The following is a 72,089-nucleotide window of genomic DNA, read 5'->3' on the forward strand; positions in this document are numbered from 1 at the left end:
GCCTAAGAAATCTTTTATATTCTAGTAAATGCTAGTTCTTCTTAGCTATTAAGTAATCCAGGTAGAGGAACTGCTTCATCTGGAATACTCGCCTTCTGAAATGGGAGGGGGCTGGGGAAGCTGGGAATGTGTCCCGGCTGTGGATTGTGAAGACGGAAAATAGATAATGGAGTCCTCTTCGTGAGGGGTATTGTTAGTGCATGTCACATTTATAGAACACAATTAGATAATGCCTCATGTACACTCCCTGACTGCAACAATGGAGTTTGAAGACCAAAATCTAGAGGCTGGCATGCAAAGCATCTGAGATTGTTTTTCAGGCTTTACAAACCTTATTCTTGCTGTATTAGAACAGTTCTGGGACAAATGAGGTCAGCACATCTTTATTCCTTCTTACTCTATTTTTTCAGCTTGAAAGTGTCCTGTGAAGGCCAGACACTCATATTCTGTATTTCTAGAAACACTTTGAATCTAGGTGATAAGAACAACATAGACTCTAACAGTTCAGATAGAGAAAGAGACTGTAAGACTTCTGTTTCTTTTGCTGGTTTACTTTCATAGACAGCAGCTTGAAATTGGCTTGAAAATGTTCATCTTGCTGGTTAGTAGCACATCTTTACGCTCAGATAAGGCAATCAGTGAGGTGAAGACAAGGTGGGGGTTCTAATTGACAAGCGGCTGAACATGAGCCAGCAGTGTGCCCCAGTGGCCAAGAAAGCCAATGGCATCCTGACTTGTATTAGAAATAGTGTGACCAGCAGAAGCAGGGAGGTGATTGTCCCCCTGTACTCAGCACTGGTGAGGCCACACCTTGAGTATTGTGTCCAGTTCTGGGCACCTCAATACGAGAGATATCAAGGTGCTGGAGTGAGTGCAGAGGAGGGCAACAAAGCTGGTGAAGGGCCTGGAGAATAAATCTTATGAGGAGCGATTGAAGGAGCTGGGACTGTTTAGTTTGAGGAAGAGGAGGCTGAGGGGAGACCTCATCACTCTCTACAACTACTTGAAAGACATTGTAGAGAGGTTGGTGCTGGTCTCTTCTCACAGGTAATTAGCGATAGAACAAGAGGGAATGGGTTCAAGCTGCAGCAGGGTAGGTTTAGGCTGGACATTAGGAAAAAATTCTTCACAGAAAGAGTGGTCAGACACTGGAATAGGCTGCCCAGGGAGGTGGTGGAGTCACCATCCCTGAATGTGTTTAAGACTCATTTAGATGTGGTGTTAAGGGATATGGTGTAAGGGAGAACTTTGTAGAGTGGAGTTGATGGTTGGAGTCGATGATCCCAAGGGTTTTTTCCAACCTAAATGATTCTATGATTCTATACATGCCAGTGTTGTACAGTTGAATCAATGTCAAACTCAAGATATATGAATTAGAGGAGCTCTTAGAGCACCTACAGCTTTTTTGTAAGTTAAAGACAATCCTTTCTGTATGCTCTATACAGATACAATTTTAAGCCAAAAAAAAAGACAAAACAAAAAAACCACTATGGGCCACTGGGTGCATACAATTATTATGAGAGATGACCAAATAACTGTTTTCTGGTTAGAAAAAGAAATTACCCATTTACTTCTTTGTCTTTAACAGCTGCTTTTGGAAGTAGGTTGTTTTGGGTCCATTTCTAATATGTCAAAACACTGTATGAAATGCCATGATAACCAGGAACACGGTCATAATGAAACTAGGAAGTTGTCTTCACCGGTAACAGCACATAGTCCCTTACCTATCATTTTTTCTTGATCTTCATGCATGGGAAGAAATATTACCTCTATCTGCTCCAGTTAGACAGCTGCTTCTCATATCTGTCTCCAGATAGGAGATAATACTTTTTCCATCTTCGGCATTTAGGGGGTATCAGAGAGCCTTATCATTTATCCAGCAGCTGTGGGATAAGAAAGAGTACAGTTTTCACTGATACATGGAAATATGTCATATTCTGGAGACAAGCATACCCAAAATGCAATGTTTCGTAGCTAAGGAACATGATTTGCTACCATAGCCACCATGCAGCACAGGCAGGGACACCTCAGGTTCAAAATGCATTCCAGGTGTGCAACAGGAATGGGTTTTATCCCATTGCAGGGGAACGGCAGATCAGGCAAGGCATCTTCTCAGGACCTGGAAGAGGTGACGGACATGGGCAGAAGGAAGCAAATGAAAAATAAAAGGAAGACATTAGTATATTTTTCTCGAAGAGGATTGTAACAGTTGTGAGTAAGTCCTGTCCGGGGCATAAGTACTCTGCTGCCTAGTGCAGGAGGCTGCATCCCTGAACTTCATCCTGGCCTCTCAGCTGGCCTTCACAGAAACCTTGGCACTGACAGGCACCAGCGCTTCACCCCACACCTGACCCATCCTTCTCCTTCTTCCTTTTTCATACCATAGGAAATTTCACCCTTCCCACCCAGCCCTCTCATTCTTGGCAAAAACTCCAGATGTTGCCTATATTGCTCAGAAGCCTTGAGACAGGTCTCAGCAGAGGCTCCTGGTACAGCTGCAAAGCAAGCGAGAAAGGTCACACTGTGAGGGAGAGGAGGGAGTTTGTATTTTTAATAAAAGATACATGCTTGAGAGGGTTTTGAGAGGGTTATCACAGTTAACATGAACATCAAGTCCCAGTTTAGGGTCACTTGTACAGGTTCTTTCTTCACGTGGTGGCAAAAGCAGTCAGAAGACTGTGAGAACTAAAAGGACTTTTTCCTTAATAACAGAAGTTTAATTAGTGTAATTTTCATATGTGTTATATATTTTTGCACATCCTTGATTGGATAGGGGCTGTTTTATCTGGCATTTATTTGGATTTTCCAGTGTATTTGCAATGCCTCACATAGTTCCTATTGAGGCTGACTTCATCAGAGTTAAGACCAGCACGGAGGTTTTTGAAACCCTCTTGTCCTTCTGTCCTGCTTTTTTACAGTAATATTTACAGTACCTCACACTGCGTAAAAGCTGGGGATCAGATCCTCACCTGATGTAAGTTATCAGCATCATTTTACTTGGAAATGTTTATTTTGTGATTGTGTTTCATTCTCTTTGATCTTTTTATGCATCTATAACGATAGGGCTGGGATTTATACGATGGGACTCCCTCTGTCGTTCTGTGGGATTTTTTGCTCTGCAGGCACTCTGTAGCTTTGAAGGACTTCAGATCTTGAGTAAAATGGGTTCACTGATGTGTCCCAGGAGAGATTGTTGACTGGTCTGTAGCTGTAATTTTATGACAATGGATTGTATTCTGAGTTAATGTTTATGCACCATATGGCATGTTGTCAAGTTTCATTGTATTTATGAAGATCTCAATAAAATGAAGTAAAAATAAAAATACATGTTCAGACACAGTCTATTTTCAAGAACAGTAACAAATGCTTCTAGATTTTTCCTTTTAATTTAAACTCTCCAAGTAAGCATGACAATAGGTAATAATAACAGTAGGACTGGCTTGGGCCAGAGATAAAACATATGAAGTTCTGGAAGTAGTACGAGAATATTTAGGACTATGATCGGACAGCCTGTTTAGAGGTACCTAACTTAGATACTGCAAGCATTAGGATTTCTAAAACGATCTAAGGATTGCATAAATTGCTTAAGAGATTTTAGATCCTGGCTTAGCGGGGCCTCCGTCCCTGGAGGCTGGTGTCAGGCACCCATTGCGGGTGGTCTGCCTCGTGCAGAGTACAGCCTACACTGCCTTACAGGACTGGTGTTCCTGTGGGGTTGTTGCAAAGGCATTTTATGACAAAGCTGTGAGGAACTAAGCTGTATCAGAAACCTAAGACGTAATCTGTGAAAACATAAAAGAATAATCTATTTAATGGGGGGTAAAAAAACGGCACAATACTCACACCCCCACCTTGGGTTTAAAATGTCACAAGAAATTCAAGGAACAAAGTAAATAGCTCACTTGGAGAATTCTTTTCACTCAAATTTAATTTCTTCCTGCTATGTTCATTACTGAGTTGTTTAGTTTCTTTTGGCAAATTAGTGGGGGAGAACTCTTTAAATGTGTCAATTAACACAGAAATAATTTTCCATTAACATATTCCTAGTACAGTGTGTGTGCTGCTAAGAAACATTTACATATATAGATTAGGAATATCACATGTGTTTTTGTATTTATGTACAGAGAAAGTGGAGGAGGAAGTTTAAAAGTGATTGCCTCTTTCTTCCCCACTTTCTCAGTGTAATATGTCTCCTGCAAATTAATTGCCTCTGCTCAGGTGACGTGCCTGCATGGGGTCCACTAAGGTCTGTAGTATTCTACACGAATGTTGGGTCCACACAGCAAAAATCCATTGGAAGGAGCAGGCATAAAAGATGTAAGCATGTAATTAATTTTATGAATGCAAATAGTCCACTGACTTTCTGGGAGACCACTTTGCTCAACATGACAAATACACTAAGTGTGTGTATAAACCTTTTCAAGTCTGAGCTTTTTGACTGTGAAATCCTTGGCGTTTATGTAAATATGTATGGGGCACAATACAATTCATTCCCAGTGGAACTCTCTGGATGCCTATATGGTCATCCAGACTATTAATATTTTTATCCTCTCTTTGGAAGTGCTGTTCTCTTCAGAATTAAAAAGATAAATGGGTCACTTGTGAGAAATGCTAGAAGTTGGTTCTAGCAGATATTTCTTTTTCCTTTTCATCTTTTCCCAGAATTAGCTATTCAATTAAGAAGAGTTTAATTACAGTATAAATATGTGTTGGGGGGGGTCTTTAAAATTGGAGCATGAAGAGTAGCTCACGCTTGGCATACGACTACTTTATTTCATAATATGGGCTGGAAGAGAAATTTGTATTTGCAATGGTGGAAAGTGCATTACTGTGATTCTTTTGTGGAGAACAATTAGGTAGTTCCTTTGTACTATACATAGACCACCAGTTGCAGAGAGTTTAATCAGATCTTCATGGGTCTTTATGAAGCCAAAAGCCATATTTGTAACTGTTGAGTGACAAGAAAAAGGATTTTCAGCAATTTCTGCAGGGCAAGAACAGAGAAAGTAACATAAACGACTGAGCTGGTAATCGAATATTCATCACAAAAGCAGGGGCAAGAAGGGCATTCACTTTGGGTCAGGGATTTAAAATGCACAGATGCAACTAAGCCTATTACAATGGGCTACTCAACTGTGGGTAACAGACTGGGTTCTGAAACATTGAAATTGTTCTTGAAAAATAAAATACCCTCTGCAGAAATCCCAAAGGTTTTGGTCATGCAGTCTCCCTGGGCTCAATAATTTTTTTGTGTGGGCAAGGAAAACAAGATATCCCTCCCTCTACTGCCTTCAAATGCTATGCACATCCCCATGAAACATGTTTCTACAATGTATTTCATATGACAAGCAGATGTCCATAAGAAACAGTTTTGGAGGGCTCCAAGAAACAACTTGCATTAAGAGAACTTTCAGTTCTGCCTCACTCAGTCATGCCAACAAGTGCCTTCTTGTATGACTGGTCCACCGATCTCCCTGCAAGGAACTACCCAGCCTGAGGCAGAAGGACAGACTCTGTCGCAAAGCCTGTGTCATCCATCTGTGGCAAAAAACACTAAGGTCCACCTGAGGCTAGAGATCCCACCAAGCTAGCACAATCAAAGCACATGGCTACCATCCTAACCAACTGTTGTGTCTACAGTCTAAGTGACCCTATACTAATCTGTCACACTCAGCTGGTGAAGAAGCTCTCTGCATGAATCCTCTGAAAGACTCAGTCATCCACGACCTTAACTGTAGCTCAGCCATCACTTGTGCTACCACACAATTCAAACCCTAAAAGTACACAAGTGCTGAGAAATACCTTCCTTGACCAGTAGGCCTTGCGGATCCAGAGGCCAATAGTACACATCTGGGGTTGGTGAAGCTGCAGGAAGGGAGCCCCAGGGACCCCCCAGAACCACAGGACAGAAGTTAACAAAGGCAGTTTTCGTTCTTTTAATAACAAATAAGGACCTGAGGCAGAAAAAGAAAAAAAAAAATCATTCTCCTTCAGCCCCAGAGATCACCCCTCAAAGGAACATTTTTTATTAAACACTGTTATTAATAGTAGTAATTTGCCTTTAGGCAAAAAGGAAAATGTAAGAAGTTTGAGCCTGCTTGCTCACAGTTTTTGAAAGGCATGAGACACCAGAAACCCTGCTATTAACATAAAAAAAAAAAAAAATTGTGTGACACCTCACCACTAGTGCTTTCTTCTGTTCCTACAAAAATATATGATCATGTCACCATAGACTGGCATTAAATGGAGAAAATACTGGTACTTGGGGAAGGAATATCCTCTTACAAGACTTTACATTACTTAATGGCAAGTTTCCTGGTAGTTGCTATACCCCAAAACAAGATTGCATTGGGAATAGAAAATGCTCTTAGGGATGCTGCTCCTGGGGGCGACTGAGATGCACACTATTTTCAAGAAAGGCTCCTCATGGAACTGAACTGCAATGATGAGTGACATTCAAATGAAAAAGCTGTTATCACACAGAGCCTGAAGCATGTATGTCCCTATTCTTGACCTTTATTTCACTGCTTCTACTTACTTTGCTTTCTGCTGATATATCTCACGTGCAGAAAAAAACATTCTGATGGTCAGATTTCTTTTGGTGTTGACTCATTACAGGTATACTGGTAACTCTGCAAGTTTATTTACCCATGTCTTGATACTACCTTGCCTAAGTGCTGTTGATCCTTGTTGTCTGAACTTAATTGCAGGACGCATCTGGCACCATTAGTTTTGAATTTGTGGTTTGGGAGTTCACCTACAAACACAATTCTCATTGCCACAGGAATTGGTCCATCATGTTGTATCACCTCTTTCGTCACATGGACAAAAATATAACTTAGTTGTACAGTAGATGGCATTTCTTAAATTAAAAACTGCAGGCGGGACCCTAGCAGCTGCCTGCTTCTGCTTTCCCTTCCTGTTGCATGGCAAAAGCAGTGCTGAGTTCCCTGAAGTCATGTTGAGGGGTGGTGGGAGAGCCTTCCCCACATTTACTTGCCAGCAAAACAGGGGTTGTCAATAATGCCCCTCCAACTTTGCTGAGAAAAACTTGCTGTTGACAACATAGAATCACAGAATCATAGAATCATAGCATCATAGAATAGTTTGGGCTGGAAGAGACCTTTAAAGGTCATCTAGTCCAACCCCCCTACAATAAGCAAGGACATCTTCAACTAGATCGGGTTGCTCAGAGCCCTATCCAACCTGACCTTGAACGTTTCCAAGGATGGGGCATCTACCACCGCTCTGGGCAACCTGTTCCAGTGTTTCACCACCCTCATTGTAAAAAATATCTTCCTTTTATCTAGTCTAAATCTACCTTTTTTTAGTTTAAAACCATTACCCTTTGTCCTGTTGCAACAGGCCCTACTAAAAAGTCTGTCCCCATCTTTCTTATAAGCCCCCTTTAAGTACTGAAAGGCTGCATCCAATAAGCCTTCTCTTCTCCAGGCTGAATAACCCCAACTCTCTCAGCCTGTCCTCATAGGAGAGGTTCCATTCCTCTGGTCATTTTTGTGGCCCTCCTCTGGACCGGCTCCAACAGGTCCATGTCTTTCCTGTGCTGAGGGCTCCAGAGCTGGACGCAGTACTCCAGGTGGGGTCTCACCAGAGTGGAATAGAGGGGCAGAATCACCTTCGTTGACCTGCTGGCCACGCTTCTTTTGATGGAGCCCAGGATACAGTTGGCCTTCTGGGCTGTGAGCACACATTGACAGCTCATGTACAGAGCAAGGTGGATGTACCTTGTGTGAAGAGCACTTCAGTCTCCTTTCCCCAGTATAAATGTATGTTGGCTAAGGGGAGCTAAGGACTTATGGGACAGAGAGAGGCAAGCACTGCACAGACAGCTCTTGGATTTCTTTGACTGCGTGTATCCGGCAAGCTGAGCCTCGTCCCTGCCTCTTGCAAACAGTTGCCAGCTTCTTCATGAAGTGACAGACACACAGAGATTACTGTGGTCCTTCCAGGCTTATACTGCTTAGATAAATCCCCATTCTTTGGCTTTGCAGACAACAAGCCCTAGCACATTACGCAGCCAATGTCTAAACAACCAGCAGTTCTGTATGTTGCTCTGCTTAGAAGAGGTTTTTCACGTTCTGTGCTTACAGTTTGTCCTTTCTTTGTTTAATCTATTGAGCTTTAGGTTGTAAACTTTTCAAGGTAAAGGACCTGTTAGTTGTTTGCTATACTTTGCATCTGTATAGACTAACAGCACTGTTTAGTCATATTTCTTCTGGGCTTTGTACTTAGAAACATTATTTTGTGTAAAGATTAGTCTAAGATAGATAGTTATTTTATCTTTACTTCGCCTGTGGACATTTATTCTAGACTCAAGGTGCTTTTTTTGGATTTCAGCCAACTTTTGGATTAAATTCTGAATTTCTCTTTCAGTAGATTTCTCAATGTACCCAGTCTTCCAGTTGTACCAGCTTAGACGCTAGGGAATTTTCAAACGTTCCTCTTCTTTGTTGAAAACACTGTATTGTCTCACTCTTCACTTCAAAATGTTATCATGAAAATCTTTAAAATATTTTTTATTACTTTGAAGTCTTTCAAGAATTTCAATTAGAAATAATTGACAGACATCTCCTGCTACGTTTTATTTCCACAGGATAAAACAATTAATTAAGACTTAAGTATAGAACAGCAGTAAAATTAAGTGTGAACTACTTGCATAAGCCTCGGCCCCATACGCCTTTCCTCATGAGTCTGTTTGTCCTGAAAAGGGAAAGAAGGGTTCTCAAAAAGAACAGCAAAAATACTAGGCCCACAGAGGATGTATGGAGTGTTTTGACAGAGTAACTTGAGTGCAGCACCACATCATTAAACTCAGAAAAATTGTGAAGGAAATGTTTGCTACAATCCATAGCCTGCAGTGAGGTGACCCACTAAACTGACTTCATGACAACAAAAGATCCTAGACTGATGAGAAAGTGTCCTCTGATAGGGGTCAGCATTCCTCTGCCTAAGCGGGTCTTTCAGGCCTGTGGAGGAAAAAAATGTGTTAGCTTGACTTGCTTGGACATATCACACAATAGCATGTGACTGTCAGCACTGTGAAACCTTTTGTGGGCTATAAAATGATTAACTGACCGTTCAAATTCTAGAAATGTTGCATTTGTAGCAGCAATCAGCTCCTCAGAGAGGAGGCAGTAGAGTGTGAAACTCAAATTCAAGAAACGGGGAGGCTGAAGGAATAATTAAAATTAGAAATAACTTGGAGCTGCTAGAAATTACATCCAAGGTTTGCAATATAGCAGTAATATCTGTATTTATGTAGACATGTGTGCGTGCACGTGTGTGTAATGATAACGACATAGTTTCCAAACAGAAAGAGAAAGACAGTTGCCAAAAAGTGTTCACCAGCTATTATAATTTTCCAGAGTGAACTGTTTTTAAATATTCTCTAAGGACTTCTGGTCATAAATATTTCTAAAGAGTATGCACTTAACTCATGCCAATCAATACCATAAAGCAACACTACGGCTAAGCAAGCAAAGTAGAGAACTCTTACTTATTGACTAAATCCTGACGATTCTTGTTTCTAAGGCTCCAGTTCTGCAGCTTATACGCTAATAGTATTCCTAGTTTCAGAAGGTGTGTATCCTGATATTATATTTTTATATAGAAGATTAAATATTTTATAGCATATTTGCTTATTGAGGAAACTCTTTTACCTTGGGGAAAAAAACATCCTCCTATGAATTTCCTTTAACTTTACAGGAGACTGCCATTCTCAGAACCAGGATCTCTCTTGGACATTTCAAAGGACTGCACGCAGGACCTACTTTCTTCACAAGGGACCTAAGATACTGTGTTTTGACTTTTAAGTCAGCCCTAGTATACGGATGTGGACTTCAGGTAGAATGAGCAATGCAAAGAACTTGCTTGGACTTGGCATCTCCTTGTATTTTTGGGGACTGATGGACCTTACTACAACTGTGCTGTCAGGAAGTGCCAGGCCCCTCACTGAAGGGCAAGAAGACAACCTGTCAGACAAGCTGCATCAGCGTATGAAGCGGAGCTGGGTGTGGAACCAGTTCTTTGTTCTGGAGGAGTACACAGGAACTGACCCTCTGTACGTTGGGAAGGTAAGACCCGCACCCGGAGGATATCTGGCAGAGTGCGTACATTTGTGTATCTGCAGTCCATGGTGAAACACAGGAAGTTTCCCTAATTGCCTTTACCTTCTTTCTGGCAGTAAATTTATCCACATTAATTTCACTTCTGCTCCCTAGAGCTTTTGACCAGTATCACCTTCGTTTGGGAAGAATTCCTGTTTCAAGGGCCCGTCAATGTGTTTGCCTATTTCAAAGAGATCTGCTGCACCAATCATCATCTGTAACTGAGGTAGTGTTAGAAAATCTGCAGTGATCTTTCCAGGGACTCCTACAATGTCAAGGCAAAGCAAGGTTGTATTGACATATGAGGATTAGGAAAGAAAGGAAGAGTTTGTGATCATGCTTCTGTCTGTGATCAAGTCAGCTGGAAGCTGAAATTCACAATAAGATTAAACAGCCAATTTCTCTTGAAAACTGACATTTTAATTTCAATGTTTTCTGCAAACCTCTAGGGTCAGAGTAGCTTCGTGCTTACCACAGTTTGACCACAGGTTAATTCTGTGGACTACAGAGAAGTTGCTCCAGATCTAGAAGGCTAGAGGAACAGATCATTAAATCCAACCATGAATAGTCCTATTTTTGGATCCCTTATAACCCAATAACCTACACATGAGTACAGTTAAGTGTAAAATGAATCCCTAAGCACTTTTCAGTAGCTCCTTGAGGAATAAGCTGATGGAAATCAGACCAGTAATGTCTGCCATCACAGTCTGCCTCACTATAACCATCCTCCTTTTTCTGTTTTTAAAGGCTCTGAATTGTTTAAAGTATTGACCCTGTTATTCAAAGGGTTATGGTCAGCACCAAGTTTGCTTCTCATCTACACCAACATGATAAATCTGGAAAAAGTGGGTAGGGGGAGAGTTAGTGTGCTTCAGTGTTTGAACAATACAATTAAGATTTTACAATTTTACATGCTTAGAATATCAGATACCACTATGATAAGTGCAGACTACACATAGGTAGATATGAAAAATTAAGAACTAAGAAAGCTTGTCAGAAGGCAATTCTTTCAGATTTCATTGCTTATTTTTACACAATCAAGGCTCCTTCTTTCCTTCCACTCTATCCATCTGCAGAAAGAAAAAAAAAAGACTGACATGTCCAGATGCCCATTTTGGACTTGTATTTATCATGCTACAACCCTGTAGACCTAAACTGTGCTCACAGTCACACCAGTATAAATCAAAATGAATCCACAGGCTTCAAAAGACTTCCTCCTGATTTATCGCTGTGTGACTGACACCAAGATGTGCTCTGCTTCCTCCCACAGCAATGGCATTTCTAGTGATTGCTGCCAAATGAGACCTCATTAGTCTTCATTCATCTTTGCACCTAGCTTTTCAGCTCTTGATATCTCTATTGAACAAAGAAATTAATATTTGGTTTCATGCAATTCCCAGCTTTGGAACAAGGGCCAGACATACTATTTCACACACTTGGTTGTATCTGAAACTCCAGACTTGCACTGTGAGCTGAATTTCAGCTAAAACAAGTGCTGGAAGAAACTGAATCATCTTTGGTTTAGACTTGATTATGTCATTAGGAGCGCAAGATCTTGGCGTGGTCAGCAGTGCTCTTAAGCTTGCTGCCACTCAGCTCCGCTGAAGGAGGGGGAAGCGGGGACGACTCCTCATGGTCTGTGTCCACCACACAAAGGCCCAGGCTGCCATGAATGAGCTCTCTCCAGGACCGCCTGTTGGCACAGGGGTGCGCAAGGGCTAATTAGCTCCCATGGTTAACAGGGCCAATTAGCCCCACGCACTGCTGAGTTGACGTGGTTGGATCTCTCTGAAGGCCTCCTAGCTCTGCACTGCTCCATGTAGACCAGACGCCAGGGAACTCTGCTGCCAAAACTGATCTCTGGAGGTCAAACATTTCATCTTTTCCCATCCCTGAACAGGGTGCAGAGCAGCCAGCCAAGCAGTGGGATGAAAGTAGTGGGGGCTGCCATAAGGGAAAGGCTTTTCCTCATCTCCTACAGCCAAAGGCACGGGTTCTCAGAAGAAGCTGCAGCCCACCACGATTCCTCACAACTCCTGCGTTCATGCTGCCTGTGTCTTTAGGGATCCTTAGGAAATGGGTCAGCAGGGTATAGACTGTGGGCTGAATTAATTGTTCTGGCAGGCCAGAAATTTTTCAGCCTGAGTCACCCCAGGCTGGCTCAGAAATAGCTCTGGAAGGGCTTGCGCAGAGCCGGGTGGAGGTGCAGAAGAGCTCCCAGCCTACTGCTCACTGCTCGCACCAGCCCTCCAAACAGCCCTGGGTCCCACGCCTGGCCAGACAGAGCTTCTTCTAACTGATACCACCCACGACACCCTGAAACATCCTGCTAACCAGGCCTTGCTTTTATCCACTGGCTCTCTCCAAGCCCACATCAGAAGGAGAAAAAGCGCACAGCATAGATCCAATTGTATTTACTTTAGAGGCTTCCCATAAGAGAGGGGCTTTTCTGATGCTCTTGTACAGCTATTCCTGGCTAGCTATGTAGGACTGCAGCAACCCAAAAAGCACCTTGACTTGAACCATGGGTCCAGGCTTGCCCAATACGATTTTCAAGGCTGCTGTGAAAAATGTACTTTCCTACATAACTGTAACGTAAGGAGCAAAATATCTTCTGGACAGGGAAATGAAAAGAAAGTTCCTGAGGTGAAGTCAGTACAAGTTTTGCTTTTCTCCAGTGTTCATTTAAGAGTTTAAATTTAATTTAAGGTATTTTAGCTTCAGAGGGTTCCTGGTCCTCTCACAGATAAATACAAGGCTTTAACTTTCCTAGAGGTAGCCATTATCGGCTAATAGGATGAACTAGGGAAACCAAAGGCCCCACATTTGCTGCAGCAGGTATTTTCCAAGTTCATCCATCAGCCTAAACTGCATCAGTAATTGAACTGGGGACAGACTTCAACCACTTTGCCATGTCGGAGACTCCCTAACCCCGTTCCAAAGGAAAGAGGCATTTGAACCACAGCAGCTGAATGAGTGAATAAAATGCATCCTTTCTACAGACTATCACTGCAGATCAACCAAACTCACTCACACATCCTCACAGAAATCCCCTGCAGGTGTTACCTCCCTGGAGGCAGAGAAAGGAGAGCACGTCGAGGACAGAGTCACAGCCCAGTTAGCAGAGCTGTGCGACTCCTTCCCTGAGACACCCCCGGCAGTACCACCCTCTTCCTCACACCCTTTGCCTGGAAACGTGTCATTCAGATGCAGACATAACCTCCTTAACCTTTTTTGCTATCCTCATCATAAGAAGCAACCCAGGTTGACACTGTTAACAATTTCTAAGGAGTTATCAGCTTCATTCCTCCCATAGTCCACTCTTTTAATATGCCGGAGAAAGTACAAATGAATTCCTTTTACTTCTGTGTCAGCCACACGGCAGCACAATTTATCGCACCACCCGTAAAACAGAGCCAACTAAAAACTGGATCACCTTTCCAACAGAGTGACTTCTACATACACCCCGAGCTGCAGCATCCTGATATTGGGTTTGTCATTGCAATGGTGTGTGTGCTTCAGTACCTTCAGACACCAAATGCTTTCAGATTTATTGCAGTCTGGAAGTATTAAGTCTTTTATGCTCTTTTTTGCTTTGTCTAGAAAGAGCAGGTTATACGAGAAGCAGCAAAAGTGCTGCTGGCATGTCTTCCTGCCTAGCCTTGGTTGAGACCCAATGCTTTTAACAAATCACAATTAGACAGAGATCTTCTTGTACTCCCAAATTCTTATTAACGTGCCACATTCATTCCTTGCTTGCTCCCTACACAACTGCATTCATTCCAAATAGGACTTCGGACAGAAGGTGTAATTTAACCCATGAGTTTGATTTAGTATCTTCTTCTAAGTCTCTTGAACTTTCCAGAACACCTTCTGCTATTTTAAAAGATGCTTTCTTCTTTCTGTTTTTATTTTGGGGGGTTTTTTTTAATTATTTTTTGTTTTATTTTGGTTTTTTCTTTTTTTAATTGTAATTTTCTTTTTCTTTTCTCTTTTTCTCTTTTTCATTCAATTTTCTATGCCTTTGCCACTTCCTTTTATAATTTATTTTCCTTTGCCATTTCTTTGACTGTGAATTTGACTTTGACTTCTTTCTTTCCTTTTCTTTCCTTTTTCCTATTTAATGAGGACTTGTTGATGTTCCAAAACACATTCTCTTCCATCAGGCCCAGCTCTAAGTCCCAAATCAGGTCTAACATCTGTATCTGTCTCAGCAGCTGCATTCTTGCACTGATGCACTAAAACAAATGCCCAAGATGTAGCTTAGTGGTTCTGAACCAATTCAAAAAGCTATTAATAGTGTCCTCCTTCTGGAAGCATCCTGTTTACTAGCTCCTACAGTGATAATGTCTGAGTTATGGGTGTTTAGGGTAAATAATGACAACCACTGTCTTTTTTTAAATTAATCACAAGATGGTGTTTCCTGATGATATGCCAGTTTGCAGTCCTGGCTCTTGCATGGGAATTAATGCACATGGCAGTCATCTAAATTTAACTGTTTGCCACTGCCAAATTTGTCTGGGCTGGTTCTTCCTCCATTTAGCTGATACATCACCTGAGAGCTGCCAGCATTCCTCCAAAGAACCGATGTCTCTCAGATGCAGTTGCCACTGCAGAGACCGCTGGCAAAGCAATGAAATGAAATACTAGTGACCTGACACGAAAGTTATCACAATCTGCACCTTTAGCTCTTGCAGCTACTTTACAGTGGCTTTAACATTCATTGTCCCAGCAGTCATTAAGGCTCCATGGGCCACCTACATACAGACCTGTCTGCAGGTTGGGACTTGCCATGGAACACAACGAATGTAAGATCCCACCTCAGCTGAACTCAGTCTTACCCTAAAATCAGAAGTAGGCCCAGGTTTTGTGTAAGTCATGTGCTACGCTCTGAGGGGCTAGTAAGGAAAACAACCTCCAGAGAACAAGCATCTTCCAACCAGACCCTTCACTGGGGAAAATGGTCTTTCAGCTGGCAAGTCGATGGGACCACGTGCCCTAAAACAGCTGAAGAGCTGGTCCACTGGCATTAGAAATGTTTAAGTCAGGTAAGACAATTTGTCCACATCCCTATAAAAGTTTTTCCTGTATGATAAATTTTTGTGCAGTTTTCTGTGTGTTTTTAAATAGCTCAGTGATGAGATTTCTTCTTTTGATATTGAGGGAACAGCCTGTAATCAAATGCATCAGGTTTGACTTCTGCTGTTCTACACGTATTATCCATTTCTATTTGGATTCTTTTTTCAAATCCTACCAATCCTGTGTTCATCTATTCAGTTTATTATTCCAGGATTTTTCTCTCCAGTGCAAATATTTACCTATGATTGGCCCCATCCTCCACAATTATTCCCATATGTCCGTTGAGCTCACCAAAGCATTAAACACACACTTAATTCTGACCATATTTCTTGAGATAATTACCTCATATATGCATTTTAAAATCTGCTTAACTGAATCCAGCCCACTTTGACCACTTTTTTCTTTATTATTCTTTATTCATCTCTCAAAAATGATAATCACACTGGCAAATGGTATTCACACCTGAGCCATTCTTGAAAATCACATTTTGATTATTGCATCTCAATTCTATTGCTTTCCTGTCTTTTGGGACTGAAACAATACCATCTCTGGGCATTGGTCTTCATGGTTTATTCCTCAAAACCATGGAAGTATGAGCATAGTGTTAAGGATCTTCATAGTGTGAGTGAAATTAAGTGATTTTTTTGTCTTTTGGTAGTCATTACAGCATTTCATGGGAACCAGGTGTTTAGCAGAATGGTAGTCTCCAGGATGATTTGTTTCTCTGTTTTAGATCATAATTAGCACTGCATTTACTTTTCTTCTGTTCTGTTGCATTCACAGCTATCTGTGGCTGCTCAGAACTAATAAGTAGTCATGCAATAAATCCGTTCGCTAATTCCCTAGAAAATCAGGGATGCCTCTCATCTCTATAGCCTGCTGCAGAAACAATCAAATGTTCCTCACTCCTTGCCTTACATACTGTTTGACAACAATTCTTTCCTGAAGGTGTAAGGGTACAGCCTAATTTTTATTGCTAAAATTTTCATGGAAAGAAAAAATTAAACATTTCTGAATCATGACAGCTGCTGAGTAGCTCTCCCATCCTGCTTTCCCCTTGATCCCGAACAGATTTACCTCATCTGCCCCAACATTATGCTACCCCTGGAATATCTGACTCCTCTTAAGCCAGGTGAGCGAGCACAGCCTGCGGCTTTGCTGACCTCCCCTTATCCCAAGCCTGGCAGTGAGTCCTTCTCAATGGCCATTGCAACCAGGCAAAATATAATCTTGTGTTGAGTGAGACTTCAAAAAGGCACAGAGCCTGTTCCTGTTTGGGTGCCTCTGCCTTTTCTTCTGGCACAGCTGTGGGTGCAGGAATGGGAAGACAGGAGAGGGTTTTTAATTGCAACTCTGTGATACAGACTTTACTGAGTATTTGCCTCTTTCAGCAAAACAAGTTCATTAAAACCAGCTTGTGAGTCCCAACAGTGAGACCAAAGTGCTCAGGATGCCCACGTGCTTTGTGTCTCAGCAGCCGCTTGCCCAACTCGTGGTCTAATTGAATCCTGTTCCTTTCCGCAGCTCCACTCCGACATGGACAGGGGAGATGGTTCGATCAAATACATCCTCTCAGGAGAGGGAGCTGGCATTGTGTTTACAATTGATGATACCACGGGGGACATCCATGCCATTCAGCGACTGGACCGGGAAGAAAGGTCGCAGTACACCCTGAGGGCACAGGCTCTGGACAGACGAACGGGCCGGCCGATGGAACCGGAGTCGGAGTTCATCATCAAAATCCAAGACATTAATGACAATGAACCCAAGTTCCTGGATGGGCCTTACGTAGCCTCTGTTCCAGAAATGTCACCTGTGGGTAAGGCAGATTTTGTGGAGTCTCTTCCCCGTCTAAGCAAATTGGAGATGGTCACTAAAACATAAATTCCTTGACTCCTTGAACTCAGCCTTTGCCCCTGACGCAGGAGCTGCAGGGCAGGAGAGCGTCCCCTGGGGTGCCCCACTGCTGCAGAAGAGGGATAGCAGGCTTTACGCCACCGTCAGCTGGGCCCCTCTGAACAAGCCAAGGGAAGCAGGAGGGCTGAAAAGGATGTAATTCAAACGTACCATCTTCAGACAACTTGCAGTAACTTAGTGCCCCTTCTCCCCTCCATCAGACAGTAGCATTAGACATCCATTACCATCCATAAAATAACACAATTTTAGGAACCTATTCTAGTTTGTGCTGAGAGATGAAATACTGTCCAGGAGCTCTTGAAATCATGGAGACATGACAACAATTATTAGCAGCTTTGCTCCTTCTAAATCTGTTTTAAGTCTGCACTAAACACATTTCAGTGGATCCCAAAGTTCTGGTACCGTTTGCTCTCCACTTTTAGAGAGTGGGATCATGTCAAACACAGTCCTGTTATTGCAGTGCAGGCAGAAGATGAACAGCAGCCTTCCTACCTACACAAGTCAGGAGAAACCACTTCCATAAAACAAAGCCAATAGTCACATAAAATACTGTTTTCCTGGACTTTTGTCTTTCTTTTGGAGGTGCTTATTGCTTTTTGGGTCTGTGACGTCATTACAGAGACAATACCCTATAAATCACGTGTCCCAAAGTTACAGACCTGATTCAACTTCTCATTCTTCAATATTATGTTGACATAAAGCTAGAGACAAGCATCAAATACAAAAGTTCCATTCAGAAATAATGTTTCTTAATGGTAATGGCTAGCTTGAATTTAGATTTATTTTCCAGTGCGTATCTAGTAACACTAGATTTGTTTCTAACACAAAACATTATGTAGAAGGCTAGATACATTTATAAGGTCATTGTCTGACATTTTAAGGAGTCAAAACTCATATATTTCAAGCAGTTATGCCTTGCCTTCTCCTTGTTCTTGATAAACTACATCACCTGCAAGCCATTATTAGCTTCAGAGGAAGCAGACCTTGAAAACCAATTGAAGAAATATATATGCATCTGTGGAGGTTCCAAAAGGCACTTCAGCAGGGTATAATCTCCAGGCCATGCAATGTAAACGGCAATCCCGCAGAGAGATTATCCCAGAGATACAATCCCTCGTGCTCAGTGTTTGGGTACAATTTCCATCCCTCAGTCAACATGCAGTATCCATGGGCCCGCTGCAGCAATCCGTGATTTATGTCAGCATAGCTACAGATCTTATTTGAGCTGCCTTTAAATAACATTTAAAATCAGGAAAAGGGGAAAAGAAGCAAGCAGTATATAACTACCAGCTCCCTGCAAACCGTAACAAAGTACTGATAGATCAGCAATTCTGTAACTGTGGTCCATAGAGTACTTGCTCTTTTATATCTTCTTACAGACGCATGATGAATTTATGGCTATTAATTCTTTTAGCGCTAATGAGATACAAGTATGAGCAATAAGTACAAGCACTATGAGCATCAAATGGAGAAGTTCGGTGTGGGAAAGCTCTTGTTAGGCATTTCTATTTATTTTGAACCATGTACTTTTCATGCCAGCTCTTTATCCCACAAGGTCTTACCTGATGGGTTTTTTTGTCAGGCACCTCTGTTATCCAGGTGACAGCGACAGATGCTGATGACCCAACCTATGGGAACAGCGCAAGAGTAGTGTACAGTATTCTCCAAGGACAACCATATTTCTCTGTGGACTCTCGGACAGGTATGTTATTTCAGCAGGGAAAGAGGCAGTGTGAAAACGGAAAGAAAAAAGTTTCAAGCAGAAAGAACAGGCAGTGCATCATGACTGTGGCCAGAGAAACATACTTCTGTGGCTTGGAGCCAAGACAGAGCAGCACTGTGCGAGGGTTAAAGCAAGGCTGTGGTAATGAGCTCCAGAAGCAGGACAGGCTCGCTGCAGTGCTGTACTTGTCTGAATGACCCTATTCTGCAGCTCAGGAGCTGGGTGGGTTTGGTGCTCTAAATATTCTTGCTGGCTTCTATCACTTGCAACGATGTCTTCAGCAGATCTAATTGGTAAGAAGGCTTAGTGGAAAACAAGCAATCTGTGAACCTACCAGGACTGGAAAGTGCAGGGTAAAGGATGCAGTTATCTGAAGTAGTTTTACCTAAGGGTGTTCTTGTTAATAACCTTAAATTTATCTATAGGACACCCTCTCTGTTTTGCTTGCTTTCTCTCTCTCTCTTTTTTTCTGTGTATTTCCAAGATTTATATCCAAAAGAGGAATCTGACAGGTTTTGACAGTTTCTAAAGGGCATCTGTAGTGCTAAGGTCAGAAACTCATGAGACGATAGACATTGCTCAGCCCTAGGCGACAGAACAGAAAAGACACTGCATAATCTACTTCTGAAAGTTAGCAGTTTATGGAGTAGGTGCTCTAGCCAAAGACAAACTTGTATGTGGTATGTTATTTCCGCAGCTCTTTACAATATAAATAAAATAGTAATTTTGTAGTCAGATTGTCAACCACAGACAAATAAGGGCATAATCATAGATTTGCTAAGTACTGAATGATTTCTAAGAAAGCAAAGCAGCAATATTCAGAGTCAGATCCAGTACAGATTTAACCACTAGAGAGCAACTTAGAAGCTAGGCCCTTAAGTTCAAAATCACATACTTTAACCCAGAAAAGGCCTTTTCCTCCACTTAACTAATTTCCCAGTCACTTAGACCTGCATCTCTGGACATGTCCAGAGCAGTCTCAGCCTTCACAAGTAGGGAACAGGGCACGCGTTTAAGCTAAGCGCAGTCATGACCCAGAAGTGTTTCCCCATCCCAGGCACAGGACTCTAACCGGCTCCCGCCGTGCAAACCCACCTGCAGGATTCGGTAACCCACAAAATGCAATTCCAGCTTTCACCTTCTTCCAAAACAGACCTAGAGCATAAACGATCACCAGCTCCTTTATATTGATGGGTAGTGATTAAAGCACCCAATAGCGGGCAACACATTTCAATACTCTCCTCTGCTAGAAGCATTTGGGGTCCTTATCGTTCACCTCCTGACACAAATTCTTGGTGCCAGAAGCACCACGAGTTCCTGTTCCTGTTCCTGTTCTGTCATCAGCCTCACAGGTGTTGAGCAAACTTATATGTGAAGGCACAGCTTCAAAGGAAAGCTGAGACCCTCCTCCTCCCTTTTTCCAGAATACTTTTACGGCCTGACCATGATCATATTTCCCTAGAAGGGAAAAAAGCGGATTTAAATCCCCTCAGGCAGAGTAGGCACAGGCCCCTGAGTCTCCTGCTTCCCAAGAAACCATCTGGCTGTTATAGAAGAGACAAGACATCACCTCTGCTCTTTACTACTTTTTTTTAAGAGATCTAACCTGACTCCATTTGGTGAAGGAAATGGTACCAGCACCTTTCTTTTGGAAGATCTGAGGACCTGAGCTTTTATCTGAGCCTTTCCCATAGCCGTAAGGAACATTTTAAGGTTCATCACCATCCTCAGCATTTCCTTGCTGACCAGTTGTGTACAGCAGCATCAGAGCTCCCCGCTTAGCATGGCTGCTCTTCTGGGTCCCATTTGGAGGAGCATAAACCCCAACCTGTCTCTGAGTCCTGGTGTCCTGGACTGGCCCTTCTCTAGAGACCAGAGGCCCCAAACACAGGCCTGGCAGAGCCTGGCTTTTAGGCACTGATGTCTTTTTTTAGATCTAGCCTGTTACATATTAAGGACAAGTCAAGAGTGGAAATTCCCTGAAAAGTATTTGTATGTGGAGGAAATACTTCCCAAAATGCTAAGCATTTTTATATCTTATTTATATCTATGGAAGCTGAGGAGGTACAGCCTTTCATGGGAGTCACTCAACTTTGCAGGATGAGGCTCTTAAGAGCTCCATGTAGCAAGATTAAAATAGCTCACTGTGAATTGCTCAGTACTGGTCACTATTTCTTCCCTTCTACATACAGTGATAATTGCCAATGCGATATCTTTTTACTGCTTTTTTATTAAACCCATACATTGTCTTTCTGCTAAAAATAAAGACCAAATGCAGATCACGCAAGTTCATAGCGTCCTGATGTGCAAGTACTGCATGTTGAGCCATGCGACTGGGGTGGTGCCTGGGGCTGACACGCATTTGCCCCCACACAGGAGGGCACCCCCACTGTGTCACAGCCCATGTCTAGCAAGTGCCCTAGAAAGTGTCTCCTGGCAGTACATCCCTTGGGCTCCATCACCAGCCACTGCTTCTCTCCGGCTCGGGGACCACTGTGTGGCCGAGCAGCCTGTTGAGCAGCGATGGTGGGCAGAGGAGCAAGCTGCTGGCCCGCCGTGGGCAAGGAGGTGCTGGCGGCCTGAGGAATGGGTCGCGCTGGGAGGACCGGAGGTTTGTCAGCTCTAACACGGGGGCCTCTGCCCCTCCGTCCTGGCAGACAGTCACACGGGGGAGGGCAGGATCGAGCGGGGACAGCCGGGCGAAGAAGGAAGGAGCGCCCAAGAGGAAAAAAAGAAGAGGACCGCCCCAACCCTCATGCGGACACCCGACGGCGCCGGGCGGGGCGAGGCGAGGCAGGGCCGGGGGCGGGGGACGCGGGCAGGGGGAGCCGCCGGCCCCGGCCGGGAGCCTCAGCGGCCGCCCGGCTCCTCGCAGCATCCATCGGAGAAGTGCTGCTGCCACCTCATGTCCTCTCGCAGTAGTGTTACCCTGAAGGAAAGGGACGGCTCCGCAGGGGGGGGGCCGGGCGGGGTGACCGCCTCCCACCCCCCCCCCCACACCGGTGCGGGAGCAACCTGCCCGAACCGGCGGTACGGCCCCAAATCCTGCTCCCCTAGCCCCCAGCGCGGGGCCCGAACCACCCGGGCAAAGCCCGTGGGCTTATGTCAGCTTGCCTCCAGGACTGCGTGCCTAGGGATGCTGGAAAACTCGTCTTGATGTAGCTTTTAACTAATCACATCACTTCCACCTTTTGTGCGGACATATTTAGCCTGAGCAGGGCCTTAATTCAGCCTAGCGCACCCTCTGTTCCCGAAATGCTTTTCCAGCTCCCTGGGAAGGCAACGTTTTAATTTTGAACAGCCAGCCTGCCCCAGAGCTGATGCATTTTAACTGGGCTTCTTTAAAATTCACACCTTCTGTTAACCTAGATTTAATTTGGGTGAGTTTTACTCTGCCAGGGAAGGTGAGGCTGAATGCAGAGTCTGATCTCATTCTTGACACAGGGAACATGATGCAGGAGCAAGATGACCCCACGTTGTTTGTGCGCTCTTTAACTACCATTTCTTTTGTTCCCGAAACCCCTTTCCCCCCTCAACCTCACAGGCTTAATTAGAACAGCTCTAATGAACATGGACAGAGAAGCAAAAGAATATTATGAAGTGATTATCCAGGCCAAGGATATGGGTGGACAGCTGGGAGGATTAGCTGGAACAACCACAGTCAACATCACCCTCTCTGATGTCAACGACAATCCACCCAGATTTCCACAGAGTGAGTACCCGCTGCGCCAGGAGGGGCACAAAAAGGGTGGCTGAGTTACACGGCTGCAGTTTGCTCTCATTAGAGCCATTTTCAAACTCGGGGTAGTCACAATTAGAGATGGGCAGAATTTCGGATCGAAGAAGGAACTTTCCTTCAGAAAAATGTCAAAATGGAGCATTCACCAGCTTGTCTTTTCAGAAGACAAAACCACCGCTTTTTTCAGAGGGTGAAAAATTAATTTACAGAAAAAGGAAAGAAGGAGATCTTTTGTGTTCCTAGACTACTCGTGGCCACTGCCTTTGGCTGCTAATTGCTGCCCTGATTCTCTTTTCTTCCTATCTCTGAAAGGATGTCTGTCAAACCAGGGACATGTGGCGGTGCTGGAAGTTGAAAGATCATTCATTCAACACTCCAGCCAGGCCGCTGCAGGGCAGCGTCGGGTCGCTGTGCTGCCGGTGTAGAGTACGTTGTCATACCGCCTGCTCCCCAGGAAAGGTTCATCTAAACCTTGACAACATACAGTTAAACCCTAAGATATGTAACAGCCACAGTTAGTGGCATGCAAAAATAGGCAACTCCACTCTTATCAGAAATGCTACTTTCTATTTACAGAAGTGAATCTCAGAGCAAGATTTGCAATATTTTGCTCTTTCTTTTAAAAATTATTTCAGAGCAAATTTACCTACAAAATTCTATATTACTGTTAAAAACTTGAAAGAAACTTTTTAGGTTGGTTTGAACACTGTTTCTTTTGGTGGTGTAGATCAGTGTCAAGCCATTTTGGTATTGCCATTTTTCTCATCTAGCTGAGAAATGAAAAGTCCTGCGGTTCTTTTTGTGGCTATTCTGCTTCTCCATCTGTTTCTGGATGTTACACTGCTAAATCAAAGCACTCCACCGAGATCAGCAAGAAGCATCAACTTCCACTTTTCTTCTTCTGGCAGAGCAGCTTGTTGACCGCACCATTGCCAATCCTGTTTTGAAAGTAGCATGAATTGTAACTGATATCAAACACTTGACTAAGAAAAATGAGAATAGATCAAACTCCACCCTCGGTGTAATTCTGCCTTGCAAAGCTCAGTAACTGGTGGAGTTAACAGAGAGGGTGCAGCAAGGAAGGTTTGAACATAAAGTATGATGTCACAGAAGTATTTTCGATACAACATTTGTATTTTTAAAACATGTTTTAAAAATAGCAGCTTTCTTTTTCCCCAGGCTTGCTGCTAAGCAAATTAGTGATGCACCAAATGTGCTCAAGGTAGGGTTTGCAGGGAGAGGTAGTATCTTTTAATAGAGTAACTGGTAAACTTGGAAGAAACAGGCAAATTTCTGAGCTCTCAAAGCCTTGTTCAGGGTGGAAAAGAAGTTTATATGGACTTGGGAAAGGATTTGTGGTGCTCAAAACGTGTGTGCTTATTCCCACTGTACAAGCTGATCTAATAAAAGATGCCTGTCCTATTAAATCTGTTTCATACCCTGCTTTATATCATGACTGCAGCAGCACTGGTGTTAATTGCCCTATTTTTCTAGCTGAAGTTCCCTTTTCCAGGTACATTGCTGTTTTGAAAAGAACCCGTTGAACAAACCTGTTGATGTGACAAACACCTAAATAAAAGCTTCCCAGGCAATTCAGTCTAGCTGTTGATTTCTAAAAGGAATCACACCGCTGTTGCAGCTTTGGTAAAGGTACTAGGGATTCCCTGCAGGCTATGCAGCATTGCAGTCTGCCCTGGTCTGCTCTTTGCATTGCTGTGCAGTTTTCGGTTCCTTTTCACAGCTTGTTTTTTGCTCCCCGCTCTCTTTCTTTGCTGCTCGTGCCAGAGCATTATCAGATGAGCGTGCTGGAGTCCGCTCCCATCAGCTCCACCGTGGGCCGCGTGGTTGCTAAAGACCTGGACGAAGGCATTAATGCGGAGATGAAATACAGCCTTGTGGACGGAGACGGACTGGACGTCTTTGATATTAACACCGATCCTAATTACCAAGTTGGCATCATAACTGTGAGAAAGGTAGTAAAGTTTCCTTTTTATAGCAATTTATATGGCTAACAGCCCTGGTTACATTTTATGTGTGCAATATTCCCTACGCCTGTAGTGACTTTGTTCCCATTACATGACAGTAGCCCCTTTCCTGCTATAAAAACACAATTTCTCAAACATTCATTGCTAAAATATGAAAGCAGACTGCGTTCCTAGGAGCAACCTTTAGTGGGGACAGCATTAGCATAAACATGTCTTTTCCCACTGAAGGAATGTTCTGATTCACTATTTATCTATTTAAATATTCTCCGTAGCTTAATTATCCTACAATGTAAGAAATTAGATCAATATTTGCATTTGAACTGTACACATTTTTCACTCTGGTGTCCCACAAACAATAGTAAAGCATGCCTTAGAATTATTTATAAACCAATACAAACCAGGCAGTTTTTTTTAATTGCTGCTTGAAGATCCATAAATGCTAATTAGGCTAGAAGAAGTTGTCTCTAAAATGGCAGCTGTGAAACTTCTAGTACTCTGTACCGCAGGCTATGCAGAAGGGAACAGAGTATTTTGCTTAGACTCCCTGCTATAGGATATTTATTCTACCATCTTTCATAAATGCTAGAAGTTCAACTCTAGTTCTACGTTATGAAATTGCAACCATATTTCTGCCTAAGCATATCTGGTGCACTAATAAGGAAGTATAGTCTCCATTTAAATGGCCTGGGACTAGACTGTGCACTAAAATGGAGCAACGCATGGGTGAGATTTGACCCTGCAAGCCCCTATGCCCTACAGCAAAGCACTTAAGCATGTATTTATGGTCACCTTTCTCCACATCTTGTTTATGAACACTAGTCCCTAAAGTTAAGCATGTGCTTAACTGCTTTGCTGAAATTAAATAGATGTTGAGTGCAAAGTCTAATGTAATTTTTCACTCATTTATTGGTGAAAAAAATAGTTTCTCTGGAGTAAATGTGTCATTAAGCTTGACTTTCGTTATTATGAATACAGTTTTACTAGATGTTCATGTATGTCAGGAGGAGGAGTTACAAAAATTTATGGCATGAATCATACCAGATACATACTGGCATACTGGTACACACTGCTCAATACACCTACTGTACATAAATGTTTCTAAAATTATATATATATGTATATATACGCCTGTAGATTTTTTTAGTTACATGATTATCAATAGCCAAACATTGGGAAAGATGTCCTTTGGATCCACTAAAGCAAAAAAAAAAAAAAAAATCAATTGATGTTGATAGAAAAGGATATCAGAACAGTGGGGGGAAAGAGAGATAATTTCTAAACCCAGAATGAAATCTTCTTTGAAAGAAAACAAAACTTTCCCTTTCATGATTTCCCAACGAAATAACTAACGCTTCTACCGTGGGCACCAAAAAGTCAGAATTTACACATAAAACCACTGCTTGAGGCCTTGTGGCCACTTATCTCAGCCAACTAAATGTTGAGCATTTCCTGAAGAGCTACAGTTCCTTGCAAGCTCCCTTCCTGCGAGGCTGATGCTCATCCCAGTGACAGCCTTTCCCTTCTCCCTGCCTTGGCTTCCTTCTCTGTTGGAGGCAGGCTGGTGGGTTACCACCAGCACATGGGGAGCCCGGCACTGCCCTCCTGCCCAGCGCCTGCCCCCTTTCTCACAGAGGCTCCTCCTAAATCCTGCCCATGCGACGCACCTCTCGGTGCCTGTCTCAGCACTGGGGGAAGAAGGACAAGGAGTGGTTTCCGTGGCGTGCTTCTCCTCTCAGCTGTGTTTTGCAGCATGCCTGGGTCACAGCAGACAACCTGCTTGCCCTCCCCATGGGACCAGTGTTGGAAAGAGGTTTGAGTGCACCCATGGAAGACAAATCTGATGGGAAGAGCACCAGTTTTGAGGCACTGGCCCATGAGAGGATCAAGAGGGAAAGCCGTGGTTGCTGATGAAGGAGTTCAAAGCAAACCAAGGGTGTCTGAACACAGGAGCCACAAAAACATGACAGCCTTGCACGCTTGTTTGATTTCCTCACTTTTTCTTACTAGGTGATTAAGTCTTTTCCTGATGCAGCTGGGTTTTATAGTTATTAAGTGTTTCTGTGATTTAACTGCTCTTTTAATAACTTAGGTTTTTAGTGTGCATGCAATGATTCTCACACAGTTTTCTTCACATGAGAAACCATGAGATATAATGGCCTCTTTCTTAGTATGCGTTAAGGCAGCTTTGCATTGCACATTCCTTGCCAGATGGACAATAAGTGTTTCCTGGTCATGTGAATATATTTTATTGCTATTTTTACAATGCATAAATATGCAACTGGTAGACCATAATGACTCTGCAGTAATGGGTAATATGTTTGTAGATGTAGCTAAACTCTTGCTGACAAGTGCTATGCCTGCAGTAGTCACTGATTTACCAGGTGGAACTAAGGGCAGCAGGAGCAAGTTTCAGATCACCTGCTTGTACCTGCTGCCACAGGTTGCACGGTTCATGTTGTATCACTGCACAGCATCTCCAGTAATACTGGACCATCATCTCCCCTGGCACAAGAAAATCAGTTCCTACTGAAGGAGTTTTAGTTTTATAATTTCAAGAACTCCAGTCTTTCATCAAGCATTCCTATGCAGAATATCAGTACTGGCAATTTCACTGTGAAAGTATGAGCTTTTGTATGTCACTGCAACGTTTCCACTTCTGCAGAAATAAGCTGCTGTGGTAGTAGACAAGTACTGAAGCCTCCACTGAATTCAAGGGGTGTTTTGAGGCCCGTAGTATATACTCCTGCCATGCCTGAGCATGTGAAACTTCTGCTGATGTTGCTTAAACTAATACACATCTCACGGCTGCAGAATTGGCCAGCTGCACTATTGAGCAGTGCAGAAAAGAGATGGGTTATGGCTGGCCAAGGAGGACTTCACTGCTACAATAATGATCTTCACGCCTTTGACTTCCAGTTTCTTCAGCATCGTCCTCCTCTGTTTTCCTGCCTATCTGGTCTGGTGGTAGGTCTTCAAAAAGAAAGATCTGAATAGGAAAAGCAAAGGTGTTGGATGGGAACAGCAGTGATCTCACTGGAGTCTGAATGAACAAAGGCTGTGTGCGATAGTTCCACACACGATGCTCAAATCCTTATGTACGAATAAAGCCACACATTTTGAAAGCTATTCATGTAACAAAAAGGAGTATGTCCCACTGGGGGACCCTGAGAATTGGGCCATTTCTTTCCTGGTACAAAGTTTGTCTTGTGCAGGATCTGTGCCATGTAAGGGGATCCAGTTCTGCTGGTTTTCAGCGTTAACGCTCCCCACAAGTAAAGGGTTGTGACCATTTAACTACAGTGGGATTGCTTGTAACTTCTAACTGTAACTTGTGAAGTATGATTGTATCCCCTGTAAGGTGTACTTCACCTGGTGAAAATTTTTTGTATGTTTTGGAATGGGCCTTCCATACTGTCATTCTGGTTGTCAGACACTTTTAATCATCTCTTATCAAGACTGATAAATTGCACATTAAATACAGAACTCCCCATTTAGGTCTAAGCAGGTTTTGGAGAGGCCCTATTTTCTTCAGGGATCTGTGAAAAGAAGGGAGAAGGGAGACAAAAAAAATTATTTATTGAAAAGTTCAGTGCCAGCATCAATTATTTCTATATCCATGTTCACCAAATAAGTAGTTTTATCTAGAAAGGAAATCAAACTCATGAAACTGCTAACAGAGGAAGCTGCCAGCCCTTTACCCATTATCCCAGGAAAGAAAAGGTGAAAAAAAAGAGTCGTTCCCATTCCTTGTTTCAAGTAATACTTGAGTACTTAATAAAAAGTGGAAGGACTTCCACTGGAAGAGGTCGGGGTAGCTCATAGTGCTTTGAAATTAAACTATTCTCTAGGCAGGGATGAGATTCAAATCCTAGCATTTGGCACACCTGGACTGTGAACCTGTGTTTAGGACACTTACTGAGGAGGTGAAAAACCCCACTTCTAGAAAGGATGGATTACTGATACAAACTGGAGCAGGATCCCACAAGAGAGGTTGAGTATGTCCCCTGGTCCCACTGGAGCCCGTTAGGCAGACAGAGCACTCTGGAGGCAAGACTCTGACCTCCTCAGGGAGAAAAGAGGATGCTAACTGGGACCTCCACCCCATGTGTGAGCATCCTTGTCCCTGCTACCAGGACCCGTGTTTGAGGAACCAACTCTTCATATCTTTACCTTATTTTCAGGTGCTCCCATATTGTCTGTTTCTGCCTGTATTTTCATTAAACACACTGTGTGAATCACAACGCAATGGTGGTGTGGCCGCTTTTATTTTCATTTCAGCAAGAAGAATGAAAGACTATGTATTCTGAAGTGATCCGCGAATGTTTCTCCTGGCTTCTTCAGTTCAACTGTCAAATTAAAAAAAAAAGCAAAACATGCAGACAGTGCTGTTTCTAATACTACTGTCACTCAATCACTCAATGCTTTGTCTCCACCTGCAAATATTTATCTTTGTTACCCTAATGATTAAAAATCATAGTAAAGATTGATTTTAAAAAAGAAGCATCAGTTTATATTAGAGGGCATCTTTTACTTCTGAAAACCAAAATTTTATGGCCTAAATCATATTTATGGCCTAAATCATATGGCTAAGTGTGCCTAATGCTAGATATATTTTTCCTCCTCAGCCTTTAAGTTTTGAGAGCAAGAAAAGCTACACCTTGAAAGTAGAGGGTGCCAACCCCCACCTGGAAATGCGGTTCCTGAACCTGGGTCCCTTCCGCGACACCACCACAGTCCACATCAGTGTGGAGGATGTGGACGAACCTCCTGTGTTTGACCCCAGCTTCTACTTTGTGGAAGTGCCCGAGGACGTGGAGATTGGAACCACCATCCAGATCATTTCTGCCAAGGACCCGGATGTGACCAACAACTCGATCAGGTCTGTCCTCTCTTTGCATGTTCTCCCTGGTACTTTTGGTTGGTGGGGCAGTGATGGGGCTGAAAAAGAAGGAACTCCCTTTCTTTTTAGCCTGTGGTAGTCATCAGTGGGTTTAGTCAACCCGCAGGGCTCTGCTATGACTGCCAAAGCAATGCAGGAGGTCACCCTTGCCTTTTCTGTGGTATGGAGAACGTCTGCATCTAGCATTGCAATGAACTGGTCAGGCATGTCCTGGTAGCGTACATTGAAAACAATCCCCAGGCACAAAACCTGACAGCGTTGCTGAGACTCTGCTGCCATACCAAGGGGAAGCTAACCAACTCGCTTCTCCCCTCTCCCCCTTCTGTTTCAAAGCCTGCCTTTGTCAACATCTCAAATACACAGCTACTTTTGGAGTAGATTGAATGCATACTAATAAATATTCATGAATCACTAAATTATATAGTGTCTGGGCAAAGCTGCAGAACTAGATATTCCCATAAGGAGTTAAGAAAGGTAAAGTCGTATTTACAGCATATGAGAGTCAGCTCAGCAAGGAGCCAACAGAGCAGATTTGTGTGATCACAGCTCATAGGGGCTCCAAGTCAGCCCAGTTTATCAGAGAAGACTGTTTTTCTTCGAGGCCAGCCCACATACTAATTTTCACAACCTGCCTAAGCTCTGGGTGACTGGAAGTTAATAATCCGAGCGGGCTGGCTGCTTCTCTCACCTGAGAAACACTTTCAGTGTTGAGCTGCTGTTTGCCTAACCTTGCCTCGGTCCGGCTTTTGAATTGTCTGTGTTCGAGAACGGTCCTGGGAAATACAGGAGGGAGTCGAAACATCAAGTATTTGGAGTTATTGAAGACAGTGAAATCCATTTGAGCAACTCTGCGGGCCTCAGCTATGACATCTGAGCAGACACAAAGCCTGTTCTTCTTAATGATATTGCTTTCTGTGTTGCTACTCTCATTATTTTTTTAATCTCTGCTACCTTAATATACCTATCTTTTCTAGCTACGTTATAAAGTTATCATACCTCTCATGACATTGTCTCAAATTCCTCAATAAAACTAAGTATTATACTGTCTGCATCACAATTTCATTACCTTAAACTTTTTTCCACCCACATCCTATTTTGCTGATTACTGTCTGGCATTATCCAAACGCTGCAGTGCAAACAGCTTTGTGCTAATCTGCTTAAAATAGTGTAAGAATAATTCTGTGGACTATCAGAGGGTAGAAGTGTTCATTGTTATTTTTAATGAGGTTTTTCTTAGTTTTCTTCAGAGCTTTCCAGTGATTACTCTTGATGAAACAGCACTCTATAAAGCTCAAAATGCATCACCAAAGATATATTTTTTAAAATAAAATTTAAAAGTTGCAAATATGCACAGACTCCTTTGTAACTCTGTTCCTTCATACTTTCTTCCTCTTTTTCTTTCCCTCTCCCACTTTCTTTCCTCCCTCTTTGCCTCCTTTCTCTCCCACACCTAATACGTACCAATGTAAATGATTGGAGTAGAGGAAACAGGAAAAAAAATAATAAATACCATTCGTAATGCTATCTAAGATGTTAAGAATTGGTTCTCCTTGCCTCTCTTGTGGTCTCCTCCATCCATGTCAACTCTGTGCATTATCAGTCAGGCAATGCTTTAGGCTCGCTCTGCATTCACTTTGCACAGGGCAAGGCAAAATGAGAAAACCGAAATCCCGGACACATATTTTGTTACCCAAGCTGAAATCCATCTGAAATTAAACCTGTGATCTGGCCCCTCCTTTTGCCATTTTTTGAAGTGTGGAAAAGCCAAGGACACATTTCAGAAGAGCTCACTAAACATGGGGAACCTCTCAAATCCTCATCGTACCAGCATCCAATATCTGGCCTCCCACACTGTGAAATTCTGATGGTTGGAAATATGCCATTATTGTTGTTATGTAATTCAGGAAGATTACCTAAAGACTACAGTGGAAACGAGTATGAAGGAACAGATATTATTAACAGGAGAACTTACATGGAGAACCTAGACAAAGACTCCACCTGTGCCTCTTGACACCGGTGATTAATACTGCACCACTAACCACAAGGCCATATTCAATTTCAGATACTCATTGGCCTTAAACTGTCAGAGAGAAATTCTTTTTATAGCCCTCATACAAGAATAATTATTATAGCAAAATATAGCTACACTCTTACTTATTTCCTAAATAAGTCAAATGCATCAGAAATCTCTTTATTTAAGAAGAAGCAGGAAGGACTAGGAAGGAAAGGGAAGCGAATCTGCCATCCCACCCTCTTTGATTTTTCGGAAAAAAAAAAAAAAAGTGTAAAAGAATTTCCCAACAACATAGCTCAATAGTATTTTATATCGCAGTTTAACAAGTCCCTATATAAAGATCAGGCTGGCATGGTTGTTCCAGTGAATGCATTTGTGCTGAAAGGCGAAAACTCAGAAGAACGAGTCCTGTTCAGCATCCGTTACGACTAACGCGTTCAATTTCCATCAACTTTGAAGAAGGAACCAACAAAAATGAGAATAAGTCTGGGCTCTGTTCTAGGCTGTGGCGTCTACATAGGTGCATGCGTGGCTTTTGCCAAAGGATCTCTTGCCACGCTAACACAGCTAGCTAGGAAGGCGACTCGTACAAACTGCTGATAAGAGCAAGGTGATGTATATGGAGGGTATTGAGTATTTTACACACCCTGAGAAATGGTCCCTCTGACCGAGTACAGCAGCGACAGCTGTCAGTCAGCTGCCTCCCTGCCCAAGCTTTCTGGCCCGCAGGTACCACCACACTCCCCTGCTCACGGGTGCGAGAAGCTTGTTCCCAGCATTAAACTGACATATTGGCCAGGCAGGTTCAGTAATTATGATGAATCAACCTCACAGAGGGAGCTGGTTTTCCGTCCAAATGATATGAGAAAGCCAGTCATCATCCCCCTTGGGTTGACATGGCTTGATCAGGACACCAGGCATCCTGGTGGTCCAGGATGCAGGTGGAGATTATTCCCCTCAAGGAGGAGAGAATATATAAAAGCACGAGGAAGGGAGTAGTTCCTCCTCATCAGCCTAGGTGCCCAGAGAACAAGCTGATGTAAAGATATTTTCATCCTGCCTGAATTGTGCCCAAGGAAAGGGCGTAATTATTTTGCTCAGAAAAAGAAATCGCACTCTTCACTGACAGATTTTCCCTGTAAAGCAGATGTTCCTCTGCTGAGCTGTGCCTTGCTTTGAGGCTTCTTCCTCTAAATCTTCCTGTCTTCCAGCTCCACTGAAGTACCACTCACTGTTAAATGCCGTTAGCCACATGAATTCCTACTTTTTGGAGCATCTCGCTCTGTACCCATACAAGTCAGTGGAGCACACAACTAGGTTGTGGAAGAACGTGCATCTGCTGTGTATGACACTATTCCTGCTGGGGTACTTCGTTGTCTATAACACACAGTTTTCACAAGGCTTGCATAATTTTTTTTAATATGTACTCTTGCAGATACTCGATTGACAGGAGCAGTGATCCGGGGCGGTTCTTTTATGTCGACATTACATCAGGAGCACTGATGACTGCAAGACCTCTTGACCGGGAGGACGTTTCTTGGCACAACATCACTGTGCTGGCCGTGGAGCTGAGTAAGGAGAATGCAGACTGTACATAGATTAAAGAGATACAATAGACAAAGCAGGCTGAGGGGCCTGAATTCAGCAATTCACATGTTCTTATGCACTGAGTGGGAAGCCGTGTTAACTGAATCACTCTTCTGCTATCAGCAAGCGAATACTGCATTTTTTTTTATTTTTTATGCTCTTTTTCACAGGGTGGTGGTGGAGTAGAGGCTGTCGATTAAATGCAGAGTGCTGCTTTTTCAGTTCATTAGTATTTCAGGGTTTTATTTAAAACTGTTCCTGATGTGTTTCTGCAAGAGCTCTATCTCTCCAGAAGGGCTAGGCAGCTGAAGCAGACCCTGCCAGTCCTATCTGGGAAGGCTGAGTGGTGCAGGGATTGGTGGGCAGCAATGATCCTGCACTGCTAGGTCACTGGTTGAAATCCGGTCTGGTTCACCAGCGAGTAAATGTCATCCCCATCTGCTTGCTGCATAAATAATTTGGGCCAGAGTGCTTTGGGTACTTCAAGAATGCTGAACTCATTATGCTTTTGGGTTTTACAATGAGCTAAAATTCAGCTTCATCCATGCCAGGTATTTACCAAGGCTATGAGAACAAGGAGATGCTGATCATTTCATAGTGCCAGTATGAAAAATTTAGCTGAATTTGAAATACTAACGGATATGAGCTTCATAAAGGAGCTCAGGATATATAAGCAAATAAAATAAAAGGTTCACCCAGTCTTCACCTGAAACCTCTCTGGTCCACACAGCTTTTCCTCAGGATCTCAGTTCATCTGCTGAGGGGCAGCGGCTTTTCAGAAGTTTGCTCCCAGTAGCTAGGACATTCTTCAAGTCATAGAATCATAGGATTGCCTAGGTTGGAAGGGACCTTTCAGATCATCGAGTCCAACCATTAACCTAACTGACAAAAACCATCACTAAACCGTATCTCTAAGCACTATGCCTGAGAGAGCTTTCTGCACATTCAGGCTGTACCAGAGATACGGGGCAGTTTGAGAGGAAAAAAGTTTTGAGACGCTTACCCAAAACTGAATCAGCCAACTTGAAGTTAGCAGAGGGAATATTTCACAAGAGTCGGGGTGACTCTGCCCCATATTTGCAGGCTGTTCCAGCAAACGATGCTTTTCTGTCCCCTTTTTAGTAGTGGGAGGTGTTGGTGACATGATAGGATCTCACTCCCGTCTATTTTGATACTAGTTTTATTTTCAGCCACCAGTGGCCATTGCAACCCCATGTAAATCCGCATACACACATGAGTCTAGAAGCTGCCCCTGGAGCAGCACTGTAGGGTGAGAGCAATATGAAGGCATGTCTTCCTTTGACTCAGCCTCCGTCAATCCTGTCAGTTTTGCTCTGTACATGTGCAGCACAATATTTTAATTTAGCCAAGAGTTTCAAAAATGTTGCAGTTGGGCACTCCTGAATAAAGCTCCCAGTTTTAAAAGTTAGTTCAATATTACTAAGAGTGTAAATGCAGACATTCATCTTCCACAGTGACAGGTGTGTTAGCAAGATATATATGGATATGTGGGAAGCCGAAGGATTAAATTATAAATTAGGTAGAAACAATATAGTTTAAGAGTATTATCTCAATGATACAATGTGACACGTTATGGATACAGTACATTGAACATTTAAGAAAATTCCAGAGTGTAGGAAAATTCTCTATTGTTTATATAAACCATTTCTTGCTATAAAGGGAGATATATTTGGAGATAAATGCACACAGTGGTATGGCTAAAAAGAAGATGAAAATACTAATTTTTAAGATTTTTCCGGATTTTTGCACCTTTTCTGACCTCTTAATAATGCATTATTATTTTTTTCTTTCTGCTTAGATTTTCATTTTATCATTAAATAAGGGAAAGATATTTCGGGGCAGAAAAACACAATAAGAAAAAAAAATTATTCTGTGGTCACTTAGTTTGGAAATTGTGAAGATATGTGAAATGATGTCTGGATTTACTGGCAAAGAAAGCTAATGAACCAGTGGGACAGAAACATCAGAAATGATGTCATGCAGAATGTAAAATTTTCATTGCAATTTTAAGCTTCAGTGGAAGCTTTTCTGTACAATTTCATGTGTTATTACATTTTAAAACCCCCTGTACAAAGTATCAAAGACTTGACACTATTTTTGAGTTCAAGGAACGTAAATTGTCAGCCAAAACATATCTGACCTGCAGAATTACCACTTTCAACAAGCTCTAAATGACAAGCCTATCCTTAAAGCATCCCCTCCTAATTCATGCCACCAGTACCGAGGCTCAACAAACAGTATTGCCCAGTCAAAGGGCAATAAAAAAAATACAGGACAATGTCTAAGACCTTTGTTATAGAAGACGTCCCATTGGACTGAACCAGGTTGAAATATTTCATGGAATTTGTTTGAAAAAGATGTGATTAGATGGGAAGCCAGGATAGACAGAGAGCAGCATTTGCAACTTCGCTCCGAGTCACACAACCCGCAAGCGACCGCAGTTCCCAATGCGAAAATGTGGTTTAAAAGCCAGTCAGTAGCAAGAAAGCTGCTTTACCTCTTGAGCAGAGTGAGGAGCAGCCCTCTCCCCTTCCTGTATCCTGCCGTTCTTTACGTTCTGCCTCCTCCTTCCAGACAACCCCTCGCAGGTGGGCAGCGTCTCCGTGACAGTGAAAGTCCTGGATGTGAACGACAATGCACCGGAGTTTGCAAGGTTTTATGAAGCTTTTGTCTGTGAAAACGCCAAAGCCGGACAGGTGAGAAATGCTGGTAACGCCAGGGGGTGGGGGCGGGGATGCTGTCCTACATGGAGACAGTGTGCCAGAAAGGGTGGGTGTTGGAAAAAGGGCTCTGCCACATGTTTCACCTGAACTCTCATCAGCAGCTGTCTGTCCTGCTTTCCAAAGGCAAGCACATGGCACCGGGATTAACATCGTTCATAGCATCGTTTTTTTGCTCCCACGGTAGCTTCCAGACTCACCGCGCAGTATACTTTCACAGGCTGAAATAAAGCCTCCCCTTGGGCAGCTGCCAGGAGGGGAACACCTGGTGTGTCCTGTAGCAGCAACAAAGAGAGTAGAAGCGTTATGAGAAGTGCCATGGAGTCGGCCTGGCCCGCGTTTGGCAGACAAGGCTTACTTTTAAAAGACCCTATTTATAAAAGCCTTAAGCACCCCTGGACTTATGGGAGCTGGACATAACATGCTACAGTAGCTTCAAAGGGGTGACAAACTGTATCTGTTCTGCTGTGAACTGGAGATGACAGAGAGTTGTAGATAACACACGACTTCCAGCTCCCAACACTGTAAACCAGCACCTCGAAGCAAGCAGTGATGCCTCTTTGCTCCTCTCCTTTCCAAAACCCCATCAAAGCCCTTGAACAAGGTCTTCCTGTGCCACAGACGGACATGAGCTCTCCCTGGCTGGAGCAGGTGCAAGCCCTACTACTGGTCACTTGTGCGGAGGTGACCTTGTGCCTCATCACCCAGGGTCCACAGCAGGCACTTGTGTCTCCTAATGCAAAGCTGTCTAGCATAGTTCAAACACACAGGCACACCACTCGTGACTTGTGAAGGAAAAATTATGCTAGCAGTGTCACCGCGTGTTCACTGAAGCTTCTCCCACCTTGCTGTAAAGCAGAATGAAATAGCCATTCGCTGCTGGGACAACGGTCCTCACAACTATCATGTACAGCATAACTTCATCCCACTAATTTATGGAGGTCCTTAATAACACAGGGAATAGAAGTCATTGCCTAGTCTTTTTCCTGGTTTTGAAGGGTGAGTGGCCTAAATAATAAGCTTTCCAGGAAATGCATGCTAATTTGGTCTGCTTCTTTCAGCGGAGAAAGACAAATTCTGTTGCCACATTTTGAAAAGATCTGAGATCAGTTTTAACGTGTTGAATAAGGCTTTATGGGTCTGTCATTTGCCTTTGAACCCCAAAATAATTTTTAAATGCAAAAACCCAGGTGAAGATTTATTCCTTGTCTAAAAAGATGTCAGGGTGTTTATTCAGACAGACCTATAGCTCACTGTGCTTCCAGCTGTTAGATCTACTTTAATAAGCCTCCATAGGTGAGGTGACAAATCTCTTTCTGGATTTAGCATTGTCTTAGTTGCTTTCTGTGGTGTTATTTATTGCGTATGCAGACTATCTGCATGATTACATTTTCTTTCTTTCTTCTCCACTGACATCTTGGGAAGAATTTAATTGATTTAAAACTAAAAGAGTGATAAAATAATCAACCTGAAGTCCTTTTCTACCTGCAAAATTAAGAAGAAAATAAGTACGGGCTTTTTTACAAGCTCTCTAATGCACAATGCATCTTCTGAATACCCTGGGTCCTCAAAAGAAAAAGAAATGTGCAACAGAAGATAGGGATGCATGAGAGAAAAGCGTCTGTTATTCAAACCAAACCGACTATCTCCTCCCTTGTTTAAAAGTGATTTGCATGATCATAGCACAATGAATGAAGCCTGTAAGGTTTTGAGTCTCTTCTTGATTCACCTCTTGTACCTTAGCCAGACACTTTTATTCAAATGCTCCAGTTGCTTATATTTATATACATAAATATATATATGTTATTGGTTTGATTATTTATTTATATTCTATGTATTTCGCTTCTCACCTGTTTCTGCTTTGTTCTTGCATTCTGTAGCTGGTCCAGACAGTGAGCGCCATCGACAGGGATGACCCACAGGAGGGACAGCACTTCTACTACAGCCTGGCTCCGGAGGCAGCCAACAACCCCAACTTTACTCTAAGGGACAATCAAGGTAATCAGAGTGGACACAGACAGTTAGCTACTCTAATTTCTAATGCCTGAGTTGGACTTGAGAGGCTGCGACTTACAGTGTGTGATAAGACTGCCATTTCAAATAATACCAAGTGACACCTGCTCCTTAAAGGCAGTGATAAAATGACATATTACTTAATACACTTGAAGGTTATATGATATTTTCTTCCCTATAAATATTCTCTAGCAATAGGCCCCTTTTTCGTCTTCGAGGAAATGTGCCAGTATTTTGTGCAAATTCAGGTCTCGTGGTCGGGCTGCAGGCATCTCGGATTACCAGAGTGGAAATTGCATTCGTTCAAAAGGAGATGCTTAAAGGTAGGATAGCAACGGGAACTAGGAGACAAATCTGAAGGGAATTACATTGCTCTTTTATTGTACTCTTCATGTTTTCTCCCAGGCACAGAAAGGGAGGGTTCTTGTACTGTTCCAATCTTTTCCCCCAAGCGCTTTTTTTCTTCCTCTTTGCACATCCTTGTTTCCCTGGGAAAGGGAGGGAGGGAGGAGGTGCAGAGCCTTAGGGGGTAACTTGGCGTACAGCTAAAAGTCTGTGTAAGATGTGCTAAGTAGAAACTGAAACACCAGTGGGAAGACTCATGGCAAAGTGCTGGCATTTCAGTATCCTACCCAGTGGAATTTGCTTCCTTCGGGGAAGCTTTGGTGGTTTTGGAGCCCACAGAAAAGCCCCTCTGTGGCAGGCCTTCACATCACACCTGCTGATAGAGGATCTCCGTGGGCAGACAACAGCCAAGGTCAGGTCCACACCAGCCTCCAGCGGGAAAGAGGGATGACCTTCGGTGACCTGATGCAGAGCTTCGAAAGTTACTATGAAGGAGCTGGATTTCAGAAGGAGTTTAGTGTGTAAAGTACCACAAATCAGGAAACAATTCCAGAATAAATGGGGAGAATACCTGCAGCATCCGTGGCCAGTCTCCAAGCGGAGTGCCTACCCCTGCTCCCACATGTGCCCACTTGTCACGCTTATTGCCATAAACCCCCATCTGTGTCTCTGCGGGCACATACATGAAAGAACAACACAGAGGTGAATAAAGAAGCTCTTGCCTTCACTAACCAAACATGCCTTAAAAGGTGCTACTTGCAGAGCCTGGAGTCCTCCTCCACAGTAGGCTATTGATTTTTCATCCCCAAAGCATTTTTTTCTGGAGTGTCTCTGATGCCTCTCCACACAATTTCTTGCATTTTTATACCCCTCTCTCTCTCATTGTCTCCCTCTGTTTTTATTTTTTTAATATATAATGCCAAAATAAAGAGAACAAATAAAACACAACTATCGCTAAAACATTTGGCAAACTAGGCTCATTTCATCCTCAAGGCATTGTTCTAAAAAAAGAAACTCACAAAATTCCCAGCATCAGATGCACTTTTTCCGTTTAAGGCCATACTTGCGATAATTTATAGTGACAGCAGTGACTGAATGGCTGTGCCTCCCACTCTCTGTAAAATACCAGTTTTCCAGAGATATATATCACAAGAAGCTTAGGGTACTATTGGTGACAAATTTGAAATAAAAATGTTAAGTATCAAACCACTGACTATTTGAAATACACACATTAAGGGTTAATTTACTGCCTCAGCAATTTGGTGTGCGGTAGTCATTACAGCAACAATAATTTTTATATATATATATATTTTCATCTAGGGACCACTAAGGACTATATAAATTATGCGACTTCGTCACCGAGAGGGTAACAAATACTGTATGTCACAGGGTGGTAAGACAAGAAACAGAACTCACCTTGCCAGTCACAGCCTGTGCACGTAAACATGAGACAGCAACGCTTCCCAGGCTGTGGGAAGGGTCTATTAAGATTAGCAATTTGTGCTGATTACTTGGTTGTCCAGTAAAGCAGTAAGAGAAACTGCAAGATGTGCAGCCTTCCTGGCAACAATTAAAACCTTGTATAAACCTCAGTATAAATTACTGAGCAACAGATAGATCACAGTTTGCATTCTGATGAGCTGTTTTACATATTTCTTTGGCCCTTGTCATTTTAGTCTCTGAGAACTTCTTCAGTCTATTCATTCCCCACATATCTCTGGCAGACAGAGAAATCCTATTGTTCTCCACTTTATAGACGGGGATCCGGGGCAAGGAGAAACTAAGCTACTTACATGCCTGGTTCCCTTTGAGTTCAGTAAAATCAGTGGGAGATAGACATGAAAGTATCTGCAAAGATCTGGGCCTAAAGGACTTACCAAGGCCATACAGGATATATGTGATGAAGCAGGGAATTGGGCTGGGGTCTCCCATCTCATTGGCTACTGAAGTAGGGCATTGGCAAGCCATCTTCCCCCGTTTCTAAATCCAGGTGAGATTATGCTGGGAAAAAGTTGGCAAAAGAGGCTCACTCTAAAAACGGGATGACCAACGAAATAAGCTTACTGCATTTCCAGATTAAACTCTGAGCTGATCTTCTGTTGACCCTGAACTGCTGCCCGCCGTCTTTGTCCTAGGAAAATTTTTAGCTATTTCTTCCTTCCCTAGAACTGTGGTCTATCTACCTCACCCTTTGGCAGAGCGCAAAAGCAGCGAGCTGAAAATCCCCAAGAAAAAATGTGACCCCTTCCTCAAGCCAGGGGTGTCTGTAATGCCTGCTTCCTTGTGCTCTTTTTCCCACTCCTGGTGAAATATTTCTTTATATTTTTCCTAACTTTTTATAATTATTACAATTAGTTTCTAAAAACTAATGGAAGTTCGGGGCTTAATCACCCCCAGTTCTTGTATAGACGCAGAAAGAAGCCAAGCCTTTCTTGTGAGAAAAGCAAGGGTTAGCGCTGATCTCAGGGCTTGGACCTACACAGTGGTTAATTCCCCTGACCCCTCCATGGACGCACATCACTTCCAGTGGGGCAGAAAACTGCAGGAAGGAGATGCTCACAACCACCAGCTTGCATGCCCACAGGAATTACAGCTTTCACCTCGTACTGATCACACAGGCTTGGGCTCCACCACGGTGAGAGCTTCAGTATCTCTGCTCAGCGGTATAGCTAAATGCTGCCATCCAGCCTTCTGCGAGCCGAAGACACCGTGTTGGAAGCTATGATACAAAAGTATTGTCCGTTCTTATCATGCTTTCTTTTTTTTTTTTAGTATAATAGGGCTTTCATGTCCTCGCAAGCCCTCTTCCCTTGATGGCTGGGGCTTAGCAGATATCAAATTTGGAAGAAAATTGTGTATTCTGGTTTCTGCCATGCTGCATCACATTTCAGCACGTCCTGTGCACTGCAGTAGCACGTCAAATCACATTGGCTTTTGATGAGTCACACAACAAGCTTTGGCACCGACGTATTGCAGTTGCAGAGTAACAGGTAGAACAATCCTTTAGGGATGATTTGGACGCTTGCCTAGTACAAAGCAAAAACAAAACAAAAGGCCGGACATGTAATGCCAAGAGTCACCAAGAGAATTTTATCACCAAGAACATTTAAGACCTGAGTGATACGGTCAGCACATCACAGTAAAACTATATATATATATACACGTATATATCTTTCAATATTTTATTATATGAAACTTGCTTTTGGCCTGAAAAAAGAATTATGGTTAAAAACACTTGAGATCTCTCACTAGCAGATTTTGCACAGCTTCAGACAGGCTCACTGCCTGTGACTTCTTTTACAGGCAAAATATGACCAGCTCAGAATAATGAAGTCTTTTTCCCTCACAAAGAGCAATTTTACATAAAATGAAGGTTTGCTGTCACCTGAATAGAATTGGTGACTTCTATTGCAAGTGAGTTTAAAGAGAGCGAGTCTTTCACCCAGGAAACAGAGAAATGCAACCAAATTACTACACTGCTAAGATGACTCAGACATTTCCATTGACACCGCATAAATGCAGGCACTTTACCATTTTCTGCCCTTTGGGCTGCTTTTCCTCTTGCTAAAGCAGGCCCAGTGATTAAATGATGTGGTATTAATAGCTTGGGAGCACATACTAGAGGGCACATAAACAGCCTGAGGGAGAGAAAGCGCTTGTGTGTGCCCCAGGAGAGAGGAGGGGGAGGTTTGCAGGAGGCGAGGGCTGCCAGCTGCAGCACACCTCTTGCCCAGGAGCCGTGGGAGCCACGGGGCGCTGCTCTCTCCTGGGTTTTGGGACGCATTCCTGAAAATTATCTATGTCTGTCCACACCCGCTGTGTGGGTCATCTGGACATCTGGACATCTCAGAGCTGCATGGCATATCAAAGGGTGGTGAAATCAGTAAACACTGACACATGATCAGTTTTAAGCAACTTGGGATTTCATCTGGCACCTGGTGCTTTTTTCCTCAAAGCTCCAGCCCTTGGGATCATGTGATTTAACGAGACACTACAGTTTCACTATATATTCACATACAGACATGCACACACACTTCAGAATTTTATGCTTTCAGAGTAAAATCTCGAAATGTCATTGACATGCAAGAAATAAAACACGCTGAGATTCCTTTTAAAAACATGTCACAAATTCAAACTAATCTCATGGATTGTGGAGCCCGACATCTCAATACTTATGTGCACCAGTACTGTCTGATGCCGTAAGATTTGCAGCAAGCATGGAACTTGGAGCATAATTTAAGTCTAGCAGGCAAGCCTAGCAAGTCTAGCTTGAGTTTGCATATATTACATCGCTTGCTGTATATAACATTCGTGATTTCACTCCTAAAAGCCATCAAATAATTTCTGATGTTCAGACTACAGCAGAAAATACAGCTGATTTACCTGCGTGCAACCTGAGTCTCTGCATTGAAGAAAATCACCCTAGATTTAAAGTTTAGCAGTGAATTGACAGAGAAATAAGAAGGAAACAGAACAACGCCTTGTTGATATTTTGGGTTTTTTCACAGTCTGCTGGTGTTCAGAAGGTTTCTTGCCATTTCCAGGCAGCAGCTCCATTGTGCCAATCCACCTGGGAACAGCTCATTGGCATCCTGCATTTCCAAGCACAGCAAATGTACACTCTTCACAACCTGGAGATGCAGATGGCCAGACTGCGACCTCTCTTGAATCAACGGGAAACAAAACTAACTAGTGAAAGAAACTGCATGAAGCTCAGGTCCCAAAAATCCCACAGCATCACTGCACAGGGTCAGGGCTTGTAGGTCTGCCAAAGAGGAAAAGTGCCTGTGTTCCCCATTTATCTTCGGTGGCCCAAGATTTGCAGGCATGTTTGTAACAAGGGCCAGTTTTCCTGCAGGTTCTTTAGACTCCCTGGAGGCCCATATCACATTGGAGACATTCAGTCTTGCGCTTTCCAAAAGTCTCTGAGGCCAAAAAGCTTGAAAATCAGCACCGACAAAATCATCAATGATCTCCAAAGATTTTGCCTTGGCATTCCTGAGATGCAAACTCAGAAGAACAAATTCCTGAATCCAATTTCTTTCTGATTAGGAAATTTGGTGCACAGTCTGAGGAATTTGAGGGAGAGGGTAGACAGGAATTCAAATGCCACTGGGAAATTCTGACATTTTAAAAAACATGCTGAATATGGAGGAAAAAGCCCCAAAGGTAGGAATTTCCCTTGAAATGACCAACAGCAACTGGCTGTTAGGTCACTCTCTTACTGCTTTGTTTCAGCAGCATCATTTTGATTCATTTTGATTCAAGTTCTTATAAAAAGCAGACAGCCACGCTAAACGAAGCAGAATAGTCACATCAAATTCTGACAAATGACATGAAGCATTCCAACTTTTTTCAATGGCAAAAGTGACAATGAAATTGCATGTATTTCACTGAAAAATGTTTAGTTGCAAATTTTCTAGGACAGCAAGCTGGTTTTTTTTTCCTTTGTCTCCTTGTTGCCTCAAGCAGATGGCCATACCATGTATCAAAAAACATAAAGAGAACCTTAACATGTCCACAAGGGTTATACACGAGCATCTCCAAAATGGTGGCAGCACTTAAGAGTGAGATCTAGAAAAGCTGCTGAGCATGAACAAACAGGGACTACAAGTTGCCTTTAACTGTTTGTTTCTGTCTTGCCTTCTGAAAGCTCTTTTAGCTAAATCTGAAGGCTGTGAGTTTGCTTGGGGCACTTTATGTCAGAAGGGGTAAAGGCAACTCGTAAGGTGTGTATGCCTTGCATGTTGGAGCTATGGCCTGAGAAGATACTGGAATAGGGGAGGCAGAGGCAAAATTTTGATTAATGACAAGCTGATGAAAAACAAAGGAAAAAAAGAGAGAAGGCAAACGGATGTGGGTCTAGGATTGATTTTTTTTAACCTTCCTTCTCTGATGAATATATTTTCTCTGCATATAAGCTCTTCTCTCCATTTATTTTCTACCCCTAGACAATACAGCGTGGATTTTGACAAGGCGCTCTGGCTTCAGACAACATGAGCAGAACACCTTTTACCTCCCCATCCTGATTAGCGACAACGGCCGCCCCGTGCTGAGCAGCACGGGCACGCTGACCGTGCACGTGTGCAGCTGCGATGATGACGGCATGGTGATGTCCTGCAACGCGGAGGCTTACGTCCTCCCTGTCAGCCTGAGCAGAGGAGCACTCATCGCGATCCTCGCCTGCATCTTTGTCCTGCTAGGTAAACTCTTGGCTTCTTCTTGGGAGTGGACAAACTCTTCAGTTCTGGCCAGGGGGTTGCTGATCCACTGAAGTTGAAGGACACAAAAACACACGCGCTTCTATGCATTGTATATATTATATGTAGACACACACATACTTAAAAGGGCTAAATCAAGGACCAATCAGCTGCATATGGCTTCGGACCCTGGGGTGTAGGAATGGGGGAAAAATATGTCCTACAAATATTTCTGCCAGGTCTCCCAAGTGCTGGGGTGTCTGGTAGGGCCCTGCTTTCCTGGAAGGGGTGTGCCAGGAGGAAGTACTGAGAGCTGTGGCTGGGGACAGGTTACATTCGCATCCTCAGCAGTTTCTGATCACATGCTCTCACAGGAACCAGGAGTGCTAAGTCCAGTTCTACCTCTTGTCTTTTGGCAGGAGATATCCCCATCTCCATCCTTTTTCCTTGAGACATTAGATTTAAATGGCGCCTGTGCTGCTGTTAAGGGGAGTGAGCATCTTGCATATGTTCTGTCTCTACAAATAAATTCCATCCTTTCCTTGACCAGGCCTTCTTTGTCCCCTATTAGTTCTTGGTATCAAAAGAACCTCAGTGCCCTCATTCACCCTCTCGAGTCATGAGATATTAGTTCCAAACACATATTTGCTGAAATTTCAGAGGAACCAGTTTGAGGAGCAGTGGAATAGAATACAAGAAAAATTCTTTAGAAGTGCCTCAATTCTGGCCCTGCAAAGGACCCTAGATACATCAGTCCTAAATTTCAGCATTCAAAATATTTGCTGAGTTCTACCCCTGGAAATACAGTCACCAAGTGATGGCACATTTTCAGTAGTAAAGGCCTCTGGTGCCTGTAGACCACTTCTCCCCATGGTAAGGAGCATCTGCATCCCCTTAGCACAGGGCAACTGAGAGTAGGTCTACCCAGCCCAAGGCAGATAAACACAAGAATGCTTTGGAGCAGATTAAAGGGCTAGCTCTGTGTGTTTCCATGTAGGCAGACATATCACCACGGTGCCTTGGCACCATCCATCTATGTCATGTGCAGCGCCCAGGCCAAGAGGTGTCCCCAAAACAGGCTGCAAAACCCAGCTACACAGTGAGAAAAAAATACCTCTATGGACCTGTGAGCTACTGCAGGTAAACTGTTACTGAGACCTGATCTGGCTAGCTTAAAAGTAGCAAAAGCATTGCAAGCACTGCTGTATGTACATGTCCTAAGTGTCACCAAGAGTTAAGAATTAAGGTGAGAAAAGGGACAGATTAGCAGAACCTCAAACTACTAATTTTGACTGGAGGGTAGGGGATTTCTACAGCCCTCCACCTGCAAACACCACAGCTCTTTAAATCCAGGGACTGGCTGGGCTCACCGAGGGTAAAATAGGACAGCAGAGAGTCTGAAGTTCTTGCAAGACCTACCCCCTTGCTGACAGCCCCATATCTCGGTTGCCTCCCGCAGTGCTGGTGCTCCTCATCCTCTCCATGCGGCGCCAGCGGAAGCAGCCGTACATCATGGATGAGGAGGAGAACATCCATGAGAACATCGTCAGGTACGATGACGAGGGTGGTGGGGAGGAGGACACGGAGGCCTTCGATATCGCCGCCATGTGGAACCCACGGGAGGCCCAGCTGGTGGTGAAAAACCGTCAGGACATGCTCCCTGAAATAGAGAGCCTCTCCCGATACGTGCCTCAGGCGTGCGTCATGGACAACAACGTCCACAACTACGTGCTCGCCAAGTTGTACGAAGCTGACATGGACCTGTGGGCACCTCCCTTCGACTCCCTCCAGACGTACATGTTTGAAGGGAACGGCTCGGTGGCGGAGTCACTCAGCTCCCTACAGTCAGTGACAACAGACTCAGACCAGAGCTACGACTACCTGACGGACTGGGGGCCGCGCTTCAAAAAGCTGGCCGAGATGTACGGTGCCACAGACAGCAGCGGGGTTCTGTGGTAACGGACGAGGAACGGCAGAGGGGTTTCCATGCGAAACAGTGTCCTGTTAGGTCCATTCTCATCAGATGCTTCCATGGACATGGGTGAGACCTCCTAAAAAATAGCAATACGGTGCTTGGATGAGAATGGGAAGAAGCGTGCGAATGAAGGTCTCTCTGGATCAGCTTTACTCAGTTAAATTAAGTCACGTTTTTGAAACAATGAGAAGCAGAAGGAAGAAAGTTTTTCCCTGGTTTTTACAGCAAAATTGGAAAGCTCCACTCCTGGAATATAATGACATTACTCTCTTTCTCTCTCTCCCTTTCTCTCTCCCTCGTACATGGCAGCTTACTGAGCTCTATACGTCTGGGTTCAAAGATCTGTAAACTCCAATTGTAATCTTCAACTCACTGAGAAATTGCCAGCACAGAAAAGCGGCTCCCCAACAGTTATTTTTCCCCTATTAAAAAGGAAAACAAAATTGCTTGCTAACAAGAGGAAAAAAAAAATCCCACAAAGCAGAAAATTGAAACTGGAATCTCAGAGGGCTCTTTGTAAACTAAACCTCCTCTTTCTGTTGCTAACAGAGTCCTTTTTTAATCCTTTAGAAACAAGGCTGAGGTTTTTTTCCACCTGGCCAAAAGGGCTGGGGAAGAGGCTTTGAATTTCTGCTCTAGTTTAATGGCTGATCTATGAGTCATTGGTGTTAACACTAATCCATCTCCTATCAAGTTTGTGTAAATTTATTCTCGGTTCTTTAAAACTATGACTCCGCTAAACTGCTCAGAACAAAACCAGAAAATCTGCCTCTTTTGCACTGTAGATGTCTCTTCCATGTGCCAAATGTGAAGATTAGATTCTACCAATGAAAGCCAAATAAATTTTAAAAAGAGAAAAAGCTATATTTGGTAACTACATGGGTTAGATGGGCTTTCCTAATCTGTGTGAGGTCAATCCAAGGGATGTTTACATACTGTAGATAACCTACTTGAACAAATGCAGTATTATAGACCAATAAATGGATGTAAGAAAATTACATGTATAAGTTTTGTATATTTGTTAATTTTGGTAATAAATATGATGTACTGCATACAGTACAGTACCTTAGCACCTCTTTTAATAAAAGTTAAACAGAAGGGAAAGTCTGATGGCAATTTATTGACTGCTGTGCACCGAGCAGTTAGTGCTTATCGGTGGCTTTATTGTCACATGCCTTGAGCATCAAGAAAAAGTGGTTCATCAGCATCATGTCAAGGAGACAAGCCTTCAGTTTGAAGGTTAGAGTAGATTGTCTGCTCGGCGTTCACTTGGACATTGTCTTCACCCGTGAATCAGCCCATGTGGAGCCCACCCAACTAGTTATTTTTCTATTCCAACCACGCTGAAATCAAAAGAAAGTCTTGGCTGACTTTTTTTTAAACATTACAGCTGGGGCATTGAAAAGCTTGGAAACCAGTTATACAGCCCTGTCATGCCTTCAGGGACATGACAGACTGTAACATGCAATATCCATGCAGCATCCATCCATGCAATCAAAGTTTTGAGCCTGGATCTTATCTCATTTGCATGTGTAAATGGCAAGAGCTGGGCAAATTACACTAACACAAATTTCATGGAAGGTAGCGAAAGGCTTCTGAAAGCAGAACAGTCCGCAATGGCGTTTGCAGGTTTCTTCCTAGCTAAAGGCTCTATCCATCTCAAAATTGCCCAGAAAATAGATGTGCAGGCATAACCACTCAATTACCACACTTTTACCATGTGCATACTGTGCTCAGGTTCTGCTGCAGATGTGCCCAAAACACTGCTGTCTCTGCCTAGTCTTTGGCTGTACCAATGTAAGACAAGAGCCTTGTTTCCACAGAGACTCGTACAAAGTCATGCACCCCTGTAAAGCCAGGTAGACAGCAAGGAAAAAAAGTTTTCAAACATTTTTTGAAACTTCTCAAATATTTGCTCATCTGATATGATGAAAACTTGGGCTGCTTATCCCCTGAACATGAAACTGCTTTACACCATTGCAGAAACAGCACAGAAAAATATGTGATAATGATTCTTTCATTCATCGCATACCACTTATCCTCCTGTGCCATGTTGATTTTATAACACTAGACAAATACTTGCAACCACCGTGATCAAGGAAGTGGTGTGGAGCATGTAAGACTGCTGTTGAGAGACTTCTGAGAGCCTCCTCACCTCCTGATGCAACAGGAATGACAGAATATGTGACCAGGAAGGAAGACACAGAGGACATCTATTCCACCACTTCCCTGTCTGAATTAATCACCCATTTTATATATTTTAAGCAGATGCTTGTTTATTCTCAAAACCCCTGACTGTTAAGGCTCTGTAACCTTTCTAGGCAATCTTCCACTGCATCAATATATTCAGTGTTGAAAGCCTTCCCTGGGAAGTATAAGCCAAGTATCCCTTGCTGCCATACAAGCCTGCAATGCACGTAGACGACTCTGTCCCTCTGTAGAGCAACAGTTTGGTATTTTCAGACCATTACTGTCTCTCCCTTTAGATGCAGTGTACAATAACAAAACGCCTCTGGATAGTTCTTCACGTCCTGATACACCAATGGTTTAGGGAAGGGTTTAGGTATCGTTTAGGAAGAGGGGTAGAAATGCAGTCCAGTATCATGTTGCCTTCAACTTGAAGATACCTACTGTGTTTACTGAGGGTTTTCCCAGGACAAGTTGCTTTTGTCCAAGGTCAGTTTTTACTCCACAGAAGTGCCCAGAACTGGCCTCTGCAAGAGAGGTCACACAGCAGCTCAGACCAGCTTCCCGGGATGTGTGTCACCCTGTGGGGAAAGACCAAAAGCACTTTTGTTAGGTGCTTGGACTCGCACCACAATGGAGTCTGTAGGCAGAATGGGCTCTGCACCTTCTTAAGCTGCATGTCACCGTTAGGCTAGCTGATTCGCCTTGGGTTTGCCTCAGCTTGTGAGCACAGTCAACAGTTGGACAGCTTGATGCTGTGACACTTACCAGCTGGTGTTTAGCAAGCATTTGGCAGCATGGCTTTTTTTTTTAATTTTATTTTATGGAACAGGTGACAGTGTTTTTGCAGTCTGTGAAATCTCTATGCAAACAACCAACACTTGAATCTATTACCCTCCCACAAACAAAACTGAAGAATGCTCTGCTTTTACTGATGAGATATAAAAAGGATCCATTCATGGACGTATCAGGGCTCAGCAGGCCTGGCCCAAAGTAGAAGAGGGGAGAAGACTCTAAGCCCAAAGGAAACGTATGGTGCCACTGGCTGGCAGTGAAACAAACATGCTCATCACGCAGGTCCTCAGTCTCCTGCCCTGGGGCTCCCCAGGGCCAGGCCTGGCAGTGCGCATGGACATTTGCAGCACTACATAAAACCTGCTAGTGGTTTACAGCCAGGGAGCTCAGCCTGCCATGGTGGAGGGACTGGGCTTTGTCACACAAGCAAACACCTCAAAGTGACAGCCCCAGTCCTGCGTGGGACCCACATTCTACCCATTGCCCTGATGTAAGGGCAGAAATGTCAGAGGGCCAGGACAAGATTCTATATGCCCCCACCAGTGCCCCCAGTCCCCCTGTGCTCCAAGGCCAGTCTGAGTGCACTATTCATTTCAGTTTGTTCCTCTGATGACATTCTTTTCCACAGCTGCCAGTTCTCAGGAAAAAACAAAAGGACTTAACCATCCAGGAACAATCCCCTAGTCTCAGCTGTGTCTGAAAATAAATGGTTCAGAGGAAGGAAATAACAGAGGGTGTAAGTCATTTTACTAATTCCAGCCACTTAAAAATTGAGCATATGGCCTAAGCAACTCATCTAAGCTCTCTCCCTAAGTAACAGAGCTGGACAAAGAGTGATTCATTGCCCCTGCCTTGGCCATCTGTATGATGCTGCGGCCCTCTGGAGGTGCTTCTCTCTCAGTTAATGGCCTGGCCTCTGGGGATTTATCCATGTGGTTCAGAGTGTGGCCGTAGGCATGACATTCTCAAGCCCTGTGCTCTACATTTGGTTTTATGAGTGACCATGGGCAAACACTGCAGTCTCTGATGTTTCCCTTTTCCCTTCCGACCACCCATCTCTTTCTTGCCTAGGTAGATAGCATGACCTGCCATCTCTTATACTGCGTTGGTCGTCACATCTAGGATCTGAGTAGCAGCTCTCTTTAAGCTGTCTGTCAAGAGCCCAGATCTTTTCAGAGAAAAATGCAGAACTCAAGAACGCATAAAAAGAGATAACATCATTCTTTCTGGCATAAATTTTCTTGCAACGCTGCGTTTCATTTGCTGATGCATTGCCCATTTATCCAGCTTTATTAGGTCCCTCTTGATTTTTGTCATTTCTCCTTCAGCTTTTATTGCTCCTAATCATTTTATGCCACAGTCACATTTGCTGCCTGTGATCCCCTTTTAGACCATTCATTAAAACCAATAGACACAGATCCTCGGGGGACCCAAAAGTTATATTTTGGTCACCTTGAAACATGATTTACTAGCCTATGCTTGGATTCTTCTTGGTGCAACCGTCATATAGCACAAACTAGAATCTTCTTCGTTGCCTGCTGCTGGACCACAGCTCTCAGGAACCATCAAACCAGAGGGACAGATGGGTCCCAGAGGTCTGCCCTGCATATGCACCATATCTGACCTGTCCTGGCCATAAGTAAAAGAAATGAGGCAAGTAAAAGAGGCACAAATGATGCCTGGCAGGTTCTGACCTGGAAAAAATTAAAATTTGAGGAGATTCAGTTGCTTATGCTTTTGTGCTACCAGGGTCTTATCACTAAGGTTGTGTCAGACATGATCACTTTGGTTTATGCCAGCTGAGCTGTCAGTTAGACCAAACCCAGGAGAGGCCACTGCTCCCCAGGAGGGAGGGTGGGTTCAATAACAAGTGAGGAAATCCATACTGTTGTAAGCTAAATATGTTGCTGCTCTCCCTCCTCCTGTCTGTCAGGGTGAGAGGCAGCCCGTTGCATCCTGCTCAAGAAATCGCCCTTAATGTATTCTCCTCACATGCAGCTGGTGTAAACAGAGAGTGGGGCTGTCCAAGGCATCCTAATTTGTGCCTGCTGAGATCTGCAGCACTCAGAAGAGGAGGAGCTGCTTTTCACTCAGTAGTGCCCTGTCTCTCTCAGGGCAATGCATATGCCACCGGAGTGCTTCAAGATAGCCACTGCTACAAAGCAGCTGTATCACCTAAGGGATTCGTTCTCATGCATAGAGGTCAGTGATTTCCCTCTCATTTGGACTGTAATGCAGCAATAATCTGTATCAGTGCATCCTCTTTAAACAGACAGAGGAAAATTAGCAGGGACAGCAGTGAACCAGAGGTGGAGTCAAAGCTATGATCCCAGGAAAGCAGTAAGGGCTGGGGGGGTCCCGCTGCCAGACCAAAGCTTTCGAGACAAATTTTCAGTTTTTCCTTTCCTATATGGACCTTCTAAAGATCCTGCACCCACCGACATGCAAGATGTTTTACTGTTGGCCTCAGAGGTGGCAAATCAGGGCACCTGCATCACTGTGTCTGAGCAGAAGCAGCAGTGCAAAGCTGATATTGTATTTCCTAGGAGACATTAGAGTAATATGGTGGAGGAGGTGAAAGAGAGTCACTTTACAATGACTTCTAAAAATCATGTGATTTTTTTTTTTAAGAGCTGATGTAGAAGACAGTACACTGTCTGAATACCATTTTCAGACCTCATTTGTTATTAAGCCCATTAAGGAATGGTCCTCTTGGGGAATATGAATTTTCAAACCAACATCTTAATATCTATAGGCCAGTCCCACGATGACTGATCCTATCATTTTTTCTCAAAGATGCATGAGCTACAATGTTTAATACTAGAGCCAGAAGTGCTTGCCATGCCATATAGAAAAAAATAATAATAATGACAATGTCAATCACAAGGTGGGGTGGGTCAGATTTTGTTCCTGTTTTGTGGGAAGGGTGAAAGTTCCCAGACTCTTCATGGGACTCGGGAAGTTAAAGGCTTATTATTTCCAGGTGTTCATCCTGACAAGTAAACAGGGATAAATCAGAGTACAACATGAGCCTCCTCAGCACAAGTACCATGATGAGTGTAGAATAGGAGATTGTGCCTTTTCCACCAAGTTTAGTAAAAGAAAAATCTGGAAAATGTCATTCAGGCTACCCCTCCCTGGTGGGAAGGACAAAGGAAGGGAAAGAGAGACCCTTTTGAAACCAGTAGTGTAGGCAGCCCACGGCCAAGGGACCCTGTCCTCTCTCTTGCTCCCACTCTCCTTGCTGCCACTCTTAAAAGTATAGCAAAAGCCCTCTGCACCTCTTGTTCCCCCCTTACAACGGGAAGAGGGTTCACTGCCATGATCACTGCAGAGCATCAGAGCTACTGCTGGTCCCCAGTGGATCTCTAAGTGGCCCAGATTACCTCAACCTGGCCCTCATTCAAATCATTTATGATCAAGAAATCAGGGAACACAAGAATCCCCTTTTTCCTTCAGGTGTGGGGGTATTTGTGCCTGGATAGCCTGGGATGTTGTTCAGAATAAGAGAATTTTTACAGCCTCATAACATTCCTGTTGCCTTCCTGAGATATAACATGTATTGCCACGAACTTACAGGAAAGGTGTTTCCAAGCTCAGAGGAGAAAAGTTGCTCTTCTCCCAAGCAGTAGTGCTAACACAGGATGGGTTGTTTGGGTTTATTTGTTTTTCTTTTTGCATGGATTCTTCTTGGAGCAGCGAAAGGGAGACAACCTGTCCAGAAAGCCCATTTCTTTTTGAAGGACCTCAACCAACTGTTCTGTAAGGTCATAGGTATCACAGGTAGAAGGTAGAAAAAGGTAGAAAAAAGAGGTGCAAAGCAACCAAGTGACTTTTTAATGGTGACAGAAACAGAGTCCCAGCCTGCATATGACCTCTTCCACCCTTGGAGCATCCATTTGGTTTAGAAAACTCTTGTTTACTTTCAGCTTGGAGCCATGCTCTCAGAAAGAAAACAAACTAGTTGAGGTACATGCTTTCAACAGCCTCAATCTTGTGCCTGTTGTCCATGGAGAGGCATCTTGCATTTAAGATGTCCAGTGAAGTAAGGAAAAACGTGCATACCCTGCCTTTAGACTGCATGCTCTTGTACTGAGATTGCAAAGTGTTTTGCAAACCTCAGTTAAGTAAGGCTCTCATATCTGGTACAGAATAATCATAGGGGTTTTTTACAGATAAATAAATGGAAGCACACAGAAGTTCAAAAAATTAATAAGATTTCAGAGGAAATCATTGTAGAAATGGTAACCTGTCCTAACAGTCTGTTATCTAAGCAGATCTCCTCTTATGACTTTGTAAATTATGCCTATGGTGTATGTGTCAGGTAGGCAATGAAAGTTTGAGCCTTAGCTGAGACGTAAAGTTACTTTTTAATTGATAATGTAAACATATCTATGGATTAAATGAGAAATAATGCCCTGCAATGGAAAATTATCTCTGCTACTAACCCAAGGAAATTTCATTTCATGACTCCGGTATATTTGAAAACCTCAACTACTATCCAGACAGCTGTCCAACCACTAAAGAAATCAAAAGACAATATTGCATTTACAACCCAAAACAGATGAGTAGGATAAAAATGTGTGAAAGCTGCTATTAAATCTTATCATCCAGAGTTAATTGTAAAGTGTTTTCCTAAACTGTTAGAGAAGTGAACAACCACAACATATATTATGTGTAATTTTGAGAAATTAGAGATGACGTTAGCATTTTAGAAACATCACTCACAGTGAGAGCTCCGAACTGACAAATTTATAAGATGCTGAGCTTCCTTCAGCTACCCTGAAAAATTTCAGCCATCTCATGGATCTGCTTGATAAATTAATAGCACATTCAAAGATGTGGTAAAATATTGGCTTTGCTTAGAACAAGACCAAATAAAGCAAGCACTTTCTGACAGCATTTTCTGATGGGGGCTAGGCTTAGTGCCTTGCCAGCCCTGACTTCATTTGCAGGTTGGAGCAAGAGAAACTAGTGTCAGTATGGAAAATGGTTCCATCCCACAAATAAAGCTAGACTGTATAAATCAGTGCAGCAGCCACCCCAATAACATGTCTGGTGAAGGAGAAGGGAGGGAAGGCTGGAAACCTGGGAAACGATCCCAGTATCGTATTTTTATATCTGGGCTCACAGAAAGCAAGACATTTCCCACCGACGTTTTGGTGAACCACCAAAGCCCTGTATAACCCACACATTGCCAAATGGGCTTTCCCAGCTCATCCCTATCAAGCAACACCAAGGCACTACGAGTCTTGGGGTCTGGTTTTAACTCTGCATACGAGTATGATGAATTTTCAAGGTTTCTGTGCTACGGCTTTCCACCCAGCATCCCACAGGGATAACCAACTTTGCTACCCACTCTAAAGTAGCATAACGATGTGAAGAGTTTTAGTATTTATTTAAGCAGACTTCTAAGCATTTTAGGGCCCCAGGCACATGCTAGATAGGATATAAAGCTGCATATTTCTTTTCAAAAAGCACGTACTCTTCTAGCTCTGGGTAATGAGGAAAAGGAGGATGACTCACATGTAGCAGATGTTGGTAGCATCTCTTAAGGCACTACTGGGAGGCACTCAGAGGCTCTAGCGATGCATGCTCCCTTAAAGCCTACCTGGAATAGACTTGAGCAAAACGCTGTAGCAAGCCAGATCCTAATCCATCCCTTTGTCTCACTTTATCAGCTGTAGTCACAATATTTTTCTTTTATGTCAGACCTTCTCTCCGAAAACATCAAAGCACACAGCAAATGTGAATTACTGATGCAGCACAGCATCCTTGATGTGTGTGGTGGCTCTGTTATCAGTAGTCCTTGGAGAGTATTACACGTTAATACTATTGCTAAAGAAAATCAGCTGAGTGTCTTGGTGCAGCCCAGCAGGATTTGAGACCAATAATACAGCAGATCCCATTTTTCCAGAAAAATGTTGAACAGGTCTAAAAATTGAATGTCTAAGCTCTTTCTATAGACAATAGACACAGAGGAGGATTCCCCAGCAAGAAAACTATATTACCTCAGAGGCCCTTCTCAGGAGTGGAAGAGTTGGCCCCTGGAAGAGTGTTTCTCTCTCTCCAGGCCATCAGCTGCTGGCCACACAGGAGGTGTCCACATCGGTCAGAGGTGCCCAGGGGATTGCTGAGGGCATCCTGACTTTTGACTGCACATCTCCAACAGGGATGAAGAGGGGTTTCACTGAGACGTTAGTGCAGGAGACACTAGTGAAGAGTAACATCTCAGAGGAACCCAAATTGCCAGACTGGGTACCTGTAGTGCTGCACACCTGCTTCACAAGGGTCTATAGCCCAGAAAGGAGGTGAGTGATACCTGCCACTACTGATGGATACACCTCCTGTCAGCACCAATTACCACCAACTCTGCTGTTCAAACTGACGCGTGGCAAAAACTAGTCAGCCAACCTGTCCTTTAAATAAAAGATGTTTGTAGCGAAGGCAAGGTGCAAGAACATGGCACTTGTTTCATACAAAGTTGTAGTAAAGACTTTCTTTAGACCTGTAGCAAGTCATTTATTCTATTAGTATCAGATCCCTGTCCACAAATCAGAGATAATGGTCTCCTCTACCTCAGCTTCTCCGCCTGCAAGGCCAGGGGAGCATCTCTCATTTTCTGTGTGGATAATGGCTACTGCAATGTATCAGAGTTATAAAAAGAAAAATTACGCTATTTAGCTACTTTTGCTGTAGCGTACTCCCTGCCAGCCTCTGCCTGCAACTCATTGTCCTGTCTCTTCAAGTAAATACTGTGATAGCGTCTAAAAACACAAAACACAGCTGTAGTGAAATATCCGATCAGCTTGCAGCCATTAAACAAACAGAATGCCGGCTCTTTCCTTTTGTTTAAAATAACATTACTGGGAACAAGTCATCTCTCTCGCTGCCGTTGCGCTTCAGTGCACACGTTAGGCTTTTAAACCTGACCTAGTTTTGGCTGGGAAGTTTTGCAGAGAGACCCTACAGACAGCATCGCCACGCACGTTATTTTCCCTGCTAATCAATACATTATAAAAGCTGGAGTGTCTCGCTTTGCTGAAAATGAGGCAAGGGATCAGGAGCCACAGTATGGTTGGGCTCTAATGCAACTTCTTGCGAGCCAACCGCACCACTACACCTGCTGGCCTCCCGCCTCCCCTCATCCCTTTTGACTTCCCTGATGCTCCGCGTAGCTAATGAAGTCCACTCCGACCCTACAGCGGCTCCAACAGCATCGCTCTGGAAACAGGAAAAGCTTTGCTTTCCCTGCGACAAGCAATGGGGGGTTGACAGGCTGCAGCAGTGTTTGTGGAGCCTGGTGACATTTTTCAGGTGTTTGGACAAGCTTTGGACTCCTCTGTTTTAACTGTGCTCGGGATTCCCCTCAGTGCTGAGCTGCTTCAAGCATGGCTGAGAAGGGGGTCATGTGCAGGGGACGGGCAACGCAGAGTTCACGGTGAATAATAACTACTTCGCATCCATGATAGCCCCGGCAAAGGGTAATTAATTCCTGAGGCCCACGCTGGAGTGGGTGGGCTCCATCCAGAAACACCAACATCGGAGAGGGTCAAAACGCATCTTGACCGTGAACCGAGACCCCGTGGAGGCTGCACGAATCCCAGACTGTCATCAGGTGCAACCAGCCTCTCCGGGTCACTTCATGCAGGCCCCTGGGACCCACGCAATGGGTCAGCCGAGGCACAAGGGCGCACGACTAAGATATGAGAGTGGACTTGTATTAGGGGTCAGCGCAGCTCACGTGAAAAGGGAGGAGCAGCAGGAAGCAGGAGGGAAGCTGCTCTGTGACCACGAGGTTTGGGGCACACATTTATGTCAGTTGCAAGCATTAAAAAAAACACGTCAGCTATCCTCAAATTATTAAACTTTCTGTGCTTCATCGTAATGTTTTCCTTTTAAGAAAAAATTGCATTTTGTTTTTAACAATTTGCCACTAACACTGGCAACTTTGGAACTCATGTCCCAGAACTCCCAAGTCATGAAAACCTTGCCTCTCTAAATAATTGAAAAGCTGAGCTGCTTTTTTAGGAGTCTGTTTTTTTAATGAAAACACACAAATTGCTTGAATTTCATGACGAAATTCCCCAAAGCCACCAACACTGGCCAGGACTCCTGGAGTCAGGTTTTTATTATAAAAGAAGGGACTGGTTTTCTTAGTATCTCATGCCTAAAGTTAATCCCTTGACAGGAGGGAAGGGCACACGGAAAGAGAAATAAGACAGGCACAGGCTTAACGTTCGCTTTGTGGTGCTGGTGGATGCTGAGAGATGATGGGTTTCAGGGACATAGTTCCAGGAAGCCCGGGCTGAGTCAGCGTCACCTCCAGACGGCTGCATGACATCACACCCCACTGCGCTAACAGCACACGGAGAGAAATTGGCATCGTTTGTTGGACCAATGTTCTGATGTCCAGCCTTCATGACAGCATGTCCTCAGGCGTAATGTAGTATATGCCATAATGAGAGGCATTTCATCTGGGGCTCTTAATTGTTTTGCAAGTGAACAAGGTATCCAGGACATGGGACAGTCCGAAGTGAATAACCTCCCGACAGATGCATCAGACAAGAGGCACTCCAGCAGGTATAAACATCTTCATCACACAGCATGGAGACCCGCATGGGATTACATAGGGTCTATAGCCTTCATTGTCTGGCACCAGCTGCTTATTGGCAACCCACACCTGTGGTAGAATGGCACACACGTATTTATGGGATGCGGTCCATGCTAATATTATCTATAGCGTCCCTGCTTTCCTGTCTGGGTCTGAAGTCCGCAAAACCTTTCTGCAAAATATATTAACATCCTTCTCAATATAGTACAGTTTGTTTCTTTGCTTGTTTCATTTCATGAACTTACAGGCTGCCTTTAAAAAGCAGCCATCAAATGCTCAAGGGAAAAAAGGGAAAAAAAAAAAAAAGAAAAAAAAAGGAAAAAAAGAAAGAAAACCTGAGGGAGGAAACAGATTTCAATTTCCGATTTCCAGGAGGCTAATACAAAAAGTAAAGGGGTGGGAGGGAAGCCTTTGAAAATTTAATTTAAAAAAAAAAAAAAATGCCTTGTCAGTCTCTTCCCAGCAGCGTTAGCGCGGCTGGATGACACCTTTGTAGCTGAATAGGCGGGGGGGGGGTTGGGGGGGGGGAGAAAGGATAAAAAAAAGTCTTCCGTGAGTTTCCCAAGGCTGCCGTCGTAGAGCCCTCCCGCATCCCGGCGCGTCCGCATCCCGGCGGGTCCTGCCGGGACACACTGGCACCTAGCGGTGACATCTCTGTTAGGGATAACAAATCCCTGTGCATGAAGAACTAAATTGTGCCAGAAACTGTGGCCACAAAAATAGCCGGAATTACACCGTCACCCTAGACACACAGCTTCCGAGTCAGGCAAAAGGATGCGCAAGTCCTCCACAGGGTCTCTCCAAATGCAGGGAAATGATGGGATGGACCAAAGATGGGATGGCCCAAACATGGGATAGCCCTCGCCCTTGCAGACAGAGAGGGGAAATATGTTTGGGAACATATTTCACTCCCAGGTTTCCACAGTACCTGGAACCATTCCTCAGCGCCACAAATAGGCAGAAGTGAGCACAACGCCAGAAATGCCCTCAGGTACCACCAAGCTGTCCAGGACTTGATCAAACCAAAACAGTGTTAGCCAAGAGCTTATGTCATTCTTTGTAAGCCACTGGAAACCCCACCAGCTTCCGCTGGAAAGAACCACCAGGCATTTGGCAAACACACTTTGGTTCTCATGGTGGTGTAGTGGCCCAAAACGCAGCGCTTCCCATGGACTGAGCAAATGGCTGTGTTCCAGCCAGCTCCAACAGCTATACAGGGCTTTGCAACAGACCCTGTAGCACATCTTCAAAGGCAGTGTGATAACTTGCACAAAGACGAGGACCAAAACTCAGAGAGGAAAATAGGCATCCACTGTGAAACACATGGGATCCTTTCTATTCAGTTGCCTGGTATGGCAGACATGCTCACATGAGGTGCTGTCATCATATGTGTAATTTAAAAATACAGGGCGTGAAGGTGAAGATCAATCCCTCTTTACTCTAAAGAATAGGCTTATAAATGAATTATAAGGTTTCTTAAATGATTTATAGCTGTTATAACCATTTTACAGATGAGTAATACATTTTACAAGTCCATCAACAGAAGATTTAATAGATAGGCAATCAATCAGCCTGCATGATAACTAATTAACCGTACATTAAAACATCTCTCAGTGCCCTATTAACCCTTAGTACTCTGGTCATGAAAATACCCTTAGCACAACCCCAAATACGCGTAACGGAAGCCAGCTGACCAACCCAGGCCCTCGAAGCCATTAATCTCCGGCTCTTAACCCTCAGCTCAAGGGCAAAGGAGTGCAGCCAACCCGGCAGCCTGCCCCTCATGGGCAACAGGCTCCTGCTCTCCTGGGGCAGCGGGAAACGCAGCATCTCCCACCTCATTACCCGGATTTCCACTAGCAAACGTTTCTGACAGGGCTCTCTATCAAGCATACCGTGACTCTGGGACACTGATACTCCTCCTTTGCTCTTTAGAATTAATACTTTGCCCCTACCAAAGGGGCTAGGAGGCATAAAAGCACCCTGCTGCCACTTAACAATGAGGAAACGCGCTTTTCAGCACTTTTGCTAGGCAGCTTTCTACTCTATTTCCCACACACAGTAAGCAAAACTCTTTATCCTCATCCAATAAAATATGTATCAGAGGAAAGACGACACTCAGCACCCACTGATTCAGGATCATGTCCTTTAAGAAAATAATCTACCCTTTGCTCCGAGCCCTACATTGAGCGATGGCTAATTCAGTGTATGGTTAGTCCGCTTGTTTCATCTGTCAAGGAAAGAGATTGGTGCGAACGCTTCTATAAGAAAAACAAATGTAATCAAATCCTCAGGCCTGTTTAGATCCACGTGAAATGTCTGCACCAAGTGCAGCCACTGCAGCCCTCAGCTGCCGAAGGGTTGCAGGCTCTGTGAAGGAATGTGCTTCCTAATCAGTTTTCCAGATTCAGAAAATATTTGCAAACATTTGAAAAGACACACATGCAATTTTAAACACGCGCACACACACATCCCCCCCAAAAAAAATTACAATCCTTCTCTTGCATGAGCTTTTCCTATCCCATAGAAAAAGTTCACCTACCAGTTAGCTGCAATCTGGCTGCAGTAAATTTCATTTTTCTCAAAATAGTAACCCCTGCTTTAGAGCAGTGCTAGGACAGAACGCCACAATACCAAACTGTACTGCTCCCAGTATGCGAACTAGGTAATGAGATATCCTATGCATGCTACATGGCGTTGTGGGGTATAAACATCTTTGTAGTTGTATATTGAAATGGCAACAGCAGAGTGGCCGTTCTCCACTGCAGGATCAATTTCCTCTAGGGTCTTATCACCGGGTGGATCTGTCACTCAGTGAAAAAAGTCACATTCACCATCATCTGCCTTTTGTGATGATCTGTGTGTGTGCACACACGCACGCACAGGGGGGAAAAAGCCCAACTTCTGTCACTGTAATGTATCCGTGCTTAAAAGAAATCCCCGTCTATTCATCGCCACAAACTGGGGTGGTGCCAGTATTACATTTTACGGCACTAGATGTGCAGCTCAGCTTCCCTATCCAACTGCGTACTGCTGCCAGGCCGGTTACTCAGACTCACATCACAGGGGCTGCACGGAACTTTTTAAAAAACTAAGAAGGAAGGGTAAAATAGTGCCACAAAGTAGTGAGCCAAAGGCACCCAGGTTTAAGAGTGGCTGGATTCCCTTCATGCAGGATGTCCTGTCTTCCCAGCCAGCAGCCTGTCGGAAAGGCAAGCAGCTGTATATCACACAAGGAGACGGATTGCCCCAATGAGTGAGGAAGCTGATAAACTTGGAAGGCAAATGCACAGCGTGAGGAGGAGCAGGCCGTAGCCAAGGGGCTGCTTCATCTCAGCCTGGAAGCAGAGGACAAGCCAGAGCAGCCTCCTCAGTGGAAAAGGAGGTCTACAGTTTTGGGGGATTCTTTCTTCCGCCCCCCCTGCCCCCCCGGCCCCGTACACTGTGGTCTTACTGTGGTCTTACATGTTTTGTGGTTTTGTGTGATCCCTGGAGAATTTTTCAGGGCATGGAGAATGTAGCTCCATCTCTGCAGCTCCAGACACTGGTTGGGTCTGGTGATGTGGTGACGGTGAGAGCACCTGCTCTCACTGAAATCAGCACACTGCTTTCAAGAGCACACGCTTGGACCTTAAAGGCTAGAGAGCCTTTCATGGCGTATCTCTGCTACTGCGTACAATGATTCCTTCCCCAGAATTGCTTTAGAAATCCTTTAACTGCCACATCATCCAGAAAGATTTCACCAAGCTGACAAATAACACGTATGTGATGTTCCTCAAGTTTTCAGGAAAGGACCTGTAAAGCAATAAAACTAGCTTTTCGTCTGCCGTAGCTCTTCTCCTTCGGGGGGAGCTGCACGTCTTTGCCTGTACCTAGCTTTACCTCACAGCCCAGACTGTCAGCACCAGCAGGTTACAAGGACACACAGTGAAGAACAAAACTACAGACAGCCCTTCCAATCCCATGCCGTGATCCATTGGGTTCTTGAGTTTGCAGTTTGGCACTTTTTGAGGCAAGTAGTTAACAATAATGTGAATTAGTATAACTATAAATAGCTGGAGGTAGCAGCAGCGTAACTCAACCTAGAGGGAAAAACAGTTTTCCTAGTGACAGACAGCAGAGCTTTTAAGCAAAACTTGGACACTTTGGGGCCTTTCTGCTTGTTTAGTGGACAGGGATAATCTTGAATAACTGGTGCTTTTTATTTTTGCTTTCACAACCAAAATTAAACTAGTCACACAGCAAACACTCCCAAACCACAGCATTTGGGTCCACTGATTTTGCAAACCAGAGCCAAGATTTTGTACCCTGTTCTAACAAGCTCCTCTAATTCCTCTGTGTGAAGAGTCTCTCACATGAATTCCCTGTCGCATTCAGGCTTTATACACATCCTTTCTAATCCTTCATTCTTTTATTGGGTTTCTATTTTGAGCAGGTTCCTTAACACTTAGGCAGGCATATAATGCTGTTACTGCCATACCCTTAATTATTCCTTTTTTTCTTCTTTACTCATAAGCACTAATTGAGTCATGATCTCTTTGCAAATATGACTTAACCTGCTGTTCTCCTGCTTGCTCAGGCACCGCAAATAAAAAAGTAATGGCACTGGTAATTAACCGAGGCCTGGCAATATAACTTGCCTCTCAGCCCGTGACGGGTAAAAGTTCAATTGAAAAGTAAGGTGTATAAATGCATAGTAAGTGAACCAGAACTAAGCACCAATCAGATATACAAGAAAAGCACGAGCAGAAAAGAAACTAACTTCAGATATCAAGTTGAAGAAGTTGGCAAAAAATAGGTGAACTTTAATTTAAAAAGAAAAAAAAAGAGATAGAGAATTATTAGTAGCTAGATGGGCAGACAGACAATACACACACATACATTCCAGTTGCATGTGTCAGGTAGCATCAGCCTACAGAGGAATGCTTTTTACCTCAGAAAACTTTTTCGAAAACTTATAATCAGGTATTCATAGGACACCTTAGCATTGCCTGGCAGGAAAGAAACCAAGAGAAATCAAGAGATATGAGGTACAGAGCTGTGGTTCAGTCTGAAGCAAACCAAATGAAAGAGGTGCTGCTTCTGTACCCACCCTCGGTGGTGTGAAGCCTTTGTAGTCAGAGGGGAGCATCAGGTTGCACGGAGGCTGCTCCAAATGGGGCAGAAGAGAGAAAAAGCATGCATGCTCAGAGCAGTAAATTACTTCTAACTGGGGAACACACACAAGCAAGGATGCAAGAGGTGAGAAAAACTATTCCAGCTTTCTTACTGGGGAAACAGAACCCCCAGGTAGTGCAGATGATGAACACTGTAACTCACCATGGACTGGAGAATAGGCATCGTATAAGCTCAATATTTTTTGCCCTCACTCTTGATTTTTCTTTGCTATTCCCCTGCAACTATCTCCCTCCTTTCCCCTTACTCTTATGCTATTCATGGCCCAGCTAGAAAGCCTTCATGCAGACAATTTAATAACTCTGAATCCCCATCAGTTATAATCACAGCTGTGGAGTCTAGTGGATGAAGAGGCTGCCTCATATTTCAAAGTTTAATGAGTTCCATTCCCGTTAATATTACACTTCTATTAAAATTCATGGTCATTTTTCCATTAATTTCATTTGTAAATTAATTCCTTCTAATTTTCTGAAGCATTAACATGACCAGTGACTTATGTAGGTCGTCCCAAATGAGTGTCAGTAAAACCTTTATAACGCAACATCTTGTATTCTGTACATCTTGATTGTGACCCCTCCCACAATTTATAACTGGGATTCACAAGGTAGGGAGGAAGAAAAGGAACAATTTTCATAGTTTATGTTCAGAGAATGGTGAAAAAATAACACGATCCAGATGATAAAAAGAGCTGTTGTATAGAGGGAATGCTATGCCTACAAACGAGTTCTGCTTCACTTAGTAACAGGGAATAATATATGGGCAGAAAGAGTAAAAAGCCTGGATGTTACGTTGTCGGATGTTACACTGCCTTCTCTTTTCTTCTTTTTCTGCTCGAAGACTGCTCAGCATGCCAGAAGGCAATCATGTCCTGGAGGTAAGTGGAAAAAGCATCTATCTAAGGCTGCTCACAACACGAGAGCACCTGAAGCGAAACTGCTGAAAGTTTACCAGGATGATTTTGAAGAACTAGGATATCGTAGAAGATATATCACATACATAAAAATTATTCATCCAATACAGTGCATGCCTACCAAATTCTATGAGAAAACAGCAAAAGCCATAAAGTAAACAAAATAAAGAAGGCACAGAGTCCACAAGTGCCAAGAGGCAACATGGCAGTCATTGAAAGGCTGGGCTTCTGTACAATCTCAACTACTAAATGCTTCAAAGAGTCACCATTGCCCAAAGCTTAACTGGAAAAGAAAGATTGCAAATGTATCTCAGTGTTTGATACCAAAGATACATTTGCAGCAGAAGCACTTTTGGGAAATATCGTGTTCCAGTCTCAGCAGTTCTGACCCACAGCTTTCACCGGGAAGTGCAGTGTCCTGCGAGCACTGACAGAGGAGCGGCAGCCAGCGTCCCACCAGCAGGCACATCGTGCTGCAGCTGGCCAGCTGATGAACTGCAGTCAAAACACGAGACCTGCTTCACTGAAGCTTTTTCACAAGGAGGCCCAGTAAAACTGTGTGATTTACTACCCAAGCACGGTAACTTGTTAGTTAGCAGTCTCTGAAGTGCCTTCCTGCCCTGGTTATCCTTCCCTGATAACCTCATCAGTATGACGACTTATTGGTGCAAGCAATCATTGCAGAACCTCGTTGTTCTCCCCAAATAGTCAATAACCCATGACAAGTCTCTCAGGCCTACCTTACACAAAGCACAGCAAAGTGTAATGCACAGGGCCATATTTCCTTCCCTCTCATGCTGATTCATCATCCCACTGCTGCAGTTTAACACCATACAGGGACTTTTCAAGAATTCAAAGTTAGTCTTGGATATCATTTTTGATGCTGCACGTGAGTTAGTTGAAACAAATAAAACAGTGTGAAAAACACTGTTTTCCTGCTTCAAAGCCTTTGCACTGTGGTATCAGTGCATTTGCTATTGCTCTGCACACCCTACTTCACACATTAAAAAGATTCCCATGGAGCTGCTCACAATTTACAGGGAGGAATTCATTTTTTAGCTGCGCAAGTGAAAGCTGCAGACAGTAGCTGGCAGCTCTCAGAGCTCATTATACATTGCTTCCTCAGCAAAAAATAGCTCTGTATGTAAACCTGCAAATTTTGGATTGCCAGACTCTAGGCATATAGTTATTATCAGATTAACTCATCTAGCTGGAAGTGGCAGTCCTTAAACCACCCAAAGATATCATTATTTTGTTCCAGGGAAAGCTAAATTACATTAAAATCTCGGACGATGTCCAAATCGTTTGCAAAACTGGGATTGTCTGAGCTCCAAGGAAACATACAGTATTGTAAAGCCAATGTAAAGAAGGTTTTATAACTTCGATGTTTCCAAGGTCAGGTGGTAGTATCAAATACAAAGTGTGCTCACTTCTCCCTAGTGTAGCTGGAAAAACAAAGGAAATGCAATCTCTGGCTCTGCTTTTGGTCTAGAGGAATTCAGGGACCTCAAAACACTAATCACACTGCTTACTGCAGCACCAGAAGGAACTCAGATGCTAGAATGACGTATGGCCCTGTACAGAACAGAATAACAGTGCTTCATGGAGATACGAAAAAGACAAGATCCCTCTCTCAATCTAATTATTTGAAAACTTTGGAGTCTCTAAACACAAATGCATTGCCCTCCACTGCACACACAACTGCTTTAAAAAGCAATTGTTATTCACAGATGGGAACCCGAACAGTTTGGGAAGAAAAGAATCAGAACAGTTGTCGAAGAACTGAATTTATTATCTTGTTAGGAAAAGAAAAAGAGAGAAAAAGAGAGAGTGAGACCATACAAATATGGCACGTAAACGTTTCAGTATTCAAATTCAAGCCCAAGAACTATCGAGCATTTATGTTAATGTTCATCACTGTCCTAAGTAGCCACTGATTAGTACACAGCTGATTAATACACCTCTTACTTTAACTGTCTGGAAAAGATTTTAATGACTGAAAATACCATGTTCAGTTTTATATGATCTCGAACATTCACTTTTGGGATCTTTTCGAAACCTAATTTAGCAAAATAAATTATGTTACCCTTTGGTTCGGCCAAAGGTTCTTATCTGTGGCTCAAGCAGAGATTTTAAACACTCACTCCTAATACAGCAATAAGAGTTACCCGTTTTCCAAACCTCAGTTAGGAGAGGTTACAGTTTCTACCTCTGTTCTGCAGTGAGGCAGAAATAAATGTGTAATATCCTGTGATAAAGACTGGTTTTACTTCATTTTCACTCTCAACAGTGACGCAGAACAACTAAACGTCAATGGGAATTACAATACAGAGCAAAAATCAGGATCAGGTCCCACAGCTCCACCCAAGCACTTTTCAGCTACCTGAACATAGGGATGAAGTGCTATTTTAGATGCCCGTGAGTACGTGAGACATCCACATGGGGCTGACACACGACACACATGACATGAGACTGCAAATCCACAACCTTCTGGAGAAGCAGCTAGAGTCTAGGAGATGGAGGGCATCTGAAAGGACACTATAACACCTCAATATTGAAAACTGGGTCCCATTCCTTGTCTTTTAAACCCCCTTTGAAATGCAATTTACTCAAAGCACATTTGCTTGCTGCTGTATGTGTGATTCACATCATGGACTCTCTGACTGCATCATTTTAATTATAACAGGTCTATCTGCCTTGATTTTGTCCTACGGCAATTTTTAGCCCAGATGAAACAGTCCTGTGAAGAGATCTTCTGACTCTACTACGAAATAATTATTAACTTCATTCACTGCTTTTCCAAGGAGAAAAATTTAGAAGACTCATTCTCACAGGTGCATAGAGAGCTTGAAGCTACATGACACTGCCGATAACCTATATGTTTTTCCCCTTTTAAGTCATCAGCGTGAATCCCATTCAGCTTGAATGGGTGGCTCAGTCCTGAATAAATTTCTCACAGTGAGGGCTATGTGCTGGAAAAGATTCTAAAATGTAGAATCCAGAACAAGTTTTTCCTTAGGCAGACTGACACCATAACTACCAACACCAGGAGGACCAGGCATAGAAAGGGCCAGGGCGAGCCTGTGCTTCTCCATGCCACCAGACAGCCAGGTATTAGCAAGGGCAAGAAAGCACAGGCTTTCTGATGTAAGAATTCTTCCTAAGCGTGTGCTCTGGACGCTCCAGAAAGTCACCATGTCTACATGTGCCTGACCCACAGGCACGATGACTCTAAAACTGTTTCCCCTTCTCGTCCTTCCCCAGTAAACTGCATTTGATCAAGAGCAATATGGGGACTCAGTTACACTGTGTGTACTCTAGTTCCTGTTATCCTCTGTATATTCCACCATTTCCAGCACACAGCTGCTCTCAATAATTAATAAGAAATAACACCGGAATGCTTAGCTGAGCTAAACTCTTTGCAAGTTGCCCATCAGCCCTGTTTACTTTCATTTAGTGTCATCATTACACTGGAAATACTTTTGGTCCAAAGAGACAGGATACGCACAAGAAAGAAAAGAAAAGGCAGCGCTCGGGCGTCCTTGTCCCACATTTGCCTTAGGGTAAGGCACCATTTCTGCTGTGTGTTATGTGCTGTGCCACCGGTGCTGGTGAAGAGCTCTGCTCTGCCTACACTCAAGGGAAGTAGCAAAGCCACAAACACAAGGTCAGCATTTTTTTAAACATAACTTGAATCATCATCATCAAATCATCATCTGGTCTTATTTCCAAGGGGAATGGCTACAATGCATTAAACAGCACACTCAGACAGGGAACATGGATAGTACAGTAAGCTGAAAAATTCATGTTCAGTAACAGTTAACGTGACCTTACTGGATGTACTGATGCAGTCAGTTCTGTATCCCATCAGCTGTGCTGGCTGCAGTCAAAAGGACAGGAAGGTATCAATACTCCAAGGTAACTCCTTTACTGATCAGAAATCATGAAACGCCTGGCTGTACACAGCGAGAAGAGGAAACACCTGCAGCTGAAAGAGGAGTGGGAAGAGTTCTGTGATTCCTTCTAATTTTACTTTTTTTAATTTTAATTGCCATGGCAATGATATTTGGTAACACAGGACCTGGGAACCTCAACATACAGACCTACCCATCAGTTTTCCTGTTCCAGCATCCTTTCCATCAGCTCAAACCTGTTGCATTACGATTATTATTGTTGTTGTTGTTAAAATGTTATCGTTACAGAAAGTGCATTCTTTCCTTGAACACTACTTTGTCTTGATAGGAAAAAATGAACTATTCACTTTTTCAATGAAAAACTGAGATCATAGCTGACCATTTTGACAAATTATTAAAAATTATTTAAATTCTTCGTGAGAAAAACCTCACCCAGTTTCCAGATGGTTCCTCCTAATGTTTCATCTACACTACAGTTTCCTCAATGTTGGGAATCAGTTTTTAAACACAAGTTTAATTTGGTTGATTGGTTCTTACAGTATATGCAAATAGCAGTGCTCTAAATATCCATTTTTCTAATCAAAAACGAAGGGACAGATTCACAGGGGAGAATGCCCTGCACAGAAGCAATTAGTAAAAGGCAAACATTATGGTTGCTTTTATTGACTTCAATAGCAGCTGGTAGGTACTGTCTTTCTGATAACCAGGCAACTCACTGAAAAATAAGATGGAAAGAATGAACTTCAGGTATTCACTTGTTAATCTTTAGCCAAGGGGGTGTATGAAGAGGACATAAAAGCCTTCTACCGTTCCCAAAACAATGTCTTCTGTGAAGTTATAACTCAACCTTGATCCATCCTGTGAAAAAAAAATTATTTCCCTATTCCAGCTTCACTTTTTCCTCATGCAGAGGGTAAAATCATTATTCTTTCCTATTTCTTGCATTACTACTCATATTGCTGCTCTGCATGGTGAACTCTGGCTCTTGGGCTGGTGTCACAGTATGGAAATGACCTTGACAGGAGGTTCCTAAGTTTCAATTGCAATTTAGCTCTAATGAGGGCTATGATATTATTAGCTACTGCAATTTCAAATCTTCAGAAACAAAATGATAGCTAAGCTGAGCATACTGAATGCTGACAATCATTTCCATTCTGGTGATTAATTAAGTAGCTCTTACAGCAGTAAAGACTCACTTAAGAGGTATTTAAAAAAAAAAAAAAAAAACAACACCCTTACAGCTTGTTTGTTTCCCAACAGTACAGTCATGTTTTAGGCTGCTTTCTCTAAGGAGGAGAGGACATGTCAGTTCAGCTGTAATTCTCAGGAGACTTTTCACAGCTGATACAAGGAGCTGTAAAATGCCTTCTGCTTCACTTTCTTACCTCCTCAGACAATACTTTGTGCAAAACAGGTACATAAGAATACAAAATATAGAAATGGCCATATCTTACTGAAGATAAGGGAACACAAAAGGGGAAGAAAGCACCCAAAGAGATGAGCATTCGCTAATGAGGAGCATTTCCAGCAGTTATTCAGTATGGGAGCTCACCCAGTTGCCTACTGTCTCTTTTAGTTTGCATTGGTTGTACAAAGTTAATTCCTTCCTACCATGCAAGAGGAGTTCAACTCTCCAAATGAGACTGCAAAGTTATTTCAGATGAGTAAGAAAAGAGACGCACTCAGTGAGGCGTTTAGTGTGACTCATTGTATCCCCGCAGTACTATGAGGAAGTTTAGGCTCCAGTTCACAAACCAGCAACGCGATGCAAAGATGCTGTGAAGCCATTTATCAAGGCCTAGGCACCAAACCAGTGGCTGAGCCCAGAAGGATCCAAACTCACATCTTCTCACTCTGCTGGGAAGGATCTGCACCCCTAGTCGCAGCTCACCTCAGTGGGAGATGATGATGATGCCATAGTGTGAAGGTCAGTCTGTAAATAATTGTTAAAGGTCTATCCAACGACACACACAATCAGTGGAGTAAAAGAAATGCTGTGAGATGCCTCCCCCGCCTCTGAGAGTGAGGAAAATGTTGTTCTTTAACTCCCTGTACTAAGACGGCATGGGTCTATTCATCAGCCACAGGGAGCCTAGTCTGTATTTAGGAAATGGTATTTATAATGCAGTACTATACTCTATGTCGGTTCCCAGAGGACAGTCTGTGCCGTCTCTGCTGCTCTAGTGGAAGTGAACAGCTGCTTTCTAGATTTCCCAAAGCCCCGGTGCAAAATAAATCCTTCCCTCTCCACTTAATTTTAAAGAGCAACGACGGCTGGGCAGGGAATATATGAGGGAGAGGAGCAAAAGCAAGGAATGAATTGTTTTATATCGTTTTGCTTTTGTATTATCTGTAAAGTTAGCACTTAAACTACAAAACTGAACTGGCAAAACTAAAGGTACCACCATGAGTGCAAGACAGTAACGGCCACAAGGTACAAACATCACCTGCCTCTTCCCCTCCCTGAGTTATACTCATCCTTCCCCACTCCACAAAGTCTTTACTAAAATGAAGGGAAAGAAAAAGGAATCTGTAAAATTAAACGTATTTCATCCAAGAGAAAGAAAGAAATTGAGAGCAAACAATATATAGATTTTCTTCAGTTCCTGTAAGCTATCCTTCACAGGTCAAGACTGACTTCTTGTTTCCATTTCACTTCTTATTTTTAGCAGGTTTATACAGCTCTGCTGACTTAATATACTGCAGACTGAAATCCAGTTTACAAAGCAGGAGAGACAAATCTTTAATCTGAAGAGGTGACAAAACTAGCCTCAGGGTTACCTTACATTATTTTCATTTCTGGCCACGCGGGACTTCAAAATTTGGTCTTTTAGAAGCTGAGACAAGTTTTCACATTCTTCCATTAAGAAAGCTGAAGAGGGCAGCACCCTGATATTTTCGTCCCCTTACTATTTGTCCTATATGTTTTAAAGCTTTACTCCAAGTCCTCTTTTTGAGCACACACCAGTAGTAGAAAGAGGTGTTGGTATCCAAGCAAGGACACACTGGGGAAGACGGCAAGAGCAAGCATACTTTCCTGTGCTCTGATTTATGGGGAGATGAATTCTAATGTATTTTAGTGTTTACACCACCCGTCTACCTTCTCAATCATCGTTGACTGCTTCAGCTTACACAAGCTTATAGTTACAGTGCTGCCCTTTACATTCAGACAGTTTTACTAATGAATAGCACGTCTGATGGAAATTTGCCTGGTGCCTGATCTTCAGCTGGAGTTCAGTAGCATGCTCCTGTATCTCCAAATGCAATTACTGTTTAACAGAGTATGGTCTCATCTCTCATTTCCTAACTAGACAGAAGACAAAGTAAATAAATAATAATGTGTATACTTTTATATACCCACACTGCTCTCTCATATATGTGTCTGCATTTATGCACGTGCACGCATACACACAGAACTCACATGCACAAACTGCAGATTATATGTATTCACATATACATCAATTTAATGTCCTCTCTTCTTTAATCAATTATCCATGATAATCCATTGTATTCCCCCAGGTACTTAGTCATCAAAGACACTTTAAACCTCTTCTTGAAGATCAAATGGCTCTTTAATCCATTTATTTACAGTTTACTGAGTTATAGAAAATTAATCAGGATCATAAGTTAGCTACTACAGCAAGCCTCTTCTGAAGCCTGCTGTCATTACAAACGTAATTCTCAGAGACCCAACGGGATGGGGGAAGAAAGGAACAAATCTCCTGACGTCTGTTCCTCCCAACAGCCACCATCAATGACTGCCTCTCTCTGATCCCTGTTTGATCAAACCATACTCCATCAAATCCATTTAAATGAATTAGCACTACTAAGGTAACAGAAGAGCTAATTAGTCTTAAACTTTGTAGTTAAGTTCTTCATATAGTGTCTTCTGGTGTCTAGCAGGCTGAGCTAGAGGTTTTCCTTCTGAAGTTTGTTGGGCACAATAACGCGTGTGTGAGAAAGTATGTGAATTACACAAGAGAGACCACATTTCTTCGAACTCTGCTGAAGTTTCTCTTTATTGTTCCATGTTTTCATCTAAATATTCCCTTCCTCACGCACAGTTCTGTATAGTAGGCAGCCTACCAATGAACATTTAATGGACAACTTTCTGGATATTATCAATACTGAAACACTAAAATCATTCAT

General features: G+C 43.3%; 1 protein-coding gene across 1 annotated transcript; it reads left to right on the top strand.

Annotated features, from left to right (window-relative positions):
• The first annotated feature begins 9,851 nt into the window (after nucleotides 1-9,851).
• Nucleotides 9,852-46,329, top strand: CDH20 (cadherin 20). The gene is made up of 11 exons (XM_054190424.1): nucleotides 9,852-10,094; nucleotides 16,731-17,025; nucleotides 18,706-18,825; nucleotides 22,391-22,558; nucleotides 24,371-24,558; nucleotides 29,196-29,449; nucleotides 32,920-33,056; nucleotides 35,667-35,788; nucleotides 37,693-37,810; nucleotides 44,122-44,373; nucleotides 45,830-46,329. Exons 1-11 carry the CDS (start codon nucleotides 9,852-9,854, stop codon nucleotides 46,327-46,329), a joined length of 2,397 nt encoding a protein of 798 aa, XP_054046399.1.
• The last annotated feature ends 25,760 nt before the right edge of the window (nucleotides 46,330-72,089 follow it).

Source organism: Rissa tridactyla, chromosome 2, assembly GCF_028500815.1.
Source record: "Rissa tridactyla isolate bRisTri1 chromosome 2, bRisTri1.patW.cur.20221130, whole genome shotgun sequence".
NCBI classification, from domain to species: Eukaryota; Metazoa; Chordata; class Aves; order Charadriiformes; family Laridae; genus Rissa; species Rissa tridactyla.

Excerpts from the sequence above, each read along its gene's own strand:
- CDH20 (XM_054190424.1), top strand. The coding sequence starts at position 9,852 with ATGTGGACTTCAGGTAGAATGAGCAATGCAAAGAACTTGCTTGGACTT. Across the intron at positions 33,057-35,666 it reads TGTGCTGGCCGTGGAGCTGA|ACAACCCCTCGCAGGTGGGC; the intron begins GTAAGGAGAATG and ends TCCTCCTTCCAG. Across the intron at positions 44,374-45,829 it reads CTGCATCTTTGTCCTGCTAG|TGCTGGTGCTCCTCATCCTC; the intron begins GTAAACTCTTGG and ends TGCCTCCCGCAG.